This window comes from Astatotilapia calliptera, chromosome 3, assembly GCF_964374335.1.
Source record: "Astatotilapia calliptera chromosome 3, fAstCal68.1, whole genome shotgun sequence".
NCBI classification, from domain to species: Eukaryota; Metazoa; Chordata; class Actinopteri; order Cichliformes; family Cichlidae; genus Astatotilapia; species Astatotilapia calliptera.
In genome coordinates, this window is record NC_137424.1 from 67,920,980 (window position 1) to 67,993,068 (window position 72,089).

The following is a 72,089-nucleotide window of genomic DNA, read 5'->3' on the forward strand; positions in this document are numbered from 1 at the left end:
CACTTGTCACAATTCAAGTCTGTCAGTGTACAACACCTCTTTTATTTAGATGTCTGTGTCACTGTTTAAACTGATTATTACCTCCACCTCTGTAGTTATAGTAACATATGATGTAAGTTCCTTCAACAGCAGCAGATTTCTTGCTTGGTCTGTTCTGCTGAATGACAGCAGTAAAGTTGTTTTCAGCTAAACAACATGATGAAAAGTAATTTCATGACATGAAACAGACCAGGACATGAGACAATCTACACCTTCAAATAGTCCATAAATGTCCATCCTTTGAATTAGTCAATCATTTTTTCTGACTTTGAAGAAAAACACTTAGAGGTGAAGGAACGATGAAAACATTTTTTTACTGCAGAGAGTCAGACAGCTCTGACAATGGGGTGATTAATAATGTGATTTTGGATATTGTTGATGCAGATAAACCATCTAGAAATTATGTGACGATGGAGCACAAGGAGCTCTTGTTACATGCAACGGCATGTATGGTTGCTTGGTATTTTCAGCTTTCAGATCTCTGAGAGAGGGATGTTATCTCATGACTTTTCATGTGAGCTGGAATATAACTTTAGATTTCAGCTGCCAGCTACAAGTTTATATATAAATGCCACAGAGACTACCATATTTTTGGCGCTATAGGGCACACTTAAAATCCTTAGATTTTTTTCTAAAATCGTCAGTGCGCCTTAGAATTTGGTGCGCCTTATGTATGAATTCTGGTTGTGTTTACTGACTTCGAACCGATTTTATGTGGTACACGGCGCACCGCTTGATGGATTGTCGGAGCATTAAAGCTACCGTAGTCAGGTGCCTCGTGGAGTAAACTGGGTCCAAAACTCTGTCTACTTCAGGTCCCAAAGTCAAACAAACATTGTGGCATCACTGAGAGTTGCGGTTGTGAGATTATTCTGTTATCATATGTTATCTTATATCTGTAGTTAAAGTAGTTGAATTATGTTAACTGCTGTAGGTCATATAATATCCTTTAGTCTAGATTGTGTACTGCGTATGTAGCTTAGTTTCCATTATATTTTTGGGTTAAAAGAATGTGACCATTTTTGGATTTGTTAGACAGGTGTGCATTACCCTGTACCCTTGATCTGCTGTGAATATGTTACACTGTTTCTTGACATTTCATACTGCTGAATCATGAAGAGAATGTTGTGTGCAGAGGACCTTGTGCCGATAATAGAAGAGACAGACCACATTCCATACCCCCACCTTTACAGAGAGCAGAAAGACAGGGAGCCGAGGTCATAACCTAGGCGCCGTAACAGAGAAAGAATGTGAATGTTTAGGCTTTTACGACTAGGTGGGGGCCACTAAAGGCTATAAGAGCTTGAGTAACCCTCCACCAGTTTGAGATTTACTGTGACCCTCTTCATGCATGTCTCCCCATCCGGATGGCTTTTGCTCATAAAGTGTTGGATTGTATGGAAATAAAGGATTGTTGATTGAGCATTTATACACCGAGTATTGTCCTTCCTTCAGCCCAAAGTTTAAAAGAATTGGGAGATTTTCACACTGTCTAAATTCTTTCATATGTAATAAAATGATCAGGGTTGCTGCTTTACCAGGTTTAACAATTAAGTTTAACATCCAGGCCTCCTTGAAAACAGAATTTATTAAATTCGACAGAGTTAGAAGTTAGCAGGAAGTTAGTTCGCTAGTTTCCACCTAAACATATATATAGATATAGCATGTTCTGACTGAGAGATTTCTGAAAAAATTAAAACGTGCAGCTCTGCTGTCACTTCCAACATAAATGAAGAGAGAAAACTAAAGAGCATTTGTAGGGTTACTGAAGTTGGACAAGCTGGTATTTAATGATGTGCTACGTGATCGCTAGCGACACAGCTATGTTAGCATAACATAAACAGTGAAGCTAGAGGATGAACGCTAACACTTTTCCACTCGATAAAAGTTAATGTGAGGGTTCCTGATGGTTAGAGACAAATGCAATCACATGGCAGGATGCAAACGGACCAAACTTCAGACCAAACTTCAGTCAAGAGAACATCTGAGAAAATCCATCCACAATATGAGGTTAGTCATTAATATACCGCAAGAGAGAGAAATCAACATTAATGAATCAATGGTACTGAAGTGGAGGATGCAAGAAGCATGAGTTGAGTAAAGTTTGACTTATCTGACTGTTTTGTTTCGCATAATGCGCCTTATAATCCGGTGCGCCTTATGGTCTGGAAAATACGGTGATTAACACTCACTGGTGTCAGTTCTTCATTTGCCACCACAAGTACGATAAGGAGACTAAAATACAGCGTATAGAAGAAAAGTTCCTGTAGGAAATGAGGAAATTGCTTTTGTTAAGCATTATAGTGTCTTTGATACAAATTGACTCAGTTGCCTGAATGGTTTGATGATGAAGAGACTAACACTAAGATTGTAACAGTTGTAACCCTGTGTTACCCTAATCGTTTTCTTTTTTTACTCTTTTCTTATTGTAACAGTATGATTTGGTTTTCTCTGCTGTCTGACGGGGACTTTAGAGATTTACTGGTCTTTGTGGATTTTACACCACTGAATTCATCAAACACACTAAACAGATAATTTTCCACAGCTAGTCATTGTAAAATTAGCCTCTGATGAGTGAAACTAAACAGCATCATAGAAACGGACATAAACTGACAGCTCCTAAATAACTGTTGAGTAATTTCACCTTTCAATAACATGTAATGATTATAATTCAGCTTGTTTTTCCAGATGTTTAACAGTTTGAAACAACTACATCATTTATTTATCAGATCTCACTGAGCACTTCTTACCTTTGAAAATAATCTCTCATTTCTCCTGTCCTCTCATTCTTACACCACATACAGTAAAAGTCAGATACACATATCACTGTCACATTTATTTTTATCTTTGTTGCTGTTCAAAACCAAGCACATAACTGATTTTATCTATACACAGACCAGTCACAATATTATGACCATGAGAGGGGAAGTGATAAATACTGATACAATCATCATAAAAATGTTCACACAATTTCCAAAGGTCTCAGTAACTAAAACTTGATGATTTGTGTTGCTACTATTGTAGAGGAACAAAGTGTGCAGGAGAACGTTGAGTCCTAATGTAGATGAACTCCATCAGAAATCACATCCAGCTGAATCACCTCCAACTCCCCACAACAAAAAAAACCTCCACACAATCAGATAACTCTGTCTCTGAATCAAAGATCTGATCTTTATCTACTGCTGCAGGCATGTTGACTTTCATTAAAATTCTCACAGTGACTCTCTAGAGTTTCACAATGAGACGAGAACAGTTTGCTTTAGTCTTATGTTCAGTATGAACTGAGGTGCTGCAACTAAAGCCAGGATAAAGGATAAAGACAGATTTTAAACTGTAAATGATTCAATAATCACAGTTTAAGAATATTCCAGTAGATGCACCAGAGTTTGGTGTTATTCCTCATCTAGACAGTTGTGAGAAGTTTGTCTATCTTTATTCGACTTGTGTTACAATGTGTAAATGTGAATTATTGTGCCTGTGTTCTTATCATGATTATCATTATCATGATTCATGATGTTAGCATAAGTGAATCCAGATTACAGAAAGATTCCCTTTGATTTGTAGAGTAAAGTAGAGTACCAAAAAAAGCTACAGAAGTACTGGCCAAAGTAAGATATAGGATTTATGAGTTTTTGTCATCCTGATTTCAAAACAGATGTCAGCTGCTTCATTAAGAAGGAAATGGTTGAATAAATTCTTCTTTGGCAATTCTAAATTGATCACAACAAGAACGAGTCCATATTGTCTATTGACTCCATCCTTCTTCCCACCATCCTCTGTGTGTCCTCCTGTCTGAAGTTGATTATGTCAACTGTTTACATGAATGTGTCATGGTCCATCACAATGAATTCTGTGACAGTGTTTTAATCTACCCTCTTATAAAGTATGGTCCAGTGGATACTGTGTTAAACGAAGTAAAAGGGAAGCATAGAATCTCCTTTCCTTACTTTGACAGTGTATCTATAGATGTGTTGTACATAAGAAACAAATATTGTTCGTTTAATATGTTGGCATTACTAAATTTGGCTTAATGCTTACATATACAGTATGTGTAAAAAGAAAATGTACGAGCTGTGATAACTGTTTCTGATAGAATGAAGAGTAGACTGATTTATTAAATATTCCTTTATTGGGTGAGAAAATCAGACCATGTCATAACTGCTTTAAGTCATACAGAATAGATATCAGAGCCTTAAACAGGCTGACTTCTGCTAAATGGGTCAAACTGGGCAGAAAGTCTACAAACACATAACATCCTTATAAAATATGATGTAACACTATAGATTAACTTACCTCAGAATATATAAAGCATATAAACAATTACAGCAATATGATGCAACAAACAGCAGTGCTACTAATCCAAAATACTCAAAGCTTCATAGAACTGGAACAAACATTTATTTTTAGGTCCATTCTGCTGCTGATACGTACTTTAGGTTTCTGAATATTAAACTTGTTGCTGCCTTTCATAGTGTGTAACTTGAAGGCCCTGAGTACTTTCTCCCACACTGAAAACACTGGAATGATCAAATTATTTGAACATTGCCTAATAAGACTGATTCAGGACAGACAATTAGTTATTTAAACTTTTCTAGCAGTCCTTCACAAACAGGGAACAGTCTGTCTATTCTCTCCATCTTTCAGCTGCTGCTGGCTCTTCCTCCTCCTCTTCCTCACACACTGCTGAGTTCGTCCTGGTGGATCATCAGGGGTGCAAAGCCTCACAGATGATGTGCAGCAGTGGGTCCCTCAGTCTGTCCTCACTCTGGACACTTGCAGCTTATCACACATGGAAATCAAATGTGTGATAACCTGCTAGGGATGGGTATTGATAAGATTTTCACGATTCCGATTCCAGTTTCGGTTCTGTTTAACGATTCGATTCTTTTTTTTTAAAAAAAGGAGAACACTAAGGTCAATTAGCTTAGAACTTTGTTTTATATCTTCTCTTTGAACAAGATAGAAATTTAGGAGTAACATGGCCTTACAAACCCAACAGTGAGATCTTAAGAGATCCAGCCCATGGCTCTTCAATGGGGTGTCACGGGGTCCCCAGGAAAAAAAGTTGTAAATGTAAAATAATAAAATAAATATTCTTCTGTAGCAATAACAAAGTATAACATAAATTATTCAGTAGCCATTACATAAGAATATCCAGTAATGTCCCTGCCTACAATTAAACACATTCACTTACCGAAAATCGGGGGCATCTGCTGTGGCAAATGGGTGCAAGCCTTTGACCACAAACTTAGTCACTGCTCGGTGACATTCGTCTATCCTGGCCTGAAAGGAGACGCTACCGGCAGACTGCAGCGAGAACTGCCAGCATCTGAGCCAGACTCTGTCTGTCTCTCTCATCATGGTCACCTAAATGCACAGTAATACCAGGTTTTGTAATAAGGCAGATCGCGCTAACATAATATGTTAGCGCTGTTGTTGATTATTTACCTGCCGCATTAACGGGACAGGACGTGCAAACGTTACCGCTGCTGCTGGGTTGAGATTCACGAGTCCGGAGTGGAATTAAAAACACGACATTCATTTAAGGTCATCGCGTGTTTTGTGAGCAATTGCCTTTACATATTCGTAGTGTTTCCTCCCTTAAATGAAATATCTACTTTGCAAGTATTGCAAGTTGCCCTGTTGTCACCTGTTCTCGTAAAGTATAACCAAACTTTTGAGCGTTTCAGCCGCTTAGGCGCCGTGTTTCCTGCCAGGTAAATGACGCTCCGCAACGTGGTGACGTCATTCAGGGTGACTGGAATCAATAAGGAAATCGTTTGCAAAAATGGCAAACAATTCCAAGGAATTGAAACAGTGGGAACCAGTTCTCAACAAGAACCGGTTTTCGAAACCCATCCCTATAAGCTCCAGGATTCAAACAGAAGTGTAACTTATAAATACATGTTCATACTTTTATTACACAATCAGAGAGAAAGAAAAAGAGAGAGAGAGCAGGACAGACAGACAGGTGACAGTCTCAGGTGTATACACTGCTACACAACAGCACCAGAGAAGGATGATTTAGTGTTTGTGTTATTACGAGTGCTAAACAAGAAGAGTTCCCAGATGGTACAGTGGACACATGTGTGACTCCTGTGATTGAAGCATCTTTCTTTCAGCTTAACGAGTGAACCATCAGCTCGTTCAAACACACGTTAAAGTCTGGAATATTAAGTCACTTTTGTATGTGCAAAGGTTTTCTCACAGTGAGTGGGGCAGACCGTGTGGAGAGTGCATGGAGGACCCAGGTGCGGACACAGATGAGCAGACAAAAATTTACTTTAGACAAAAGGCGAGCCTTTATTTGAGGCTGGAGTAAATGAACTAAACTAAACGAGAGCTGAACAGGGACAACAACTAAACAGGAACCTAAACTGGGAAGAAACTAAGAACAGTGAGACTATGAACACGACTGTGCCAGAACATGAAGGAACTATGAAACATAAGAATAAGCAACACAAGTCATGACCTGCACAGAGACTTGAAACCTGACATGGGGTTAGGGGTTAGCCATGACAAGACCTAGGGGAAGCGAAACTCAATACGCTGACATTGGACACAGACTTTCAAAGTAAGACAGGAAACATAACAGACACGGAAAGGACTAGGGAATACAGCAGACCAGAGAACACAGAGACTGAAACCAAAAGACTAGAAAAGATAAACTATGACAAAATCAAAATTCAATAATGATGCAAAACTCAAAACACTGGGTCACCGACCCAGGACCGTGACATGTTCCTTTAATTCATTTCCTTCGGGATTAATAAAGTATTCTGATTCTGATTGATTCTGATGTTTAATAATGAAGAACATAAAAACTGGCACATCTCTATCACCTTTCCCCTTACGTCTTCTTTTTCAGTCTCCTTGACTCCATGTAGTCTGAGATTCCACCTCCTGGAATATCTTTCCAACTCAGATATTCTCTGTTGGCAGTTGTCCACCCGGCCTTCTTCTTTAGTTACTTTTATTTCCAGGTCGCAAACTTCCCCCTTCATGTCTTTCATTTCCAGTGTTGAGTAAGTTACTTTAAAATAGTAACTTAGTTACATTACTAGTTACTTCTCTCAAAAGTAACTCAGTTACTTCAAGTTACACGTTACTTTCAAAGTAACTAGTTACTAGGGAAAGTAACTTTGGTTTTACTCATAATTCTCTTGTTAATATGTTGCTTCCATAACTTTGCCAGTCTTCTAGCTTGCTTACTTGCCACAAGTGCACTGTGCCACCTATCAATAGAAAGGAAAAGATAATGTGCATATTTCCACTAGAGAAATCCCACGCCTGGACCGTCATTGACTGCTGCCATGATTCTAGCCTACGTCACAGTGTCATGTGCGCCTTTTACATCAACACAAAAACTGCAGTCGTGGTGCTTTGATTGTACTCAGAACTCGGAAATTCTGCCTTCTGAATAGGAAGATGTAGGCAACACCAGACTGAAGATGAGCTGCATACAGGGCTGGACTGGGACAGAAAATTGTCCCGGGCATTTTGACTATAGGAAAAATCATAAAGCCTTTGAATGAAAATAAACACTGTTGTGACAGTGATGTACACTGTTTTGATGGTATATATGTATCAATCTATCAATCGTTTGTTGTAGGATTCAGATTATTATTTTTTAAAAGATAGACATTTTAAATGAGAATAAGAAAGAAAAGTATTTCTTTGTGCTCCCCTTTCCCTGTTAATGCCCTACCTGGCCCCCTGGCAACACTTTGCTAGACCCACCCCTGCACAGTTACCAGCTGTCAGCTACGTAGAAAAGGATCCTGGTGTTATTTGTCTCTCAGAAACAGTTCATAACTTCAACTCATTCATGTCACCTAAAAGGTAAACCTGTTTCTCCATCACCTGTTCAGCTCTGATGATTCAGTAAGGACATCTCCTGGTTTCATCTTCATGTTTCCCTCTCACCAGATAACCAAACCATATCAAGACCAGCAGCTTTTTTGCAGCTGTGGCTCCAGCAAACATCAGCTGATACTAGAAATTAATATTAAATAAATTCTAACAACAGCTGATCAAGCTTAAAAGTGCTGCTGTTGTTTAGCGCGACATCCGCTGGTTTCCTCTTTCGGCGCAAAGTGAGCGATAAACAAACAAGAGAGCCGATCAGCTGATCACTGATCAGTTTTCATGATTGAAGTAGAAACGGGAGAGGGAGGGGGAGAATGAGAGAAGAAGAGGCAGCTGTGCAGCAAAGACACAGAATAACTCCAGCTTTGTGCCTTTTCCATTGTAGCTGAATTACGGGACAAACTGTTCCTTTTCACCTCAATAAGAAACGCGTAATATTTTCTCTGAATACCAGACGGGACGGTTGGCAACTCTAATAACTTATGAACAAAATAAAGTTCAACATCATTAACTTCATAGCACCACCCAGCTGTATAGAAACTCCGTCATGCTAGCTAGCACGCAGTACGGAAAAAGTCAGCACAACGAAAATAAACTCCACCTAAACTTGGTTCATATCTGACCCAGAGAGACTGCAGGTCATAACTTCTTACCTGAAGTTCAGTTCACACTTGGACCGGCGGCCGCCTCGGGTCTCTTTTCCTTCATCCACCTGCTGGCCTCCACCACTTGCTAATGTTACTGAATCTGTGGAAGCTCCGCGATAGCCACCACATGAAGTAACGAGTAACGAGCCAATCTAAATCCCAGTAACAAGTAACGCGTTCCTGATTTTGGCATAATAACTAGTTACCGTGCTCGTTACCACAATAATAATGTAGTTACTGTAACGCGTTACTTAATAACGCGTTAGTCCCAACACTGTTCATTTCCGCGCACACAAAATCAATCGTTTTTTTTGAGACCCTCAATCTTGAGCGTATTCTCTCTCACCATGTTCGAGTTCTCTCTCACCATGCTCTCTATGTTATCAGACCTGGTGTTTATTAGTGCCGATAAACTGGAAATTACATCAACTGGGTCAGAGCTGCTATGTTCGTACATCATCTTCTTCGGAGCTGGTGATTTAAGAGGGGTAACAGGAAGACGTGGGAACTCAACCATTTCTTCTTCGGCTAACCCGAGTGCCACCGTAGTAGCTGTGTAGTTATGGACGCTATCCATTAGCACGTTGCTGGGTGTAGCACTCTCCTCGTTAGCATTCTCAGGCGCTATCTTAGACTTGGAACTTTCCAGTCCCCTTTTCGTGGTGGGTGTGGATAATTTTGCCAAAAAACGGCAGAGGGGCAGCCGAAGAGTAAACTTTCAAAAGTAAGTACTGAATACGATGTCACTTATTTATGTGCAAATGTTCAATAACGAAGAACATTACTGTTGGCCACATATCGGCAAAGTTATGTGACATTAGTGATGTTTGTACTTTTATCATTAGCTTGGTTTTAAAGCCTTTACTGTAAAATATACGCCGTTCAATAGTCCACCTTAATCTTACAGAGAATGTGATGATTTTATGGATAATTAAAGTAATATTAACCTTGGTCTTTCATTCTTTTAGACAGCAGTGACGTCAGCTAGTGGTGGGCAGATCGATCCAAGTATCAATAGTATCGATACCAAGTCGACATCGGTATCAGATCAATACTAGCCTGGTGAGACAGATTCTTTACTTTGAGTTTTGCTTGTTTACAACGCTGTGCTTTCGGCAAAGACGAAACAGCCAGGTCTCTGGACTCGCCGCTCCTGTGTCCTCGCCGCTCCTGTGTCCTCGCCGCTCCTGTGTCCTCGCCGCTCCTGTGTCCTCGCCGCTCCTGTGTCCTCCTCTTTCTTCCTCTTATGTTTCGGTGTTGCGCTGTCACGTCACATGACTTAGACACTTTGGGGGTTGTTAAGTTCTTTACATATTAATTATATTTATATTTTTACCAGTTGTTTTTGTTAGGGTTAGAATTTTAATTGTAATTTTTGTATTATAGTTTATCAACAGTGTTTGTTTTAATTTGTTTACTGGTTTGCGTGCACTTAAGACTTTTTTCAAAAAAAAAAAAAGGATCGCCACCACGGCAGACCCGATGGCATTTTCGTGCTTTGCAGCTTAATTTATTCTTACAATAATCGCACGGTTGCTGTAACAGTACATTCAACAGCTGCAGCTCTCCCGCTGGCAGCTGTACACATCACCACCACCAAACCTGCAGCTCCATCGCAGAACACACCACACACCACATACCTCCATCGCGTATAGTGTGATGATGTCTGTGCTCCTTATGTGCTATGGAGTTTTTTGTCCTTTCTCCTCATGATGACTCACTTGTTGAGCCTGACTTGTCTCCCCAGTGTAAGTTTGCATATTGTATGTATGGTCATCTAGGTCTGTCATCTCGGGTGCAGGCAACTGCAATGGACAAAAAAAGCTTATCCTTATCCTTATGTAAAACAGTAAAACTCTCGCTGACACGCTTATGTCATACTCACAGGCTCACAGCAGTTGTTGTAGATCAGATATGATTGTCTGCTCAAACATGAAGACAAAGCTGCAGCTGTCGAGTGTAGATTTTATTAAAATACACCAGCAGGATGTTCTGTTATCACAACTGGCTTTTGTTCCATCTTCACTCAGCATACGTGTCCTTTTGCTCTTTACTCAGTTTGACCTCCATGTTTAATTCAGCCAGTCACAAACTGATTCAGGACCATCAATAGGTCAAAGGTCATTTCGAGACAGGAATCGGCTCTGAAATCAGTGACACATCCAGCTGTGGGGGTGAAAAAGACTCTGATGTAGAAGTTAGGCACAGGTTGGTTTTTTCCAGACTGATCGCTCGGGGCGGGGAGGGTTTATCTCATAGATGGCATTTTAGGAAGAAACCATGTCATTCCAGGAGTATAGGATAATATCATTGAATGTTAACGGTCTTCAAAACCCCATTAAGAGGAAAAAGATAGCAACGAAAATGAGAAGGGAAAGGCATGATATAGTATTTTGGCAGGAGACCCATTTAAACAATACGGAACATGAGCAGTTAAAACGCTTGGGGTTCAAACACTTATACTATTCATCATGTAGACAGAAGTGTGCAAGGGGGGTTACAATACTGATTTCCAAGAAAATAAATGTATTTTAATTTTATCTATAGGGGATAGAAAAGGACGAATAATTTATGGTAGTGGGTCAAATTGATCATAAACCAGTGACTCTGTTAAATATTTACAGGCTGCCAGGCAATGATCAGGAATTTATTAAGAAATGATTTAATCTGATCACGGAACACACCAAGGGAACCCTTATCTGTGGTGGGGATTGGAATATACAACTACAGCCCCACTTAGATTCCAACAACAAAACTAAAAGGACGACTCGAGAGACCAAAACAGTTAAAAAGCTTCTTGTAGAAGGAAATATTATAGATGTTTGGAGGGAGTTACATCCCAAGGAAAGGGGCTATACGTTTTTCTCATACCCCCATAAAGTACACTCCAGGTTAGATTACTTTTTTATCGAGGCTAAAATCAACATATCAGAGGACAGTTGGTTAAATATATGTGGGACACAGATGGAAACCACTAGTTTGGGTTATTGGAGGGAATTCACATGGAAAAATTTTATTAGGTTTTTTATAACCCCCAAAATAAAATACAAACAAAAAGGTCAACTGACAGATTTCTACTGCTGGAGAAACTGTGGGGAAAACATGGCAGATCATTTTCATATATTTTGGAAATGCCCAATAATCCAACCATATTGGAGTGAAATGGTCGAATCAATTTACTTGGTGATTTACTTGGTGACTGGTCTCAAATTAAATTTGGATTTCTGACCTGTGTATCTGGGCGATATCCCATCAACAGTCTCCTTAAGGGACAAATATCTGATAAACATCCTGTTGAGAGCAGGCAAAAAAGCGCTTATCAGGAGGTGGCTGGAGAAAGAGACCCCAACAAAGAAAGATTGGATAGGAATAATGGAGGAAATTGATAGAATGGAAAAACTTACATCTTTTTTGAACCTCAAAATGGACCAATTTTATAAAAACTGGAAGAAGTGGGAGAGGTTTGTTGAAGGTGGTAATGTGGGATGAGGGGTGGTGGGTTATATAACCAGAGCTTAGCTAAGTATTTTCACGCAACCACTGGTAGAAGGAAAGCCGCTAAGGCCGTGACCACTGTTTTCAGAAGACAGCTCATAAAATAGACTGGAAATACCCTTCCGAAATATCACCAGGGGTGGACTGTAAGAGCTGCATGGACAGTAGCAAAAACCTGATGACATGGGACCTGAAAAGAGGTGGAGGGGAGCTCCCCCAGACTGGGCAGATCTGAGGGTTTCACTGTGCCAACATGTTATTGCCAGTGTGTATTATGTTTGTTTTTTTGTGTTGTTGTTGTTTTTTGTTTTATATGTGGATGATTGTCATAATTATAAAACTTTAAAATAAAACATTTAAAAAAAGAGGGTGAAAAAGACTCAAAGTGCTGTGAGCACAGAGCTCTGTGCATATCGCAGTGTGTAACATATTCTTTTTGCATTCCCGTCATTATTGTAATCTGATTATTCTCACTGTATAAATACTCTACTCTGTAGTGTTACAAGTTGCAGTAGTATTACATTACAGGCCAGAATGATTATTTGTAGTCATTCTGCAGAACTTTAGTCCAATTTCTCCCAGGATTCAAATTTCTGAAAGTGACACCCCCAGAAGCTTCATTAGAGCCACAGCAGCCGTTAGTGTAGGAGACTCTGTCACATTTACCTACTTAAACATGCACACACACACACACACACACACACACACACACACACACACACACACACACACACACACACACACACACACACACAGAGATTATTCCCTCAGCTGAAAGCACACAGCATGGCTGATGGTTTGTGCATTCGGAGTTTTAGGAACCTTTTTTAGTCCACACTAAAACCAGTTCAGAGTCACCAATGCACCTGCACATCTTTAGAGTTGGAGGAGGACACAAAGACAACATGCAAAGGTATCAGCCCTCCCTCACCTGGACTCCAAAGGTGAAACTCTCTGATGTTCCTGCAAAGTAAATATGGATGAATATCGCAGCAGAGGTGTGGCTTTCCAGGGTCTTATAAAAATGTCTGCTTCTCTCTGACACACACGAGCATCCAGACCGCCGCCTCGGACTCCATCATCACGTCCAGAAAACAACGATCCAATCTGACAGCTCCTCTCTCTGAACCCAGCATCAGGATCTTCACCTGTCCAAACCTCATTCAGGTCTGCATTTTCTGTTCAAAACAATTTACAAATTTACTTTACAAAATTGAAATGTGCCTTTTTGAGTAGAAAAGGTCAGCGTAAGCATAAAGGACTGAGAATAGTGGATGCTAAAGATTACTCTAATGAGGTCGCTGTAGCTCAGGAAATGTAGCAGTTCATCCACTAATCAGAAATGTTGCGTTTTCAGATGCTAGTTTTAAAAATTAAAACTTCTGTCTTTTCCTTTTTTTACATAACACTATTTTAAAAGTTTGTTGACTGCATCCTATCTCTTAAAAATAGACAATGAACAAATTATATTAGCTGACAATGACGATGAATAGCTTTATTCAACCAGCTGTGATAAATTAATACATATTTCTAAACATGGACAGACAGCAAAAACAGTTAATTTTATGCCTGATCCTTATTCATTTTATTTATTTCTAAGTTCATTTTATTTTATTTTTTGAGGGGAAATAGATGATTTTATGCCTAATTCAGAACGCTTATAATGGCATACCCAGATGTTTATTTGTTTATTTATAAGGAACCCCATTAGCTTCCACAAGAGTGGTTGCTAGTATTCCTGGGGCTGTGGCAGGCAGGCAGGAGGTGGATCCAAATGCAGAACTCGAACACAAAAGATTAACTTAAGGCAGCAGCTTTATTGCTGTGAAAATTTTTACAAAACATAAGCTCACAAAAACAAACCTAGAAAAATGGAAACAAAAACACTGAGAAATGAAAACTCAAACACCAGGAAACTAGAAATGAGGTGCTAACACTTGAAACTAAAAACGCAGCGAGACTTATACACATGAGAAGGTACGATGAGGAAAACACTGGGCTTAAATATACAAGGAGTAATGAGGGAATAGGAAACACGAGTGAAACACAGCTGGGATCAATTAGACCAGACCTTCCCAAAGTGTGGGGCCCGCCCCCGGGGGGAGGGGGTGCAGAGCCATTGCAGGGGGGGAGACAAAACGCTTTGACGTTGCTATCACGGGGCGCCCACAGAAACGCAAAGCAGGAGATGAAGCATCGCTGAATGTGTTTCCAAACCAACTTCATTCTAAGCCAAAAACTAGAAAATATGGTGAAGCAAATCTGCCCTTTGGCTTCACCTGCACAAGTGCTGAGGTAGGTCTCCCTGCAGAACTGGTTTTCCCTTCATCAGTGTTAATTGGACAAGTGCGCTAGCCTACAAAAAACAAAGGTAAAGTATTCCTGTATCCTGGTGTGTGTGTGTGTGTGTGTGTGTGTGTGTGTGTGTGTGTGTGTGTGTGTGTGTGTGTGTGTGTGTGTGTGTGTGTGTGTGTGGACATACAAATATGATATGTATGGCTTCATACATAGACTGAAGCAACTGAGTGAGAAGGATAAACTGATGTAGCTAAAACAGTGCTGTGCTGAAAATGACCAGTGCACAAGATTTGTAAAACCCTGATAGTCTGCACGTCAATTACGTATTGATTATTTGATAGTAGGGGCAGCACAGTGGCACAGTGGTTAGTGCTGTTTCCTCACAGCAAGAGGGTCCTGAGTTCAATTCCACCATCAGGCCGGGGTCTTTCTGTGTGGAGTTTGCATGTTCTCCCCGTGTTTGCGTTGGTTCTCCCTGGGTGAATGCCTATGGCTTCCTCCCACCGTCCAAAGATGTGCAGTTTGTGGGGATAGGTTAATTGAACAATCTAAATTGTCCATAGGAGTGAATGTAAGTGCGAATGGTTGTCTGTCCCTGTGTGTTAGCCCTGTGACAGACTGGCGACCTGTCCAGGGTGTACCCCGCCTCTCGCCCTATGACAGCTGGGATAGGCTCCAGTGCCCCCCGTGACCCTGAAAAGGATAAGCAAATGGATGGATGTATTTTTTGATAGTGTCTTTGTCACGATCATTGTAGAGAGAACTGCATATATGTTTAGAAATGTTCTGGGAAATTCGTGAATGATCTCTAATTCATTTTATTCAACATTTGTACACCTACTGTTTCCGGTCAATAATGACCGGTCACTAGAAATGAATGGTGGAGACAACAATTACTGTAAATAACTGAGTTCAGATGGCCGTAAACACACACACACACACACACACACACACACACACACACACACACACTAGGTTCCCTGGCAACTACTCTGGAAATGTTTGCCCAATAGAGCCTCCCTTCCATGAGAACGACTCCTCTGTTGGCAGTATCATTGTATCATTGAACATTTCTCGTAGATTTGGTGAACAATGCTTTTTTTGAGGCCTTGCTCACAGGTCACTGGGTGTCAGCACCATGACACAGCGATATATAACCTAAGTGAGGCTCTTTACTACTTATTTGATCACTACACTGGTGAGGAGGAGAGAGGCCAGGAAACTGATGGTGGGGATGCATTAGAGGAGAAATTGTCTGCATCTGAAGGTGGCACGGAATATAATCCATGCAATCCAGACCAAGAAATGACTGATGAGAAGGAATCCAATGATGAAAAGGATGGCCATGCTGAGGCTGCCATAAGGATCACATTACATAAGGATATACTTTCTTTTATACTTGACTGTAGTAGTTCATTTAAATGTTGATGTTGAATTGTGACTCTTCAGGACTTCCATATTACAGGCACTCTTCAGGTTCTCTAAGTTATAGGTCATCTTTGCCCACACAACACCGTTTACCTGGTCCATGCACTTGTCCTGATGGCTCTAGAATCCTCAAAGACCACTTCCCACAAGACCAGTATGAGGAATTAATGCAGCGACGAGCTAAAGAGTTCCAGCAATACAAAGCCAGGTAGGAGATGGATGTATGAGTGGGAGCTTTCCGGGAACTGTTAGACTTACAGTTCAGTAATAAAATAATTTAAAGTGTGTGTGTGTGTGTGTGTGTGTGTGTGTGTGTGTGTGTGTGTGTGTGTGTGTGTGTGTGTGTGTGTGTGTGTGTGTGTGTGTTACTGAGTACTCAAAATTCTTTTGTGTAATTTTTCCCAATTCCATCTCCTCAACAGGACTAATTCAATACAATCCAAGCTACTTTTTGCTTTGCCTAATTCTCCTCTGCAGTATCCTATCCAGGGCGTTATAGTACGACCCTTGACTGCAACTGCAATACCAGGTATGTCAAGCTCAATATATGCTTCAGTCACCAATGTTTCAGTTTTTATGTTCCTATAAAAATATAAATGCAAATAGAATAGGAAGGCAACAAGGCCATGGTTCACAGTTTTTTATGAAGATACTGTTAACATGAAAGTGATCATAGTACTTTTTATAAAATTATGCTGTCAGTAGTCATTGGGACAAAAAAACAGCACAAAAAGCTTAATATTTTCAAAAGTACAAAAGTAATGACACTAAAAGATATAGCAGGTAAGATCAGAAATGGCAGAATTTTTGAAATTTGAATGGTGAAAATAGCCTGAGAACTGTGGGAGTAAAAGGACAAAGAATGGAGCAACTAGAATAATAAGAAGATTAAAAATATAGGGAAACAGGAACAAAATAGGTTGAATGCCTATGGCTTTCACCCACTGAGAAAAACCTGAGTGAAAGATAGCTGAGGTGTCCTCAAGAACTCACCTGGCAACACTTGTGTAAAGTCAAAATATGATGTGAATATGTGTATTTCAGTAGAAGGACTATGTTGGAGCTATTTGTTCTTTATTTTTATTTTTGTTCTTATTTTTGAAATTAGTTAAAGTTTGTTGTTAGTTTACTTATATTTTGGGGTTTATTTGTCGGTTAATATTTTGTTTTAAATGATTTGTTTGTTTGTTGTTATTTTGTTAAATTAGTTAGTAAGAGCTGTAGGCTTACATTACACTTGTCCAATTACACAAATTCCCGAAATAGAATGCAAACATAATGATCAGCACGCCGACAACAGCAATCACAAAAAGCTTTGAGCTTGTACAGACAGACATCTGTTGATACACACAAACACACATTATAGTAGATTAATTAACAAAGGCAAAATCTTTACCATCTAAATAGTTACATTTTGCAAATCAGTCATATAAAACATGTTATGTCTTGACTCACATCTTAGATATGATTGAACATGTATAAAATGAACAAATACTTTCTTTTTTTTCCCTTTGCTTCTGTAAAAAATTCATCCTGCCTTTCATGTCTCTCAGTTGAAGCTCTCTGCATGTGTTATTGCCAAAAAGTAATTTCCAGTACTTGCCAGAAATATTTAAGCTGTTGTAAATGACTTGTCAACATTTAGATGTCATTTATTTATTCGGGTGAACAGTCTCATTTACATTAGAAATGTGTTTTTGAAGAGTGAGCTGACCAAGGGGCCGGCAGAAATTGAAGAATAATATAGCAGTAGCATAACGATAGTGGGCAGAAAAGACCCAATTGAATAAAATTTAGACACAATATCATGGAATCATAAAGATACTTGCGACACAAGTTATTTCTTTATTTTATATATAAGCCTTTTGTAAAGTCTATTATCTACAATCGGTTTACCAATATAAACACATATATTACACATGAAAAAAACCCAGAAACACTGGAAAACACATTTTGACAGTTTATTGCCTGTATCTTGCAATACTATAAGTCCTTTTGGCTGCCAAGGGGCTCATGGGATTGGAAGAGATTAGTCCATTAGTCCAGGCAGTATGTCAGAATTAGCACCATCTGCCTGTGTTCAGACAAACTGCAATTTTAAGGCGCAATTCATTTTTGCTTTGTCTGTTTGAAAATAAATAACTGCAATAATGTGAACTAAAATAATGTTGTTTTTATCATTGCAAACTAGGTCTGCACAAGTAGGATCAAAATGATTATTTTGGAAAAATAAAATAAAAGAATACTTTGACATAATTATCCATTGATTTTAGTAACATTAATGTTTTTTATTATTATTTAACTGTTATGTAAACATAATACTGCTTTCACATCTTAATATCGGTACAAACATTGCTTAAAAACAGATAAACTGTTAAACAATATACCAAAACTTAACACAAAGTTCAATCAACAGGCCCTGCTTTCACTCTACAGTCCTTATGGTCTATCAAAACCATAGTGATAAACTTGATCAGCTTGGAGGGGGAGCACATTGACAAAGACAATATATTCCTAACATCATTCCTAATTTTAATAAATTACAAGTCTTTGCAGATTAATAATGTTTATTCACTTGGTGTCTCCAGCAACGCCATTCTCCCTTTTAAGCCCAAGCACAAGTGCAGCCATAAAAGCAAATTCATAGAATCTTGATGGATTCTAACAACAGCTGATCAAGCTTAAACGTGCTGCTGTTGTTTAATGTGACATCCGGCGGTTTCCTCTTTCTGGCGCAAAGTGGCAAAGCCACCACCAAACAACTGATCGTGTTTGGTGGTGGTCGTGCCATCAGTTAACCCTTAGGATTGCCTGGTATAGCGCTTACCAGCCCCTGGCAGGACCTTGGCCTGTACCTGACCCTGCACCTGCTGTTTCTGACCGGAGGACAGGTGGAACGTTACCCAGCAGCAGGGGCAGTTAACGGGCACTATAGAGAGAGGATCCACCAGGGCTGTTGTCCTTCTCTCCATGTCTTTGTGGCTTTGCTGTTTGTGCTACTCTACACCCCCGAGATTGCTTTGCTTGCTTTGCTATGTACTTTCTTGCTGTTCAGATGATTCAGTGTATTAAACTCTGTCTCAACAATTCTAATCTTTTCAGGGGGTCTTTTTCTTTAGTGAACTGATGTTAATCAGATCTAAATAAGCTGGATCTCCACATCATCCGTTAGATAAGGTTATCATGCTGGCTTCAAAATTTGCGACTCCACACAGTTTATATTAATCAGTTTATTTTGTATCCTTGTGGTTCAGATGTGTCAAATATCAACACTGAATGTACCTGCAGATGTTTTTGATCACTCACTGAAAGTCCGTACAAACATTAGAGCTAATCACTTAGAACTGCCAGGAGGAGTCATTTTGAGCCATCACTCCTTTGTCTCCCTACACTCAGTACTCCAAGCCCATCATGTCTGATGTTTCCCTGATGTCGCCTTAATGTCACGATGTAGCTCCAGTACTTAGTAAGGAAAATGATGACTTACAATTTTGCTTTTGTAAAATAAAGATCTTAAATTCAGTATGTGCTGTCTCTGCTCCCTGGGTCAACCATGACACAGATCTGGCAAATTTTATTTATTTATTACTAAAATACTGTAATTACTCAGGGGGAAATCTGATATTCAGAAGAAGGTGAGGTAAAAGAATCACAGATGGGGTTAAATGATGCAACAATTCACATGATAAATTCAGTTTAAAGCTGATATTTAGAAGTACAGAGTAAGGACTGAAGTAAGTGTGGGGCTTCACAGATGCCAGTTAGACATTGTTCCAGTGGAACAGCTGAAGCTGCTCTTATGATCAATTGTCTTGCAGTAAATAGGCCTGGAAGAGTTTAGATATGGAAATGTTTCGGATAAGTTTCAAACATTATCTTATCTGTTACCGGTTCCCCATTTTGTCTGTTTATTGTAAGTTTGTGGGTTTGGTTTTTTTAGACATTATTATATCCAACCACCAGAATCAAGCTGCTGGTCTCTGATAGGTCAAATTATTCTCAATCAAAATGAAACCAATGAAACAAATAAGGTTTAATCTGAGGATCTCTCAATATTTAGGATATCTACACCATTTGTCATCATCTAGTATGAGAAAATTCCAGCGTCTCATCCTTTCCACAGGGTTATTGAGGTTGATTAAATAATAATTGCCTGTATTGTATTTTACTTAGTCCCTATGGACCCCAAAGCGCTTTACACATCCAGTCATCCACCCATTCACACAGTGGTGATGGCAGCTACATTGTAGCCACAGCTGCCCTGGGGTGCACTGACAGAGGCGAGGTTGCCGCATACTGGCACCACCAGTTGGATGGTGGCAACGGATGGCAACGGATGAAGTGTCTTGCCCAAGGACACAACAACCGAGACCGGGGCTCGAACAAACAACCTTCCGATTACAAGACGAACTGCCAACTCTTGAGCCACAATCAGCCAGGTTATCACATAAATAACTGTGATCCTCAACTTCCAGGCAAGAAGAGGAAGTTGAAGTCACTGCTGTGAAGAAATTGACACTATAGTTCACATTGGCTCACTAAAAAAGGACATAAGAAGATTGGAAAAATGTTGCCTGGTTTCACGACTCTCCATTTTTCTGCAACATTTGGATGGGAGGTTATGGCTTCAAGTAACTTAAAGAAGTCCAGACCACCTATTGCATCCAAGTTGTGCAGAAGAACATTTCTGACAACCCAACATGTGGAAAGTTAAAGCTGATGTGCCACAGCACCACATGCATTAGAGAACCTTTTGGATTTGGTGAAAGGAGAGCTTTGAATTGTGGACAAGTAGCTGACAAGTCTTCAGCAACTGTGTGATGATATCTTGCCAATATAGACTAAATTCTCTGAGGTGAATAAATTTCCGCCATGAAGAAGGCAAAAGATGGTTGAAACCAGTACTAGCAAGAAATGTTATATAAAGTATCCATTTAGAATTGGAGATCATTTATGGAGACCAGTTTCATCCCTTCTGTTTCTTTATCTACATATGATAGTATTTGTGGATATACCCACCCTGCTGCCAGTCCCTCTGAGACCTCCCCCAAACTGCAGCCTCAATTCACTTTCAAGCTGTCTGCCGCTACCTGCTAGAAATGCTGTCAAACCTGAAGTGAGGCTGTGGTCTCAGTGAGTGAATTGAGCAGTATGATGTCGCCAGTGCCTGCAGACAACTTGTTTGGTAATGCAGCAGCAGCAGTGTGGTGTCCTTTCCTCTGATGTTACGGTAAATGGGTTAGACCAGTCTCACCAATGAGGCAAGCTGTGGCTCAGACTGTCTGTTTAAATTAACCATCTTAAATTAACAATCAATATTCTAATTCAAGATTATTAAATCATTCTCAATACAAGTAAAGCATAAAAATCACTTTCAACTTTAGCAAATAAAACTAAAAGCCTTATTTCAGGAAGTAGAGCAGGTAGCACTATGAGTGTTAAACGCAAACGCAGTTGTTCTGCGTTTGCATTTAACACTAAGATGATGCATTAATCTGTGTGGAGCATCTATTTTTTCAGTCTGTGATTAACAGGAAACTAGCAGCTGTGCGGTGATCTAGTTTCCTGTTTCTGATGAAAACACTTTAACTGCTCAGGTTTTATTTTTAGGACCGCAGAGTTTTCTTGCACAGTAGCAGCATAAAAAAGAAAAAAAATCAAGACATTACTTTGTAGTTCTTGGAGGTGTCTGCCCTATACAATGCTATCCCAGATTCAATACTTTATAACCCAGATGCAACATACCCCTCTTGTCTGTATTTGTTTATGGTAAGCCCTCTTTACCCTGCACATTAAAAAAAACACCTATATACGAATGGCATGGATCTCTGCATCTTGATCTCATTGCAGGTCTATCCAAACTTCTCGCTGTACTTTTGGAGGTCTCTTTACTGTGTAGTCCTGTTTCTCCTCACTTCTCGGGTGATGTTGTTGCCTGGATTCTACAGTGCATCGTATCCACACTGTAAAAAAAATCCGTAAAAATACAGTACAATCTACTGTATAAACGTGAAGGAATTTTCCGTATTAGTCATTTACAGGTATTTTTCTGTATTTCTAAACTACTGCAATGCATTGTGGGAAAAAGAACCTGAAAAGGAGGGAAAAGTAAGCGCAAAAGCAGCCATTAGGCTTCTTTCAGGCTTCATCTGGATTTTGGATTCTGAAGTTGGAGAAACTGCCTTCAAATTTCTGTGGTAAGAATTAAAACTCATGTTTCGTTTTATTAAAATAATGTTTTTCAAAAGACTCCGTGTTTTTATTTAGAAAGAATTGTTAATTTATTTGTTAACTGGTTTCGGCTGTCTCCAGACAAGTCAGGAATATTTTGCTGACTCATTTTTTAAAATAATTGTTATTTAGGTTTAACATGACTTAAGCTTTATTTTAGTTAATGTTAAAATAATTTTTACTGTGATACCACCAGTTTTGCCCTTCAGTGGCTGAACCAGTTTTCATAAATATTAAAGTTAGCTGTCTGTGTCTCTCTGGGTATTACACAGCTGTGACTGCTGACTAGCTAATTAGCGAAAGTCAGCGATGTGGATAACTGGGAAAGTGAGAACTTCATGGTTCTAGAAATTATTCTAGGACTCTAATAAGTACTGTATCAATACCTGTGTTTTACAGTTGGCTCTACTGTACACTTTAAAGGGTTTCAGGCAAAGTTACACTAACCCTAGTTTAAGCCTCAGACCTTCCTGGCTTACGCTAGCAAATGCTAATGTTAGCCTCTGATTTGGGCTGCTAAAGTAAAGACTTTTAGCTAGCTGACCAGCATAGATTATTTCGGTGGTTAACAGACTGTAGTGGTAAAATTATTGAAAGTATAGTTTCACCTCAGCACATTTACAATTACAGTATGTCTATTTTGTAGCACATAGAAATGTTTAGTTAATATTTACAGACAGACACATTTTCCCTGTAACTGTGTTTTTACTCCAACATTTGTTGAAAATGTAATTTATGAAATGCTGAGCAGCATTTTTTTGTATGTGGAATATTTTTGTCACCCCACTGTGCTAATGTGATTAAATACTAAAAATGATTACTAAAAAAATTCAATAATAAATCAATAATAACTATTTCTTGATTGAACTATAATGTAAGCGCAGTGCTGGTGTGCAGGGGCTCTATATGCCTTGTCTATATCAAGCTTTTAGCCAAATATAAGCAGAGATATTTGTATCTTTCTTAAAAATCCAGATCCTTACAGATTATTTGAGAAATGGATCAACAGCTATCACTACTTGAAGCACTTTAAGTCCTGCAGTGGAAAAATATCCCTTATTTCACCTTTGATCACACACTTTGGTTTTCCAGTGCAGAGCAATGGCCAAGAAAAGGAAAGACTTCCCCGAGTGGAAAAAAAAGATGAAGATACAAGCTGGTGATGATCCAGAGCAGCTGGTCTCAGGAAATGAAGAAAAACCCTGATCACCTTCTCTACAAACACAAGGTGAGTTTAATGTTGTGGTTGATTTAGTTTTTCAAGGTATGTATGTTACTTTAATTATAAACTGCTTTTGTTGCAACAGAATGGTGTTATGTGTATGCAACTCTACGTGAATTATAATCCTTTGTAGGGCTGCGTGATATGACCAAAATCTCATATCCCAATATAAGACGTATCTCTCCTGATAACGATATATATCACAAAATAGTGCATTTTCTGTAAATTCTGTGATTCTCGGGCAACTCGACTTATGTGAAATGTTTTCAGTTGGGCGTCGTGTACCTGGAGTCGAGTGTTTTGACCGATGCATGAAACTATACATTTTTAGACATGAGTTTAAATGGCCGCCATTTTCTTTCTGAGTATTTATTACACGGCGTGCTGCAAGGAAAAGCCTGTTCTAACGTTTGAGTCTAAGGATTATTTTGAGCACCTGACGACTCTTTTTTGCTTTTCATTCGTAAACTCTCTCGAAACTCTTTCATGTGATTCTTGTGTAGGTGGTTAAAGAGGTTTGTCGTGTTCGAGTGGTGGTGGGGACCAGTTTGTGGCATAATTTGCATAGTACAGTTTTCTGGGGCGTGTCAGACTTTTCATAACCAAACCATGTCCATGCTACAGAGGTAGCCCCTCATTTAACAATAAGGTCCTCGATTTGTTTTGACTGGTCCTTCTGGTTCTGCCTCATCCTTGCTGGCCATGCTGGTATTCTCTGTGCCTTCATCTGCGTGGTGACTGTAAGCGCCATTTATAGTTACTTGATGTTTTTATTTGAGGTCATTTGTTTGATGCATATTCTGAAATTTTATGTTTGAGAATAATGTATATCATTTCAGTTTAGTTTGAAAAGTCTCAACAGAAACTTGAGCTTTATTGTGAAAGGTTTATGTGGAAAATAAACAAGCGGACGGCGGAGCCACACGATGGTTTTATCCTCATTGTTGGTAACGAAAGTACGCGTAAAAACAGTCACTTGTCCGTCCATAGTGTGGTTATTTTAAGTATAAGAGAAGGAGAGAACTTTAAGAAATAATATAGCAACTACAGTGACCATCAAAACCATGAAAAAAATATTGCCGTAAACAGTTTATTTTGCAACACCACAAAACAAAGAATAGTGTATAATATGAAACGATAGACATTTTTATATCGTAATCTGATATATATCGTCATATCGCACAGCCCTAATCCTTTTTTTGTTTATGTTGTTTATGCTCTAGGTAAAAAAAAATTATAAAAATACAAACTTTTTAAAAATGTCTTGTTGTTTCTCTTTTTTTCCTCAGAATAAATTGCGACTAGTCTCAATGGCTGACACGGAGGAGCAACACAGCGACACGTTAACTCCGACTGCTGCAGTTCCTGTATGAACTGAGCAACTCTTAAAACCCAAGGAAAAGCTGTGTGTATTTTACTTAAAGCTCAGATGGACCTTGATGTACTAACATGCAGGCTGGATTCAGGACTTTGTCACACTGTTATATGAAGAGCGGTAACAAGACTTTGTAGTAATTTGTCTTACTATTGTCTTATTTGTTGTGATTTAGGGTCTGTGCGCACAAGCAGAGGTTTTTGTTTGTAACTGTAACCTCGTTTTCAGAGCCTTGTCTAACATTTAATGGTCATGAAATATGTCAGACTTTTTCCTCTACTTAACCAGCTTAGAGAATTTGAACACCGTGGAGAAAAAGGTGTGCATTAAGGATTTTGAACTATGATGTTTAAGTGTTGTCACTGCTGAGGATTCGTGGACACAGATCCTTATTCACTATGCTGCTGTTTACAGTTTAACTTTTCATCAGAACAAGCACTTCTAATTATACTTTGCTCCTCACTGACAAAACAAGTCCTGTAAATACACTTTTATCTTTAAGTTTGGGACAGTAATCTGTCTTAATTTATTATGTGTTGTAGTTATCATATGGGGAAAAGTCCTGTGGTTATCCATCAGTCCTGTTCGAATAAACCCAAAGTTCAGGAACATCTTCTTTAGATTTGTTCAGTTGTATTCATGTGGCACCACTTAAACAGTCAACAAATTTTGACTCAAGTATGTTATATTGTAAGGTAAAGAGCCCAAAGAGTTAATCTCAGACAAATGTTCACACAAATGTGAATTACATTCACTTCATTAATGAAGTGAATGCAATTCAGTAATCAAAGGTCTTTGGCTATAACTGACTACATGTGTATACTGTATCATAAGTGGACAGAGATGGATGTAAACCACACCTTAACCATTTGGCTGAGGCAAAACTACCACAAGGCAGTGATTATAACTCAAAGGTACTCTGGATATTATTAAATGTGAACATGTCGTTAAATATGACATTTTTTGTTTGTCAGGTGTCCTGTTTGAAGAAAACACTTGGTAGCCACTTGAATGAATGTAAATAAACACATTTACATGAGGGCAACCTGATTTCAAGGTAATAAAAATGCTCAAATTTGAAAGCTTGTGAGTTATTTTGTTCATGTATCAGCTGTTTAGTAGTTTTATGACAAGATGGATGCTGTCATTATATTTTAGTATAGTGTTTGAGTTAAGGAGAATAAAAGAATATTTAACATTAATTGTACCAATGTTGTTGTGTACGAAGCACAAATTAATTTAAGTTTTAATTTATGAATTTTTGAGTACATGGTGTACTAGGTTGTAATTGCATAGAAATGTATGTTTAAGGATATAAAGAACTATATTTAATGAGTTACAGTGAAAAGAAGTGCTTGGAAATAGTAATATAAACAGAAATTTCAATTTTTCTATTAACGGAAAATATCAGTTAATGATACAGAAAATATACTGTGAATAAACGGAATTTTCTGTTTTATAGCTGAAGGAAATGTCCGTAAATAGTACAGAGAGTATACTGTAAATCTACAGAATTTTCCGTTTTATCATTTACAGAAAGGTCCGTCAAACCTCCGTAAAAAAAACAGAAAATGTACTGGCAGAAAATTACCAGGACATTTTCTGTTTTTCTACGGAATATTTTTTTACAGTGCATCTCTATCTTCTTTTTCTTCAATCTAGTGTCTCCTCTTAATATGTGGTTGCCACATAATAAAAGGAGACACCAGAGTTTAATGTTCCTTGGTTACCTTTAGAAAACTAAATTGTTTTCCTCTTGGTGATTCAGTGAACTGTTTTATTTCTCTTCAGTTCTGATCTTAGTGCTGAGCTGTGCAGCAAATCAAGGTCAGTAACCTTTTTTCATTTATTTATTCCAATTATGTTAAATGACCAAGTCTGTTACTCCTTCTTTCAGTGGGGGTTACTAATGTAAAACTACTGAATGTAGGAATAATTTTGTGGCATTATTTTTAAAAAAGATCAACATAATTTTTCTTTTAACCCTCACAGCTCGTCTGACTGTGAGTCCCAGCAGCTCTCAGTTCTTTAAAGATGATTTTGTGTCTCTGAGCTGTGAGGAGGACGACAGCTCTGCTGGATGGACTCTGAGGAGAAACACAAACACGGAAAACAGGACTCTGTGTGGGGTCGACTGGGGAAAAAAAGAATAGTTCTTCCTGGAAAATCACTGATCTCTTTACATGGGACAGTGGAGTTTACTGGTGTGAGTCCAATCAGAGTACCATCAGTAACATGGTTAACCTGACAGTCGCTGGTAAGCTGAGTGTGTGGAGTTAGTGTTGATGAAGCTGTGTGTAAATGGATGAAATGCTGTAGTTTGTCTCTGTGTTGAGGTGGATCAGTGATCCTGCAGAGTCCTGTCCTCCCTGTGATGGAGGGAGATGACGTCACTCTGCTCTGTAAAACAAAGACCACTCCCTCCAACCTCCCAGCTGCTTTCTATAAAGATGGCTCCCTCATCAGGAAGCAGCCTACAGGTCACATGACCATCCAGCATGTTTCCAGGTCTGATGAAGGCCTCTACAAGTGTGACATCAGCGGTCATGGAGAGTCTCCATCCAGCTGGATCACTATCACAGGTGACACACTCACCTGTCTGTGTTTCTGCAGGTTTCAACATTCCCAATGTGATGACAACTTCATGACTGTGTTTGCTTTGTTTTAGACAAACCCACCACCACACCTCCACCTACATCCACACCTCCTGGTTGCACCTCTTGTGATACATCACTCTCCCCGCCTGTTGTCTCTGTGTTGTCATTCTTTTTAACAGTCTGTGTTGCAACTCTACTCATTTCAATAATTCTGTTGATAAAACTTTGTGATGTTAGAAAACCTGAAGGTGACACTCGGACCTCTGGATTTGTCTCAGGTTTGGTTTTTTCAGAACTATGTAAAAGTATATCAATGACTTTAAACGTGTCATCAAAACTTGCACAGCGTCATACTGCTGTTCCTTTTGGTTTCGCTTCAGCTAATCAAGTGGAAGCTATAGAAGACAATCCAATCAGTGACGTCTTATGTGACATCGGACAGAGCAGAGGTGGTGTTCATGTTCTTTGTTTCTACTAATGAACAAATAAATGAATAAAAAATGATTATCTGCTCTTCTTCCCTTTTCTGGGAGGCAGTGGGGAGGTAGAGCGTACAGACCGATCCAGCGGGGAGGTGTGGGAAGCCAGATCAGGCGCCCCCCTTCTGGCTCTCCTCTCTGCTCTCTCCTATCTTGTCCCTTTTGTCTTGCTTCTCTCTATCACCTTTTCTATCCCTTTAAAGAAGTGAAGCTCCATAAATGCTAAAGAGTTAAGCATTATTTCTCAGTTGCAGTGAATAGATGAACTGTAGGAAACTAAACAGAAGAAAGAAGAAAAGAAATAACAATTTAACATAAACCACAGACACTCCAGGGCCTGATCAACCCTGGCAGGGCCTCCTTGATGAGGGTGTCTAGTGATAATGGCCGAAACACCCGATGAATCCAAGGTCCAGTACTGGCGATGTGTCCCAAATCTTAATATGACAATCTAGATCAGAAATCTAATCCCCCTAAAAATGGCAGATTAGCCTTAAAGATGGAAAGTTGAGGCACACAACGATGTCTCTGGGCTGCCTTTCCTCATAACAGGCATCCCTCAAGATTCTCGCCATTTAAAGCAATGCATTATCAGGGACTACAACATCTAGTCCTTTTATTGAATCAAATAAATAAATCACTCAAATAAACAAATAGCTTATCCTTCAGCTACCTTTTGACCGCCAACTGACCTTTGACCTTTCTGTTTACATCATTCTCCTTGTGTCTGTGTGGGTTTTCTCTGGGCGCTCCAGCTTAGTCCCACTGCCTAAGACAAACGAGTGAAGTTATTTGGTGATTCTCGAGTGATTGTGATTGAGTGTGGATAGTTTGTCTTGCTACAGTGTTTCCATCAGAGCCAGATGCCATCTCCCCCCTAAAAGATGTAGTCCACCAGTCCAACCACTGCAGTCCAGCTGAGGGTCTCGAATCCGTCCACCCAACACCCCAGATAACAATTACTTGTATAACCGATTAGTAGATATCTTCTGTTCTTTACATGGAGTTACAGTCACACAACTTTTGTGAGACAAGAAAATCAATTCAACAGTGAAAAAGATTTTTATTACAAAAAAAAAGAAAAAAGACTAAAACAAAAAGCAATAATAATAATTGTCTTTATCACCACTGCAATTATCTGGTTTCGCTGCAGGATCAGTTAGCTTTGGTCTCATTTCTTTGTTCTTATTTGTGTGGTTCTATGGGTTTTACAAAGATTTCTGATCAAAATTTGAGGCGTTGTGGCAAACCCGTGCGCACTTCTCTTTACTTTAACCAGACTGTAAACAGCATGAACATCATTCAGAAGGTCGACAGTGCACAGAATATATTTAGAACAAACTGGACGTGTCTATTTGTACATTTTGATTCAAGGAAATTGAATTTATGAGACTTTACTTCAGTTGTTTTTCAAACTAAGCATGCCACCATAGTATTATATCTTTCGAATTATGCAGCTGCACACATTCATCTTAGCGTGTTTTTCAGTGTTTGTGGACACAGGGTATAGATTTTCTTTTAAACTTCTATGGCTGATTGCTTTGCTACTACATTGTTCTTCAGTTTATTGCTATTATGTCAGTTTTACCAAAGAAAAAGAAGTAAATATTACATATATTGTGAGGATAAATGTTCAAACAGGTCATGTTTTTGATGCAGTTGTAAGTGCCGTGTTTGATTGTGATATTTGCCTGTAAGTTGCACAAATGTGAGTCATTATGTTGCTGTGTATAATTAAATGAAAATGAAAAAACAAATGTAATGCTTATTATTAACAAAATTCATGTGAAGCAGCAAAGTTAATAAATTCATATATAAAGTGTTTTTTTCACTGACTTAATTTCATGGATACAAATACAAAACAAATTCATTGTTCAGGGTAAAGTACTACTTTAATAGATATAAATCAGGTTTTTATCATATATATTAATTCTTTAGACAAATTTTAAACTGCATTTTTGTACATAGTTTCCATAAAGACAATGATGAATCTGTGCCTGTCATAAAAACTGACAACAAATGGATCAGAGCCACATCTGTATGTTTTAAAGAACAATCTAGTGAAAGCTAGCTTGCTGTGACAGTTGACTCTTTAGCTGCATCGTAACAAATGCAATGTACTGCAGGCTCACAGGTAAACAATTCTATCAGTACTTTCAAAGTCTTAAAACTGTAAATCTTATGTGGATTTAGAATTGATAAGTTGACTGTGTTGTGCCCCCTGGTCTGACAGGTGGCTGGGAGGTGTGCAATCCTAGATCCTGCAGCTGTGCATTAAAATAAAGAGGCACAGATCATGAGCTTGTTTACAGTTTCAACTGCAGGATTTATTCTGCAGATTTGCCTCCAAAGAGGGTTTACGTTCCTCCTGAGCATTAGGCGCCATCTAGTGGTATCTTTAAGTAATGCCACAGAACATGTAAAGATAACCGTGATTCAGCAAATATAATAAGACATAATAAGCACAAAAAATATAACGGGGGTGTCCATTTTTTTTTACCTTGTTTGAAGACATGAACTGAACTTAAATCCCCATAAGTTATGAATGCTCTTCTATTCTATTCAATTCAATTTTATTTATATAGCACCAAACCACAACAGTCGCCTCAAGGCGCTTTATATTGTACAGTATATCCTATAATAATACATATGGTGAAAAACCCAACAATCATATGACCCCTTATGAGCAGCACTTTGGCAACAGTGGGAAGGAAAAACTCCCTTTTAACAGGAAGAAACCTCCAGCAGAACCAGGCTCAGGGACGGGCGTCCGTCTGCTGCGATCTCCTGCTTCTTATCCCTTAACTTTTTAAATATTAGTTTAACTCATATTTCTGGCTTAAACACACATTTTTAACCTTTTACAAATGCTTGAAAGTGTTTATGTTTGAAAGTGTCAACAGTCAGTGCTGCAGAGAATTGTCTTTGTTGCAGAACCAAAAGTGACCACTAGCAGAGTAATATAAAGGTTGTAACAGAAGTAGTGGCTTAAAAGCAAATTGTGATTTCTCAATTTCTATCTAAAGTCTCTATTTTCTTGTAGCGTATTGTACCCTCCTAACGAGGAGTGTATCAACTTTATCATGACCATGCACTGCAAATGTTGTTAAAAAGAAACTTTAGCAAAAAAATTAATTTCTAACACATGAAATGGAACAATAATTAAAAGAAAGACTGTTGAAATAATCAGAATCAGAATCAGAATACTTTATTGATCCCTGGGGGAAATTATTTTTTGTTACAGTGCTCCATTTTAAACCAACATTAAGACAAGACAGACAATACGCTAACTAAGAATAGTACAATATATACATATATATACATACATACATACATAAGTCACTTATAAATAAATATTTGGAAAAGAAACATGTGTAGTTGTAGCAGCAAACAGTGTGTTAAGTGGATGCGTTGTACAGGGAGATGGCCACAGGCAGGAATGATTTCCTGTGTCGTTCAGTGGTGCTTTTCGGTAATCTCAGTCTCTCACTGAACGAGCTCCTGTGACTGACCAACATGTCATGGAGTGGGTGGGAGGTGTTATCCAACATTGTCTTTATCTTGGACAGCATCCGCCTCTCCGACACCACCTTGAGGGAGTCCAGCTCCATCCCCACAACATTGCTGGCCTTACAGATCAGTTTATTAAGTCTGTTGGCATCTGCGACCCTCAGCCTGCTCCCCCAGCATGCAACAGCATAGAGGATCGCACTGGCCACCACAGACTCATAGAAAATCCTCAGCATTTTCTGGCAGATGTTGAAGGACCTCAGTCGCCTCAAAAAATAGAGACGACTCTGGCCCTTCCTGTAAAGTGCTGTGGTGTTTTTAGCCCAGTCCAGTTTATTGTCAATGTGTACTCCAAGGTATTTATAGTCCTCCACAATGTCAACACTGACCCCCTGGATTGAAACAGGGGTCAAGTGTTTCCTGGTCTTCCTGAAGTCCACGATCAGTTCCTTGGTCTTTGCCACGTTGAGCTGCAGATGATTCTGCTCACACCACGTGACAAAGGAGTCGACCACAGCCCGGTACTCTGTCTCATCATCCCTGCTGATGCATCCAACCACCGCAGAGTCATCAGAAAACTTCTGAAGATGGCAGGTCTCTGTGCAGTGGCTGAAGTCTGTGGTGTAGAGGGTGAAGAGGAAGGGGGAGAGGACAGTCCCCTGTGGTGCCCCTGTGTTGCTAATCACCTTGTCAGACACACACTGTGGGAGACGTACATATTGTGGTCTTCCTGTCAGGTAATCAACAATCCAGGACACCAGAGAAGCATCCACCTGCATCGCTGCTAACTTATCACCCAGGAGGGTCGGCCTGATGGTGTTGAAAGCACTGGAAAAGTCAAAAAACATGACCCTCACAGTGCTCGCCGGCTGGTCCAGATGGGTGTAGACACGATTGAGCAGGTAGATGATGGCGTCCTCTGTTCCGAGACGAGGCTGATAAGCGAACTGAAGGGGATCCAGATGTGGTCTTACTATGGGTCGCAGCTGGTCCAGGATGAGCCTTTCCAGGGTCTTCATGATGTGGGAGGTCAGTGCCACGGGCCTGTAATCCTGGGGGCCACTGGGACGAGGCGTCTTTGGTACAGGGACGAGGCATGATGTCTTCCACATCACCGGGACCCTCTGCAGACTCAGACTCAGCATAAACAGTTTATGAAAGACTCCACACAGCTGGGGGGCACAGGCCTTGAGGACAAGGGGACTCACTCCGTCTGGTCCAGCAGACTTGCCTGAGTGAAGTCTCCTCATTTGCATCTCAACCTGGTATTGAGTGAAGGTGATGGGTGGGGGAGGGGTGTCAGGAATCTCACAGGAGGCAACATGTGAAGAGAGAGGCTGGCACAGTGGTGTGGCTCTGGATTCCAGGCTGACTGCAGGTGAGGTTGTGGGGGTGGGAGCAGACACTGTGGTGTCGAATCTATTGAAAAACAGATTCAACTCGTCGGCTCTATTCTCACCTCCCTCAGCTCCCCTGCTGTTGGTTGGCCTGAATCCAGTGATGGTCTTCATGCCCCTCCACACCTCTCTCATGCTGTTCTGCTGGAGTTTCCACTCCAGCTTCCTCCTGTAATTGTCCTTAGCCTCTCTGATCTTGTCCTTTAGTAACACCTGGACCTTCCTCACCTCCTCTTTGTTGCCCCCTCTGAAAGCCCTCTTCTTGTTGTTGAGGAGGGCTTTGATGTCCTTAGTCACCCACGGCTTGTTATTTGGGTAACAATGAACAGTCTGAGCTGGAACAATGGAGTCGGTGCAGAAAGTTATGTAGCCTGTGATACACTCAGTAAGCCCATTGATGTCCTCGGCGTGAGGCTCACAGAGTGTTTCCCAGTCGGTCACCTCGAAACAGCCCTGTAGTTCCGCTATTGCCTCCTCTGACCACCTCCTAACAGTCCTGGTGGTCACAGGTTCCCTCCTCACAATTGGCACATAGCGGGGGGTGAGGTGAATCAGGTTATGATCTGACCTACCAAGTGGGGGGAGGGAGGAGGAGCTGTATGCATCCTTGACGTTAGCATACAGTAAGTCTAAAGTTTTCTCTCCCCTGGTGGGACAGTCCACATATTGTTTGAATGTTGGTAGTGTATTGTCCAGTGATACATGGTTGAAGTCACCCGAGATCACAATAAAGGCACTCAGGTGCTGAGTCTGTAGCCGAGCTATGGCAGAGTGGATAGTGTCACATGCAGCTGTGGGGTTAGCAGAGGGGGGAACATAAACAGCCACCAAGATGACGTGAGAGAATTCCCTGGGTAAATAATACGGCCTGAGTCCAACAGCACACAGTTCAGTGTCCGGGCAACAAATCCTTTCTTTGATTGTTATGTTGGCAGGGTTACACCACCGGTTGTTAACTAAAACAGCAAGCCCACCTCCTTTACGCTTACCGCTAGCGATGCTGTCCCTGTCCGCCCGAACAGTGTGGAAGCCTTCCACGGAAGCATTCTCATCGGGAATGTCCTGGTGCAGCCATGATTCGGTGAAACACATCAGGCTACACTCTCGGTATTCCCTCTGACTCCGTACCAGTGCTGAGAGCTCGTCGATTTTAATTGCCAACGATCGCACATTTCCCATCACGATAGACGGCAGACACGGTTTAAACCTCCTCCTCGCTTCGAGCCTCCGCTGTCTCACCGTCACCTTTTTTCTTCTCTTCTGTCCTTGACCTCTGCATCCCCGATGTGTTTTCCTCCAAATTTCAGCTGGTACTTCTGCGGGCACTTCTGCGGGCCTGGCCAGCGAGCCGGCCGGCATCAGGGCGATCAGCTGATCTCTGGAGTAAACAGTCCGTGCGTGTAGGAGATGTGCCGCGGTCCTGTTCCATGATAAAAGTAACAGTTCCACGGCCACCAGAAGAACAAAAACTCTCTCAATCCACATGATTGAGTAAGAGATAGAAAACGGAGGAAAATACAAGTCAGAAAAAAAAAGAATACGTAAGAAAAAAGAGCTAAACTAAGAGAAAAGCAGGAGCGACTGTAACAGGCTGCACGCTGGTTGGCGCATGCGCACTAATCATGTAATAAGTAGTGTACATCTCTCTAATACGTTTGGATTTGAGTGCAAATGTCTTGGCCTCTCAGTTGGATACTTGAACATATTCTTTTGTTATTGCAAAATTCAAACTAGACCTGATCTGATTTACAGTCTCCAAGGTGAAGCTTGAGCACGCCCTCATTATGCAGCTCCACCAAGTGGGAAAACTAATTTGGCATTGCATGGACTTTCCTATTATAGGGTACATTATTATAGTAGTGGTTAGTCAGGGGAAAGAGTTTATCTGGGTGATTACTAAATGGCCAGAATCCATACAAATGCACCGTTTCACAAAATTCCAGTGCCAGGCTAGTCATATATAATCCAGTGCTAGGTCGATATTCCTTTAACCCCAGAGATTCCCAGAATTTGACCAGTCTTTCGAGATACCTAGGGTTTATGAAGATTGGTTGGATAGGGATATCCATGTCCTCAATGGCATACACAGCCCGCTGACAAACTGGGCGAGTAAAACCAAAGGAGAAGCAAGGAAAGAGAAGCAGGGAGTTGCCATACTGTTGGAGACTGTCTGCAAACGCCCCACGACGTCCCGTCAGTGACCCATACCTGCAAATTAACGCATGACTTAAAGCAACAAGACATAAACTAACAAGTCGGTTCAATGTCGGGTTCATTAATTGCTCACTTATGCATGAAGATGCTTGGGTTTGCTGTCACAAGATTAGTCTTCTTGCCGACATCATTGTGAAATTCATTTTCCAGAGGAGGAAGGTTGCACCTGAAATAACATGAAATATTACTTTCAGAGAGAAGAGTCCTCATCACGATTTCCATTCCTTACAGTGAACATCTTTCTCACCTAATAACAAAATCAGCTGAATCAATCATTTTTCCACAGCCGCTGTTTGTTAGAATCCCACCGCTCCCAACAATTGAACAAGTGTCCCATCTCTTTTTTGAGAAAGGATTCTCCTGGAAGTGACATCAACAGATTATAAATAACAAAGAGCAACATTTACAGTGCTTGTAACATACAGTGTGTGAAAGACAACTACTCATTGTATTTAGGAACTGATGTGATTTAATCCCTTAAGGATGATGACTCATCTGTTCAAATCTGCATATTCACTGTGAATCCACTGTTTGTTCATTTTATCTTGTGCTTGTATTTTATTGTTCTCATTCTGCCATTGTTTTACTAAGTGTTTTATCCTATTGTAAAGTGTCCTTGGGTGACTTGAATGGTGCTCATAAATAAAATTTATTATTATTATTATTATTATGACAAAACGTAGTCAAGTCATGTTTGAAAATTTGAAGAACAGAGGCATGAAACATGTGTAACACTTCTGGAGTCGTTACAGTATACTAGGACCAGTTAGGTTCGACTACTAGAGCAGAAATGAGTGTAGCATGTAATAAAGACCACAGACCAGTAAATACGTTTAAATTGCCGGATTATTATTTTGTGAAGACAGAGAATAGAGTTATAGACACATTATGTAACACATCCAACATCACACATTTAAGGAAAACAAGATATTTTCTTTCCCCTTTTTGTTTAGTATGTTCTGTTAGTTCATCGTATTTATCTCAAAACCTTTTATTTGGCTTTAGAAGGATGTTATTTTCAACCTAGGTTATTGTCTTATTTATTTCAAGTTCTAAGTTCAAGTTTATCCTTCAATCCATTTGAGTTAACAATGTGTTATTTTAAATCAAGTTCAGTTCTTTAAGCCCAAGATTTAATTTAATCTTGGTCTTGGTTCACCTTTAAATTTCAACCAGTTCTTATTTTGTTTTAACCCAACAAAATTATTTACATTTCCATTAACACTATTACAGCATTAAAATGTAAGGTTGACCAAAATAATTTACAGAAACATGTAAAAACTGAAAACAATTCAGCAAAAGGCTGAATGAATCCCTTAAACAAACAAACAAACAAAAGAAAGTTTTCTTTGTGTCCTTTAACTATTAATCCTGGAATTACTCCAAATGATTATCCAGTGCTTTGAAAAGTCCGCTGTTCTTTTGCAGAGGTGTATGGATTAATCCTACCAGTTTTATCAGCGAAAGAGCTCAACGTCCAGCAGGGGGCGTTTCCCTTTTCCTGCTCGGTATAGTTCAATAGGTCCGTGGGTGGCTCGCCATCTTGTTTCTCGCTCAGCGGATCAAACTCCCGATTCTAGCTCAGCATTTCCCGATCCAAACCTTAATGGCCTACCATAACAACAAAATAAAGTGCATAAACATTCGAAAATAACATACGAGTAGCCCTTAAATAACAGTAAAAGTCTGTTTTTTCCAGCTTATTTAGCCGTAAATGAGGTGACGCCAATATGGCGCGCTGAAACACCGTCAAAGGCCTTTGAAGTACAGTCTGTGTGTCGCTTAAGCACGAATCCACCGTTTCTAACAAAAAACAACATAAATCTGCTACCTTGGCTCTCCATTTGCATGAAATGAGCAATATAATACAACAAAACATTTCTTGCATGAAATAAAAGACAATTTCTGAACTCACCAAGTCCCGTTCGGTTATGTTTACAACGCCACCAAGGCAAGGACAGGTCGGAAAAACAAAAATACATTCTCCAGAGTACAAAAATGGCTTCAAGTAGATTTCTGGCTTATTTTTACTATTTTTTCACTCATTTAAGCAGCAGCTCTGCAAGAACTGTCTGCATTTCTCCCTCTCCAGCATCAAAAAGAAGAAACAACCTGATTGGGTGTGGCTATCACAGGAGTCACGCTGCAGCGTGCCCTTTCACAATAAGAGTCTCAACACATATTTTAGACATTTTACCTGAATTAATATAAAACACCATGAATTAGCAAGTTCTGTACCCTTTTAACATGTTTTTAAACACAAATGAAATCCTATAACGAGAATTATATCATTGCTGATGTTTTTAATGAAATTTCTAACCATTATGCTCTATTTATTGACTATTTATCACCTGTAATATTTTTCTTATGACTGTTTTTACTAACAGGCTTTTATTTATTGATAGCTGTGTTAACCAGGGTTACACATGCAGCAAATTTTGTCTTCATATTAGTTCATTCATAAACAACAAATTACAAGACCGGTTCCTGTATTTAGGAATAATATACTTTTATAAAGATTTTGAAAAGCTCCGGGGTCACAGAGATGACACTCCTGTCCTTGTCACAAACAATCTTAGATCCCACTGGAGTGTTTTCCTGAGTGACGATGCCATTGTTGGATCCATTGCAATTGATGCTCAGCTGTAATCTTGATAAATTAAAAACAAATGAAAAACAAATAAAAGAAAGCATAAAAAGCGTAAAATTAGTTTTAGATGTAGATTAGTTTTAAATTTTAGATTTGCAAGACAGTAAAAACTTAAGGCGTGGAAAAATCAGAGACAGATAAAGTTCACAACAGTCCATAACAGTAATTTTATGAGAAACCAAACGCAGACAAAAGGAGACAAAACTGAGATTAAGTCAGAGTATTTTTTATTAAGGCATATTTACAAAACTAGGAAAAACAAAGATAACAAAACTAAACTGAGGAACATTTAAATTAGGTATTTAAATAAATAAACAAACCCCTGAAGGGTAGTGACAGGGGATTTCTAAAAATCAGCCTGTAATTCTTCAGTTAAGACACCTGAGTTAGAAAACACAAAGACTGCAGTCGTTTTTTACACGCGTGGGCAACAACGAACGCACCTTGCGAACTGCGAACTGCTGCCTGCGTACTTTTATTTTATACATGTCTGTGTGTGTGTGTGTGTGTGTGTGTGTGTGTGTGTGTGTGTGTGTGTGTGTGTGTGTGTGTGTGTGTGTGTGTGTGTGTGTGTGTGTGTGTGTGTGTGTGTGTGTGTAAAAATAACAACGTCACTCAGAATCAACAGGTTCTTCCCCTTTTAAGATAAGATAAGATAAGATATAATAAGATAAGACTTTATTGATCCCACAACGGGTAAATTTTTGCGTCACCTCAGCTCAGGTACAGATATATGAAGGAAATACAAAAATACAATTAAGTACAATCAATGAAAAAAAGTAAGATAATACTTTTCTTCATCTGCATGTTCTCGGAAAGAGCTGCGGTTTGTCTTCTCTACATCTAACTGTTCTCTAAAAACAGGAAGTGATTTAGTAGCTGAATAAGTTCATCACAACGTTATTAGGTGAAAAGTCACATAGACATATAGATTGCTGAGTAAACAGAAAAAAAGCACATTTCATGAAGCTGATCAAATTATATAAAAACAAAAATCTCTTGACAGGTAGGAAGAAACCTTGGTATATCGTTGAAACAAGAAAACACGAGGAGGTAGTCACTGGAGGAAAACTGGAGGAACACAGGAGGAAATGAAGCTGAAAATATTTTTCAACTTATCTTTGCTAACAGCATGACTCAGATATTCTAGGATCTGTATATAATAGTTCCAGCCAATTCAAGAAGTCAAGACAGATTCCTTAAATTTAGGCAGTCCTTCAAAGTAGCAAATGATCCTAATGTCTCTGATCAGGGTAAACAAATGATGCCCTCTGGAAAGTGAGAGCTCTCTTAAATGTGACAAGACGGACTCAGTCTGCCGAGACCATGGAAGAATGACTGTCTTCATACATCTGTACCAAATCACAACTTCTGAGTGGTCTGTTCATCTGGACGTAGCGCTTTTAGTGGGAGAAATGCTTCGTCATTCATACAAGTGGCTTCTTCTGTCTCAGCTGACTGCAGGTTGTCCCGTTTTCATTGTTCATTCAGTGGTGCTAGTTTCAGTCATTGTGCAAATGTGCTGTTTATAGATTGGGGAAACCTGCAGTCAGCTGAGACTCAAGGAGTCGCTTGGATGAGTGACGAAACATTTCTTCCAATGAAAACACTACGTGAACAGAATTACTTACCTGGATGACTGAGCATGCATCAAGACATATTACATATCACTTCTTATCCTTAATGAATGTTGCGTGTTCTCATTTTGCCCTTGCTCAAGCTTCCCAGAAGCTGGTTTTTCCTCCTCTGAGCATTCACGTTCCTGCTCTACTTTCTGGCCCTCCTCTACCTCATCTCTGCTTCCTCTAAAGAGGGCTTGTTCAGATTAAATAGAACAAGAAACCAAAACATTAAAATATGTTAAAAACACGCATAGTAGTTTGGACCCGGAAGCAGAGTTCATACGTCGTCAATTAAAGGTTGGGTATCCCACCTGCTGTGAATGTTTTAATGCCGTACAGTTATTATTAACATCGCTTGTTACATCCTGTTTATGACAGTTAAAATAAATAACATTCATATTAGAGATAAAATTGTCTTGTGTAAACTGTATGTGGTGTTAAATAGGCCTATACAAGTGTACTTTAATATCGGTCATAAGGGTGTTACTTTAAGAGACATATATTTTATGAGGTGCTCTGAGGAGCTTGGAAAGGAAAGCGTCTGGACTTCTTTAAGTTGCTTGAAGACGTTTCACCTGTCATCCGAGAAGCTTCTTTAATTTAAGTTCAAATGGTGGAGAGTCCCAGATTTAAGCCCTATGGTAGTGAACCCCCAAAAGGGACGATGGACCCCCTATTGATTCTCTACTTAATCACACGAGTCAAGGTGTGAAAACAGGTGTAGGCCACGATTAGCCAAGGTTTCTTAGGGGACACTCCCATGGGGCTTAAATTCTCTATGCCTCACTCAGCCATCTGTCAAAAAATGCATGATCATTGTTAGTGCAATGGTTGGAGACGACTTTGCAGAAAAGCGGACCCTGCAACCGAGCGGGAAAAACGCTAGGAGGAAGATTGTTAGTGCAATGGTGATGTGGGAACAGGATGTGTGTGTGAACTCAAAAGTCCCAGGATGATAATTGGGTTCATCTGAATATTTGCTTTTCATTTTACCACTCATCCAAGTGACTTCTTCATTCTCAGCTGACTGCAGGTTTCCTCAAACTTAAACAGTACCTTTGCATAAATATCAAAACACTTTAATGATTGTTATGATCCAATAGACCATAGATGGCCCGCAGCCTAATTACATTTGGCCCACGAAGCCATACCAAATTACTATTAGAGCTGGCCTACTGGTATTATACAGCTAATATATATATTGTTTAGTATTAAGCTTTGCTTGTTCCATATTCAGTTTTCCAGCAAAACTTATTTGAGTCCATAAGAAAAGATTCATTCTTATATCTGGAGGAAGAATTTTTTTTTTCAATAAATATTAATGTTAGCCTGCGACTTTGTTCCAGTTTTGAATTTCGGCCCACTGTGTATTTGAGTTTGACACCCCTTCAATAGACCAAAGGCATTAGAATCATTCACACGGAGCTCTGGAATGGCTGAAATCACACCATTATAAAAGTCTCAAAGAGTTACCCTTAGATCCAGCTGGAATTAATTTTTATGCTTAAGGCTATTATGTCAAAATTAACATCACACGTTTGTTTTATCCTTTACCACACACAGTTATGTATTGTAGACTAGTAAGATGTTTTGGAAGTAGTCTATAACACTGACAACAACAGGCACAGACAGAAGCTCCTTCTGTGAGGAATTTGAGGGGGATGGTCTGCCTGGACTGCTGATGGCACCAGAAGGTTCAAAACTTTAAGACTGACTCTGTTAGAAGAAAGAGGCACATAAAGAAGCTCTCTTCCCCACTTTCCTTTTCCTTCCCCTGTCATGGTCCTGGGTCATGTGACCCAGTATTCTGAGTTTCTTGATGTTTTTGTTATTCCTTTCAGTCTAGTTTCATTTCAGTTTATCTAGTTACATTCTGTCATACCTAGGTTACAGTTTTAATTCATGATTTATCAAGATCCCCATTTGTCTCATCCCTGTGTGAAGTTTTCTGTGTTAAGTCTTCGTGTGTTTATCTGTCATGTTTCATGTCCAAGTTTTATTTGTTTGTCTAGTTCGAGTCATGTCTAGTTCGGGTCTCGTTACACAGTGTTCTTAGCCTCCTTAGTTTTCCCAGTTTCAGTGTTCTCTAGTGTTTTTGTCATGCCATCAACTGTAATAAAGGCTCTCTTTATTTTTGGAAACCTAGTTCTGTCTCCACCGTGTCTGCATCTGGGTCTACCTCTTCTTCACACCGGCGCACCCCGCTGTGACAGTACGATCTGACCATGTCAGACCCAGCGGACAGTCCGGACGAAATTGGGGAGGAGCTGCAGCGGATCAGCCGGCTCATGACGCGCATCTGTGGTTGCACGGACCCCAGAGTGGTGTCCACTGGGTTGGCGGCCATTGACGCCATCCTTCAGAAGGCGCCACAGCTCCGGCAGTTTCCCCAGCTTTTTGAGGCGTTCGACTCTCTGGCCCCCCTGAAGGAGGAGCTTCGTGCCCGCGCGCTGGCTCAGAGGGTGTTGAACGTCGCCTCAGCACCTACGACTCCGACGCGTTAAATGGTTGTCGTTGTGGTTACCTCGCGAGCTGGAGGCAATCAGAGTAGGGACACTGAGGCTCACCGCTGCACCGCCATCGTTTCACAGTTCGTCTCCGCCACTGTCAAGCTGCACAGCACAGCGCACTGAGATGGTGGAGGCCGCAGATTTCGGCAACGATGAGTGACAGCAGGTATTGCTAGCTTTACGGGAGGACGAGCTCCGTTGGAAGCCCTGGCTCATCTTGGAGGAGGAACTCTCACCTGTTGCACCGCCTCGGGCCAGCTGCTCGCCCTCTCCACCCCGCTCGGACTTTACTTCGCCTGCCTCTTTTCTGGCGAGGATGTGGGCGGACGACGAGGAGATCGCCGCCACGTCACCCTCTGCTTCGGTGGCTTCAGCATCCATCGAACCCACTTCCAGAAAGAACCGGCGTCTACGCCGCCGTTGCACCGCGCTATCCCCGGGGGAGAGTGACTGTGTGTCTATGTCTCACGATCCTTCTATAGAGAAGAGCGAGATGTGCATTGATTCGCCGGGGCCGGAAACTCGTGTTCTGAGACTGAAAGTACAGTGTTTAGTTGTTTAGAAAGACGGGAATCATGGAGTTCGACCTCTGTGAGTGGCAGCAAGCAGCTTGCACCCACCTAGAGAAGGAGCTCCGGGGAAAGCCGTGGCTCACCCCCGATTGTCAGCACATCTTTCGGGGAACACGCCTGTCTCTCGGGGGCCCTCGGAGCTGCCAGGGTCTGCCACCCCTCACTTCCCCAACAGCCAATGCTTCACCCTCAGTGGTTTCTTCAAAGAAGAGGCGACGCACCGCGCAGCAGCTGGAGGTTGGTGGGACTCTTGTTTCCTCTCAGACTCCGTTAATAATAGAGGTTAGTGACAGTCTTTCGCCTCAAATTCTGCCTAGGTTGCAGGAATATGACTGTTATGAAAGGTCTGTAGATGCTCCAGAGATAAAGACAATTTCTACATGTGCTGGAGAAGCAATAGCAACCCAGTGCTCCTCAACACCACCCATTCCCTTAATAAATGATGAAAGTGTTGATCAAGAACTCATGTTTGGTGTGAAGGGTGGTGATATAACCTCTGGTCATGAGCGGTGTGACTTAAATAAGGACACCCTGTCTGTACCTGGTGATCAACTTGACTGTTCCTTAGCTCATTCATCTTGTGACTCTAATACTTGTCATGAATTGTGTAAGATCAAATTATTGTGTAAACCAGAGGAAAACAATTCAAAGCGACCTCTGAGTGGTGCTCTCACTCCTGTACTCAACAAGCACAATTCACCTGAGTTTTGTGTTCCTGGTCAAGAGAACAGTAATGGCAATGTGGTCTATGTTCTGAACTCTAAAAGTGTATTGTGCCCCCCAGAAGAAAAAGATGGGGGACACATGTCTGACCTATGTAGCTCTGGCTCCCCTCAGGGCGCAGTGAATGCCGAGGCTGAGATCTGGGCCTCCGATACTGTTTCTAATGATCATGTTCTACCTTCAGTTTGTGTAAATTTGAAATCATGGTCTTTTGTTTCTTCTAAAACATTTCAGGATGGGGTGTTGGTTGGGAGTACTACTGACATAGTAAGCTCACAGTCTGCACCACCACTGGCAGCCACAGCTCTTTTAAACACTATGTTAGCTGCACCTCCCTTCATAGGTGACTCAGAGCCTCTGTCTAAGTCAGCTTCTGGTGGGGGTCTAGCTGGGGAATGCAGGACTGACCTGCCAAATATCAGGCCGAGCTCCGTGATTCCTGTCAGTCAGAGCATAATGAGGCTTCAATCCCCTCTGACAGCGTCGTTTTTGAGTTGTTTGTGACTAATGTGGTTACTGCTAGAGCTAATGGCTCTGTCAAACCCATCACAGAAGAGTTTATTCAGACTCTTGCCGTTAACCTAGTGCCAGCCTCCCCATCATAAGTAAGTGTAACTGCTTTATGTGTAACCACAGACTCTGATCAGGTTACATGTCCACCACATGACTGCAAAATGAACGTGAATGAGTCTTCTTTGACCAGTTGTGCCGAATTAATGGATGTCCAGGAACCAGCCATGAACAGATAAATCATGTGTCTATGAACAATTCTGTTATAAACGCAGCTCACGGGGCCAAACTGGCCCCTTTGGTGACTGAAACCCTGTCACAGGTGGAGACTGAAGAAATGTCACGTTGTCTTCCTGTGACAGAGAAAATGAACTGTACTGAGTACCTTGGGGGCCCAACTTTCAAACAGGGTTTTTCCATAACAGTCAACTTGCTTGCTAGGAATGGTGAAACTTCCGCTAGAGATGATGCAGAGACTGTTACTGACTCTGGGCAATATTATGGGGTAGATACTGCCTGTGTGTCAAAGATTCATCAATGTAATTCTGGTGAGGGTGAGGCAGCCAATCTGTGTTTGTGTTTTTCTGCTTCTGAGTTAAAAGAACCAAAGACTGAGAATAAAGACTCTGAATTTATGTTTTTGGAGAACAACGAAAATACGAATTCGGGCGATGACAGACAGACCTCTGAAAGGAACACTCACCTAGTACTTGACTGCGGAGCGACTTTTTCTCAGGCTACAATGGACATTAATATTCTGGGTTCTAAACCAGACGGTGAACTAATGAATAATGTTTCCGGGGGCGATCAGTTGGGAAATGAATTGGGTGATGTTACATTAAGTTTTCCAGGGAGTCAGCAGCATCTTTCTTCGGCCAGAGTAACAGTTCAGCCCCCTGTTGAGCTTTCTATTTTGCCAGGGGTCTCCATAACTGCTCATCCTGCATCTGTTGCAGGGTACCCTCCTTCTAACGAGGAGTGTATCAACTTTATCATGACCATGCACTGCAAATGTTGTTAAAAAGAAACTTTAGCAAAAAAATTAATTTCTAACACATGAAATGGAACAATAATTAAAAGAAAGACTGTTGAAATAATAAGTAGTGTACATCTCTCTAATACATTTGGATTTGAGTGCAAATGTCTTGGCCTCTCAGTTGGATACTTGAACATATTCTTTTGTTATTGCAAAATTCAAACTAGACCTGATCTGATTTACAGTCTCCAAGGTGAAGCTTGAGCACGCCCTTATTATGCAGCTCCACCAAGTGGGAAAACTCTTTTGGCATTGCATGGACTTTCCTATTATAGGGTACATTATTATAGTAGTGGTTAGTCAGGGCAAAGAGTTTATCTGGGTGATTACTAAATGGCCAGAATCCATACAAATGCACCGTTTCGCAAAATTCCAGTGCCAGGGTAGTCATATATAATCCAGTGCTAGGTCGATATTCCTTTAACCCCAGAGATTCCCAGAATTTGACCAGTCTTTCGAGATACCTAGGGTTTATGAAGATTGGTTGGATAGGGATATCCATGTCCTCAATGGCATACACAGCCCGCTGACAAACTGGGCGAGTAAAACCAAAGGAGAAGCAAGGAAAGAGAAGCAGGGAGTTGCCATACTGTTGGAGACTGTCTGCAAACGCCCCACGACGTCCCGTCAGTGACCCATACCTGCAAATTAACGCATGACTTAAAGCAACAAGACATAAACTAACAAGTCAGTTCAATGTCGGGTTCATTAATTGCTCACTTATGCATGAAGATGCTTGGGTTTGCTGTCACAAGGTTAGTCTTCCTGCCAACATCATTGTGAAATTCATTTTCCAGAGGAGGAAGGTTGCACCTGAAATAACATGAAATATTACTTTCAGAGAGAAGAGTCCTCATCACGATTTCCATTCCTTACAGTGAACATCTTTCTCACCTAATAACAAAATCAGCTGAATCAATCATTTTTCCACAGCCGCTGTTTGTTAGAATCCCACCGCTCCCAACAATTGAACAAGTGTCCCATCTCTTTTTTGAGAAAGGATTCTCCTGGAAGTGACATCAACAGATTATAAATAACAAAGAGCAACATTTACAGTGCTTGTAACATACAGTGTGTGAAAGACAACTACTCATTGTATTTAGGAACTGATGTGATTTAATCCTTTAAGGATGATGACAAAACGTAGTCAAGTCATGTTTGAAAATTTGAAGAACAACAGAGGCATGAAACATGCAGCAAATTTTGTCTTCATACTAGTTCATTCATAAACAACAAATTACAAGACCGGTTCCTGTGTTTAGGAATAACATACTTTTATAAAGATTTTGAAAAGCTCCGGGGTCACAGAGATGACACTCCTGTCCTTGTCACAAATAATCTTAGATCCCACTGGAGTGTTTTCCTGAGTGACGATGCCATTGTTGGATCCATTGCAATTGATGCTCAGTTGTAATCTTGACAAATTAAAAACAAATGAAAAACAAATAAAAGAAAACATAAAAAGTAAAATTAGTTCTGGTGTTGAGATGAAAGATTTGCAAGACAGTAAAAACTTAAGGCGTGGAAAAATCAGAGACAGATAAAGTTCACAACAGTCCATAACAGTGATTTTATGAGAAACCAAACGCAGACAAAAGGAGACAAAACTGAGATTAAGTCAGAGTATTTTTTATTAAGGCATATTTACAAAACTAGGAAAAACAAAGATAACAAAACTAAACTGAGGAACATTTAAATTAGGTATTTAAATAAATAAACAAACCCCTGAAGGGTAGGAAGAAACCTTGCTATATCGTGGAAACAAGAAAACACGAGGAGGTAGTCACTGGAGGAAAACTGGAGGAACACAGGAGGAAATGAAGCTGAAAATATTTTTCAACTTATCTTTGCTAACAGCATGACTCAGATATTCTAGGATCTGTATATAATAGTTCCAGCCAATTCAAGAAGTCAAGACAGATTCCTTAAATTTAGGCAGTCCTTCAAAGTAGCAAATGATCCTAATGTCTCTGATCAGGGTAAACAAATGATGCCCTCTGGAAAGTGAGAGCTCTCTTAAATGTGACAAGACGGACTCAGTCTGCCGAGACCATGGAGGAATGACTGTCTTCAGTACAGTTATTATTAACATCGCTTGTTACATCCTGTTTATGACAGTTAAAATAAATAACATTCATATAAGAGATAAAATTGTCTTGTGTAAACTGTATGTGGTGTTAAATAGGCCTATACAAGTGTACTTTAATATCGGTCATAAGGGTGGTACTTTAAGAGACATATATTTTATGAGGTGCTCTGAGGAGCTTGGAAAGGAAAGCGTCTGGACTTCTTTAAGTTGCTTGAAGACGTTTCACCTGTCATCCGAGAAGCTTCTTTAATTTAAGTTCAAATGGTGGAGAGTCCCAGATTTAAGCCCTATGGTAGTGAACCCCCAAAAGGGACAATAGACCCCCTATTGATTCTCTATCCAATCACACGAGTCAAGGTGTGAAAACAGGTGTAGGCCACGATTAGCCAAGGTTTCTTAGGGGACACTCCCATGGGCAGGGCTCTAGACTAACTTTTTGCCATGGTTGCACTGGTGCGCCTAAAAATAAAATTTAGGCGCACCAGCACAAAATTTAGGCGTACCCAAATTTTTTAATTGCATTACTTAACACCGCAGTTTTACATGTTCACGTTTTTTTGATTTGTAAATGATTAACTAACAACCTTTCAAAATGATTAACTTGACACCCCCTTTGTTGCCCAAATTAACAGCAGCTCCATCAGCCCCCATAGCAATGATTTTATCCAACCAGTTACTGCACTGGTCCCTAAGAGCAGCAAATGCTTTCTTTGAGGCAGCATAAATTCCTAAACAAATAAAAAAAAAATACCATTTACTTATCAGATCAAGAGTTTACAATGCAGTCTTTTTCAGTTTGAGTTTCTATATTCATGTATTATTGCTATGTTTAATTTTCAATGATAAGAATATGCTAGATATGGTTCATTCAGTAACAATCATATACATAGGCTACGTGACATGACATGGCTTACCTTGGGCATGGGCATGCTGGACTTCAATGTGTCCAATCAGTATATTCCCTGGTCTTCCTTTTTGCAAGATACGAGCGTACACAATGACACATTCTTTTGTGGCGATGTCTGTGTCTCCATCGATCAGGAAGGCCATGTATGTACTGTTCGCAATTTCCACTGACGTCTTTTTTTTCAGTGTGTCAGCGATTACGCCTAGAAACTGGGCGTACGCAACATCATTGCTGTATGTGGGGTTTATGTCCAAGCCATTTTTCTTGTGAAGAGTTATTTCTGACTTGAACTTAGTAAACGGAACTTCTTCTTTTGCAATATTGTAGGCGATGTTAAACTTAATGATCATCTCGGCTTCCTCAGATGACCTCTTTACTCCTGCCTGCCGCTGAAAGGCAGTGGGGAGCGGGGACATTTTGGCAGCGCATTTATCGCGGCATATAATGCTGTATGCTTTTTCAGCGTTTCAATTCGAAACGTATTAGCACCAGTGACAAATGCAGTGTTGCCGGCCTAGCTGGCCTATTTGCTTTTCATTTTACCACTCATCCAAGTGACTTCTTCATTCTCAGCTGACTGCAGGTTTCCTCAAACTTAAACAGTACCTTTGCATAAATATCAAAACACTTTAATGATTGTTATGATCCAATAGACCATAGATGGCCCGCAGCCTAATTACATTTGGCCCACGAAGCCATACCAAATTACTATTAGAGCTGGCCTACTGGTATTATACAGCTAATATATATATTGTTTAGTATTAAGCTTTGCTTGTTCCATATTCAGTTTTCCAGCAAAACTTATTTGAGTCCATAAGAAAAGATTCATTCTTATATCTGGAGGAAGGTTTTTTTTTTTTCAATAAATATTAATGTTAGCCTGCGACTTTGTTCCAGTTTTGAATTTCGGCCCACTGTGTATTTGAGTTTGACACCCCTTCAATAGACCAAAGGCATTAGAATCATTCACACGGAGCTCTGGAATGGCTGAAATCACACCATTATAAAAGTCTCAAAGAGTTACCCTTAGATCCAGCTGGAATTTATTTTTATGCTTAAGGCTATTATGTCAAAATTAACATCACACGTTTGTTTTATCCTTTACCACACACAGTTATGTATTGTAGACTAGTAAGAAGTGTTGGAAGTAGTCTATAACACTGACAACAACAGGCACAGACAGAAGCTCCTTCTGTGAGGAATTTGAGGGGGATGGTCTGCCTGGACTGCTGATGGCACCAGAAGGTACAAAACTTCAAGACTGACTCTGTTAGAAGAAAGAGGCACATAAAGAAGCTCTCTTCCCCACTTTCCTTTTCCTTCCCCCCTCCCCATCTCTGTATGCAGGCCTGACCAGAGTGCAAGAGGTGGTTGCTATGGTAATGGGATTTTTTTTCCTGAAAAAGGCTCATGTCTGTATAAGGAGACGTATAGAGAGAGGTACAAGAAACCTGAGCAGATATCAGACCTAAGGCCACCCTCAGTTGTTTCAACCAAGCATGTTAAGATTCTGTTTAAAGGCGTACACTGCCTGGTGTGGTGCTCTTTGTTCATTTGGGTCTCCTGAGTGAGCACAGACAAGGCAGCCGTTTTAACCTTGAACCTTGAATTGCTTAATAAATGTAATAAAATGTACTTATTTGTCTTCTTCCTCAAAAACCCAACAATTTTGTAAAACCTTGGGCCCGCTCTTGTCTGTCAGATGACGATTATGTTGTCCTCACTAAGCGACACGACCGCCTTCCTCTCCTCCATGGATGCTGGAACATTTGCATTGCTGAAGAGGCCAAAACCATCATTCGCAGTTGCGTCCACATCCACAGTGTTGGTTCAGGTTTCTGAATCTGTGGCTGCGATCAGCTCCACTAGTGGAATTTGTCTCTACATCACAGCAAAGTTCAACATTTTTGCAAGAGAATTTTCTCTACTTGATTTAGTTGCCTCTCAGACAATTTTTCCACCCACTTGTACACATCCTGAGTGTGAGTCTGCTAAACAAGTAAACCAAACCTTTATTTCTTTCTGGCTGGTCTTAGACTTTTAATTGTGGGCTGGTCAAAGGTCCCCTTTTCACGTGTCTTCTTAACTAAAACTAGTTTAAGCATATTGACGGGAAAATTTGTTTAGCCGTTTCGTTTAGCAAATGGCTCTTAGCCTTGACTGAAGAGCTTGTTTAAAGACCTTTAGGAGTAATCCTGCCTCATCTGCATTTGAGGATAAATAGCAGCTGTTTCCTGTAGTCTGCCATCTTCCATGCTCGTACTCACATACTAGCTTCAGGCAGTTTTTATTTATTTATTATTAACCAGAAATTCACATAAAAATAAAACTCAACCATCAATCAATAATATCAGGATGTTAGGTATTACCTCAATCTGTGGTAATTCTCCTCATGCTTTTTCCACGTTGGATTGTAGAGCTTTTTCACTTCATCAATGACTTCCCTGTAATGCACAAGCATTCCAGTACATTTAGTAACCTTCCTGCACTGGGTGTCTGTGAAGGTTCTCAGTCATCCAGGTCATCGTAGTCTAAGGAGCTTGAAAAGAAAAGCGTCTGGACTTTTAAAATTTTCTTTAAGACGTTTCACCTCTCACCTGAGAAGCTTCTTCAGTTCAAAGAGCAAATGGTGGATGTGGTGGCAGTGTCCCCCAAGGGGGGTCATGTTGACCATGTTGACGTCTTCAAGAAAAATAAAGAAGTTCTGACACTTTTCTTTCCAAGCTCCTTAGACCTACTCCTTCCTGCAGGGGGCTTACATGACTTAATCTTGACATAAAAATTGTAATTTCTTAATGAACAAGTCATGGCAATGTTTGCTCTTACTTGCAGCCTTTACAAAGTTCAGAGGGCTTTGGGGCACTTCTTTGAGGATTTGGTCGGTGAAGCTCGACAAAACTGTGAGAAACAAATAAGAGATAAAATTATGACTCTTTCTTGACCCCTTCTTTGGTCTTGTTTTGTTTACATCTCACAGGAGGTAATTTGTGATTTTAACTCATTTATTAAATCTGATCCCTGTTCTTATGTATGTTAAATATTTAAGATATTATTAGAGGGGTCTATGAGTTGTTGGAAATTTAAAGATTACAAGTAATGCCGTAATTCACTTGAGAGATGTTTGTATCAGATATTGTATCTATACACAATGAGGTTTTTGTTTGTTTGTTTGTTTTGTTTTGTTTTTTAATAGTCTTAAATGTCAACTCGAATATACCAACTGTGTTATTGGCAGCTGCTGTGCTATAAAGCACAGACAGTTTGGTGCAGGCTAAACAGAATAGAATAGAATAGAATAGAATAGAATAGAATAGAATAGAATAGAATAGAATAGAATAGAATAGAATAATCCTTTAATTGTCCCCACAAGGGGAAATTTGGTTAGTCTGCAGTATTGTATTGAAGTTTACAGTATTGCTGTTGTTGTTGAACAGTTGCAGAAGAGCTTTAGTGTTTACAGTCATAGTTCAGTCACATCAGTGGTGCCAGAGATCAGTTTCAATTTAAGATGATGAGGGTGTTTAAAAATCAGTGAGTCAGTGTAAAAGTCAGAGCTCAAATGTGACATGATATTTGGTTACAAGCTAGAGTGTGATATTAACCATCGCTAGATACCAATAGAATTCCCTAAATGCTGTCACTGCAAACAAAAGGAATTGAAGTTTTAAGTATAGTTTTAATGATAAAAGAATTAACCTTATTGGAACTTGAAGAAGCGGTCCAGAGTACGTTATTTACTAATATTAAGATATTTAGAATCCCCATTTAGCATTCCTATATGGCTATATATAATCAATATCAACAGTGACAGTAAGAAACACGTATAGTATATCTGCATAGTAAACGGAATATGTTTCTGGTAACATTTGTGTGTAAACGTGTGCGATTGTGCCTGTAAGGACACATAAATACAGGGTAACAAAACACAGTTTGCATCTAATCAGATGTGCAAGAGCAGTAAGTGCAATACGAGCAGATTATATAAGGATAAGGATAGTATAAAAGGCGGGAATAGCTATGAACAGATTATGTACAAGTAAGTTAAGTATACACAAATAAGTATTCAGATGTTTATATTGCTATGCAGAGACCAAATATACAGATGTGATGTTGTATACAAATGTATAGATGATCTATACTGTTATACAGATGGGATACACAGATATACAGATGTACTGTGAACCAACATGTAGAAAGTACCATACAAAGATATGTGGTGTGCTGGGAGTGCTAAATGGAATCTCCCATCATCCCCCTGGGACATTGTGTTTACTCTGTTATGGTTTTGTAGCTGTTATAGGTCGTTTCTACCAATAGTGCAGTGTTGATTTGATTTACAGTTGTTGCGGTGGTAAAAAAGATTTGTTACACAATAAGTGAAGGCATGTGCAGGGTTACTGACCCCATTGGAAGCGCAGTGTTGGTTGTTTTTTTTTTTATGTGCTGAATGAAAGAAGGTCCTCTATGTCTCGCTTGAGCTACAGCAACATCTGAAGGTTCAGTACCTCTTTGTAGATTCCCCACTTTGTGGTTTCTCAGCTCTTTACAACACCATACTATATATGAGTTTGTATTTCACTTTACATTTTACGTCTGCCTTTCTTTCAAAATGAATCCTAACTAAAAAAAAAAAAGTATTGTCAAAAGAAATTAAGTGCAGCCAAGTTAATTAGAAATATACTTTTGTGTAATACTACGTAATATACAAGTTATTCATGTCCAGTTATTTACAAATCAGTACCAATAATGTTGTGTAGTCAGAGTAAACCGGTCATGTGACTCTAACCTTATTTTCACTGCACAACAAAACTCGTATCAAAAGAACAATGCAAACAAAACAAACATACCAAATACTGTTATTCCCTTAGAAGGAAATACAGAGTGAGAGCTGAGGTTTGTGGTTACGTGTGAAAGAATGAATGACAAACACATGAAGACATGTACTTCAGCTTTTACCAGAGTATTTTTTAACAAATATGAAATGTGTATTTCTACTTAAATTAAGCATGTTTGTATTTCTGCAACCTCAGGCTTATATTAGCATTTTACACAGCTTCCCAACTGTTGGGAAGCGTTTATCACAGTGCCATAAGCTACTTTTGATCAGAATACTTTGTTTCGTGACCTCTTGCTTTTATCTGTAAAATACAAAAGTACTCACTCACCTGTCCTCAAACGCGTACCAGGTAAGAGTGGTCAGCAGACTCCCCAAACAGAGAAAATTGATCACAATCGAGAGGTTTTTCCTCATGTCGCTCTAGTGCTTCACCTTTCTTAACACTTCGCTTTAACTCAGCTTTTTTTATGTACTTTTACCTCATATGTTGATACGGTTATCTGCCCGGTATTAAATCCGGTTCTTTTATATTCTTTACGGCCAAAAAGACAAAAGTGCTCAAAGTGGTCAAACTCAAAAAATTATCTTTAATTTTACATATTCCGGAATATGGAGACCCAGCAGACACACAGACACGTCAGCCAAAATCTGAAGCACAAACAGGAAGCCTAGTTATATTTATATACTCCCTCTAGTCGTCACACCAGGTGAGGTGGTGAGTGACAGGAGAATGGTGGCTAAGCTGTCATCCTTGTTGGACAACATTTCCCACCCCATGCATGAGACTCTGACAGCACTGAGCAGCTCCTTCAATGGGAGACTGCGGCACATTGCACTAGAGATTGGCATACTTGGCAAACCACGATGTCATGTTCTGTGTGAGGATGCTCTCCACAGCGCCTGTATAGAAAATCCTGAGGATCTTTGGAGAGACCCTGAACTTCCTCAGTTGTCGTAGGTGGTACAGGCGCTGCCTAGCCTTTTTGGTCTGGACCTAAATGTGGGCAGCCCATGTCAGGTCTGAGGAGATGTGAACACCAAGATACTTGAAGGACTGCACCCTCTCCACTGGAGCTCCATTGATGATAGTGGGCTTGTAGTCTCTGTGCTGACTCCTTCTGAAGTCCACCACCAGCTCTTTCGTCTTGCCGACGTTCAGCTGGAGGTGGTTCTCCTGGCACCATGATGCCAGATTCTTCACTTCATCCATGTAGGCCGCCTCATCGTTGTTGGAGATGGCACCCAACACTAGGGCTGGGCCATATTATACCGTTCACGGTAATACCGGTATAATGTTAGGCAACGATAGGAAAATGAAATATCGCGATAGAATATGAGTAAAACGCGCATGCGCAGTGCCTTTGTTTTCATACGCACATGGCCGATTGTTGAGTGAAACAGATGAACCAGAATTGGTTTGTAAAAATGGTGCAACTTCAGTGATGTGGAACTGGTTTGGTGTTTGTCCGTCAGATACACGACAAAGCACATTTTTTTGCAGAACATGCAAGCGGCCGTCGTTATTGTCGTATTTATCGGACTAAGATGCTCTTAAATCTGGGAGTAATCTGGGTCCTAAACTCCGTAATCTTCAGGTCAAACTAACACTGCAGCATCACTGAGAGTTAAAAACTGTCTAAATTCTTTCATCTTTAATAAAACGATCAGCATTGCTGCTTTACCAGGTGTAACTATGAAGTTTAACTTCCAGGCATCCGTGAAAACAAAATTTATTACATTTAACGGAATTAGAAGTTAGCAGGAAGCTAGCGGAAGTTAGCTCGCTAGTTTCGCTAGTTACCTAAGCATGATATAGCATGTTCTGACTGAGAGATTTCTGAAAAAATTCAAACGTACAGCTCTGCTATCACTTCCAACATAAATGAAGACAGGAAACTAAACAGCAGTGACGTTTGTAGGGTTACTGAAGTTGGGCTAGCTGGTATATAATGATGTGCTACGTGATCGCTCGCGACACAGCTATGTTAGCATAACATAAACAGTGAAGCTGGAGGACGAACACTAACACTTTTCCACTTATAAAAGTTAACGTGAAGGTTCCTCATGGTTAGAGACAAATGCAATCGCATGGCAGGATGCTGTAAACACCAAACTTCAGTCAGGAGAACAACTGAGATAATCCATCCACAATACAAGGTTAGTCATTAATATACTGCAACAACATGGGAATAGAGCAGCTGCCAGAGAATTCAACATTAATGAATAAATGGTACAGAAGTGGAGGAAGCAAGAAGAATGAGTTTAATAAAGTTTGATTTATCTGACTGCTTTGTTTCGCTTAATGTGCCTTATGATCCCGTGCACCTTATGGTCCGAAAAATGCGTACTGCACACTGCAGTTTAATGTTGCAAAGCACCTCTTTTTAACTTCAGTGGATATTATACATGGTTATGCTCAGGATATGTCAGCCCATTTCTACTGGAAATGCCTTTTGGTTAAACTTTCAGCAAGGAATTTGCATTTGCACTGTTACATTTTTATAAAGCTTTAATGTACATAAAAACCAGCTTCTTGTTTAAGTGAAAATAAATGGAAGGTTGTCTTTTTGCGCTAGTAATGTTGTGGAGTTGTATTTTGTCTCGCATCAATTATATCGTCAGTTATATCGTTATCGCAAATTTTCAAATATATATCGTGATAAATATTTTTGGCCATATCGCCCTGCTCTACCCAACACCACTGTGTCGTCAGCAAACTTCACAATGGTGTTGGAGCCATGGGTGGCCACCAAGTCTGAAGTGTAGAGGGAGTAGAGCAGTGGCGAGAGGACACATCCCCGAGGTGCTCCTGTGTTGATGGTGATGCTGTTAGAGACGCATCTATGGGCAGAAATCTGTGCCATCAGAAACTGAATTTGAATAAGTTAAATTTGAATTTGAATTGCTCAGATTGAATCTGAACTGTAACTTGAATAAATGCTTTTGAAAACTGAATTTGAATTAGTCTAATTTGAAATTGAATTTATGGTTTGAAAATGATCATAACTAAATTGAAATTGAATTTTATATTTTGAAAATGAATTGATTTGCTTTGAAACTGCATTTTATCCTTTAAAAATTCAGCTCTCGAATACTTTCAGTTTCAGTTCTACAATTCAATTTCAGTTCCAAAATTCAGTTTTTTGGACCTTACATCCGGTTCCGGTTCAAGCGCAGATTAATAGAACTACGTTTTACTAGCGGACCGAAAGTGTTACTGACGGGAATCTACAGCGTCTTGAGCTGAATTAAGACTTCAGAAGTCATTTGTCATGTCGAATGACCAGCGGATAAACTCTCAGGTTGGTAATAAATGTACTACATGTATAAGAACAAGCGTCATGTTAACAAATGATAGCCGTAAGGTAACTTTTATGCTTATTGTAGCTGTTAGCTAAAAACGCTAATTTAGCGTAGTTTGCCCTGAATTCAGCTTTGACAAACAAATATGATCGACTGTTTCTAGTAGAATTCCAAAGTTGTCATCTTGTACCCTCTCAGAGTACCCCCTCTGTATGCTTGCAGAGACCCCAACAGTAGGGAAACATGCAAAACGGTGTCCAAACCTTTGTGTTTTAGCTTTATTTATGCCTTACACAGCATCCCAACTCTTTAGCTAACTTAAAAACTTTAGCTAAAGTGAATAGTTAGTCTAATTCATTAGTGCAGCATTTCATTTACCTGTTCAGCACGGAACTTATTGTTTTTGGAGGAAAACACGAACACGGTGTACAGTCCAGTCTTAATAGCTTACTTACAACTGGGCTCGTCAGACACTCTTCTTGGCTGCAGTGGTTATTATTATATTTACATGCTTCCAGCTCCCGTTTTTGCTCGATGACAACTCATACCTTTCCACTCCCCTTTTTCTCCCTCCTCGCGCTCACAGACCCATAACGTGTATGGCAGTCCATTCTCCCTGCAACACGGACTACACTGCCTATGATGCTACATTCTTTAGAGCTATGCTTGTAACATTCTGCCTGTTAGCTTAGCACAACAACAACAAAAAGGCCTCTCTCACCCAGGAAACACGCAGAGAGAGAGAGCATCACCCTGTAACCATGGCAACCGTAACGCTGCCACCCGGAACAACCGAACTTAGCTGTCAAACAAAACCCAAACAGGCCTGACCCGCGACAATATGAAACATGGAATGTACCACAGTGTAATCCATTTATTTCAACAAAGTAACTGTATTCTAAATACCACCTTTTTAAACGGTAACTGTAACGGAATACAGTTACTCATATTTTGTATTTTAAATACGTAACGGCGGTACATGTATTCTGTTACTCCCCAACAGTGTTTACAGGTAAGGCCGTTTAAGCCCAGTAAGCCACACCCCCCCCCCCCCCCCCCGCCCCGCTCCGCTGATGGTTGACTCCAAATCTCCCGAACACTATGTCGTTTTGAGAACGCAAGACCGAAACAGCGAGACCAAGACCGAGACCAAGACAAAAGTCTGTCGAGACCACGTAAAAGTGGTCTTGAGACATCCAACTCTAATCCTCAGCTGTGTCTCACTACTGTTCCCTCTTTGCCCTGTTCACCTTCTCTATTTATTGTCTGTGCTTGCCTCCGTCCATTGTTGCATTATCCGTCATACCTCTGTGTGTTCTGTTCAGGTTGTGCCTCAGTTTAGTTTTGGTTTTTCTTTGTTCAGCAATAAAGACATTTAAAGTTCATGTCTGCCATTTTGGAGTTTGCATTTGGGTCCTTTTCCTGTCTGCCTGCAAACAGCCGTGACACCTACTCTTTACCTTCCCAAATTGCCATTGTTCATAGGCATTCATCATTTCAAAGGAGAGAAAAAGAGCACCTGCTGCTATTCCTTTGATACCCTCCCTTTGCCTGGGTCTTAGTGCCTTCCCGATTCCATTCAATTCAATTCAATTTTATTTATATAGCGCCAAATAACAACAAAAGTCGCCTCAAGGCGCTTCATAGGTACAGAGAAAAACCCAACAATCATATGAACCCCTATGAGCAGCACTTTGGCGACAGTGGGAAGGAAAAACTCCCTTTTACCAGGAAGAAACCTCCGGCAGAACCAGGCTTAGGGAGGGGCGGCCATCTGCTGCGACCGGTTGGGATGAGAGAAGGAAGACAGGATAAAAGACATGCTGTGGAAGAGAGACAGAGATTAATAACAGATATGATTCAGTGCAGAGAGGTCTATTAACACATAGTGAGTGAGAAAGGTGACTGGAAAGGAAAAACTCAATGCATCATGGGAATCCCCGGCAGCCTACGTCTATTGCAGCATAACTAAGGGAGGATTCAGGGTCACCTGGTCCAGCCCTAACTATATACTTTAGCAAAAAGGAAACTTTTAAGCCTAATCTTAAAAGTAGAGATAGTGTCTGTCTCCCGAATCCCAACTGGAAGCTGGTTCCACAGAAGAGGGGCCTGAAAACTGAAGGCTGTCCCTCCCATTCTACTTTTAAATACTCTAGGAACAACAAGTAGGTCTGCAGTGCGAGAGCGAAGTGCTCTAATAGGGTGATATGGTACTACAAGGTCATTAAGATAAGATGGGGCCTGATTATTTAAGACCTTGTATGTGAGGAGCAGGATTTTGAATTCAATTCTGGATTTAACAGGAAGCCAATGAAAGGAATCCAAAACAGGAGAAATATGCTCTCTCTTTCTAGTCCCTGTCAGGACTCTTGCTGCAGCATTTTGGATTAATTGAAGGATTTTCAGCGAGTTTTTAGGACATCCTGATAACAATGAATTACAGTAGTCCAGCCTGGAAGTAATAAATGCATGAACTAGTTTTATAGCGTCACTCTGAGACAGGATATTTCTAACTTTAGAGATGTTGCGCAAATGGAAGAAAGCAGTCTTACATATTTATTTAATATGTGCATTGAAGGATATATCCTGGTCAAAAATGACTCCAAGGTTCCTCACAGCGTTACTGGAGGCCAAGGTAATGCCATCCAGAGTAAGAATCTGGTTAGATACCATATTTCTAAGATTTTCAGGGCCGAGTACAATAACCTCAGTTTTATCTGAATTAAGGAGCAGAAAGTTAGCGGCCATCCAGGTCTTTATGTCTTTAAGACATTCCTGCAGTTTAACTAATTGGTGTGTGTTATCTGGCTTCATGGACAGATAGAGCTGGGTGTCATCTGCATAGCAGTGAAAATGTATGCTATGTCTTCTAATGATGCTGCCTAAGGGAAATATGTATAATGTAAATAGAATTGGTCCTAGCACTGAACCCTGTGGAACTCCATAATTGACCTTAGTGTGTGAAGAGGACTCTCCATTTACATGCACAAACTGGAGTCTATTAGATAGATATGATACAAACCACTGCAGTGCAGTACCTGTAATACCTACAGCATGTTCTAATCGCTCTAATAGGATATTATGGTCGACAGTATCGAACGCTGCACTAAGGTCTAGCAGGACAAGCACAGAGATGAGTCCACTGTCAGAGGCCATAAGAAGATCATTTGTAACCTTCACTAAAGCTGTTTCTGTGCTGTGATGAGCTCTGAGACCTGACTGAAACTCTTCAAATAAGCCATTCCTCTGCAGATGATCTGTTAGCTGTTTGACAACTACTCTTTCAAGGATTTTTGATATGAAAGGAAGGTTGGAGATTGGCCTATAATTAGCTAAGACTGCTGGGTCTAGAGATGGCTTTTTGAGTAAAGGTTTAACTACAGCTAGCTTGAAGGCCTGTGGTACATAGCCAATTATTAGAGATAGGTTGATCATATTTAAGATCGAAGAATTAATTAATTCAAAGCCCTTTTCTCTGTTCACCATCTGGAGCAGCAGACCCGTTGGAGGAGTTGGCCGTCTGGTCAGGATCTGGGATTCTGGGCCTTCCTGCTACTGCAGGTCTGCTTGTCGTCACCCAAGAGCAAAGGGAAACATCTCCTGGGTCTGAGGGTTGATTGCCCTAAAATATGAAATACTTGTCTGTTTATATTTTTGGATTTTGTCAGTCTCCGTGAGTCCAGTTTATTACCTGCTGCTTTTTCCTAAATGTTTCTTAAAAACATTAAAAAGTTCAGCTGTCAAAACAAACATTTCTTTTTAAATCTTTTTAATCTCACACACTATGAAGAGGCTTTTTTTTCTAATGAGAGCTACTACTGCAGCATTGTATCAGTTTGACGTCATTGCAGCAGTGTTTGTTCAACACCATGGTTACATTGTCTGAGTTTTCAGTAAATCTCCTGAATCCTGAATCTGTTTTTTTTTCTTCACTTCACTTCACTGTTCATAACAAAGTGTGTTTGTGTTTTACAAGTTTCAATAAAAGTTTGTGAATCAGTTAAAGTGACCTGTACATGTAGATGAGTAGAAAAGTTAAGGGACATAAAAATGAAAGGTGTATTTAAGTCAATGACTGTAACAAATCTATTCTTTAGTCAGACTGCCTGAACAGACTGAAACTTCCTCCTTGTTTCCTGATGAAGATCCTTTCAAAGGCTCTTGACAGGTTTTGGCTTCAGTCACATGTTTTCTCTGAGCTGCTGAGAACTGAAACTACAAGAAATTCTGAATTGCTGAATCGCAGCCAACCTGATTATTCATGGTGGACTGACTGTACCAGCTGTCCTTGACAGAAAACTGACCTAAATCAGCGTTCAGTGATCCACTTACAGAAAAGGAACTAACTGTGCCTCAAGTAGCACTCACTTTCAATGTCACATAAATAATTTATCTCATATGAATTATATGAAATATCCAGAGGTGTTAGTGTTTTACACACACACACACACACACACACACACACACACACACACACACACACACAAATGTGTGTGTGTGTGGAGGGGGAAGAGGATTCTCAACTGTCAGCTTACAACAGAAATATCAAGAAGTTGTCGAGGAAAACCTGTTATTTTACTGTTACTTGGTTATCATTTACAGGCACTGTCATTATTTCATCATTACTTCATTAGTCTGTATTACTTATCTTCAGTTTATCATGTATCATTTATTGTTTATTTCAGAGCACGTAGGATAAAACCCATTCTAGATGTAATACTCTATCATGTGGCGAAAGCACCTCTCGAGTTAGAGGGTCCAGTTGGGCCTCCTGCAGTCACTTGCAGGCTTACACAAACATGCACATACAGAGTTATGTAAAACACGCACGTTCACATACACACTTAATAAGAACAGAAAGGTCGTCTTAGGACAGTCTCTCTGAGAGCTACACTATCACAAAATGCACAATGTATTACACACTTGTTTTTCTCTAAAGTAGCAGTTGATGTCCATATAAGGAGAACTTTTTGAGTGCGAGGAACTGTTATCATTGCCAGTAAGGTCTAACTGTGTGACGTCATAATGACTATAAAGCTTTCTGTCTTTGTGCAAACGAAGAAGAAGTCCGGCTCTTCCCACACTGTAATGTGTGTTTTAATAAATGATCTCTGCTGACCCAAACTATATCCCAGTCGTAGTCTCTTCCTCAAAATCCGAACCATGACAATTCACAAGCGTTTTTTCTTTCACCTGAGCCCCAGGCATAAAGCGAGTATGAACCTAACAGAATCCCTACAAAAACATGTATAGTTTGTCTTGAGAAACACACACATATAATGACAAAGGAACTAAAAATCCATGTCTAAAAATGGGAAAATAGATCAAACCACTGATCAATAGCCATGAGTACCATTCACAGAGAGTTGGGGAATGGCTGCAATCACAGCATTGTAAGATGGCCAGGACTCTTATGTGGATGATCATATCTGCATTGGTGTTCATCCTGCTTTGCCACTTGAGGGCGTACATGTGATTTTGGGGAATGATTTGGCTGGAAATGGAGTCTGGGCTGATAGTTCTCTGCCTGTTAAATTTGGAGTTCTGAATGAGTCTCATGGGTTATATCAACAGGTCAACAGGTTTTTTTTCTGAATTTGCAGCTTGTGCTGTTACAAGGGCTTCAGCTAAAAGGGATGCAGGGCCTGTAACTCAAGCAGAAGAGTGTCAGGTTGAACCAGATTTGCTTGTTCTTAACATTTGTCAGTTTCCCAGCAAGAGTTAATTCCAGCACAGCGTGCTGATGCTTTACTGACTGAGCTGTTTGTCAAAGTGCAAGAGAAAAATAATTGAGCAGGAAGTTCAGTACATGTTGGAAAACAACATTGCAGTGTCGTCGTCATCAAGCTGGGCTTCCTCATGTTTGTTGGTTGAAAAAGCTGATAAATCACCATGTTGTTGCACAGACTTTCGTAAAGTAAATGCAGTGACCAAACCCGATTCTTATCCTTTGCCTCATATTGGCGACTGTATTGACCAAGTGGGTGCAGCAGAATATGTGAGCAAGTTTGACCTGTTGAAGGGAGGTGCCACTGACTCCCAGAGCTTAGGAAATATCTGTTTTCATCACACCATCTGGTCTTTATTCATATACAGTCATGGGTTTTGGTTTATGCAATGCACCAGCTTAATTTCAGTGACTCATGAATATGGTTGTTAATGGGCTGAAAGGCTGTGCTGTTTACCTAGATGACGTGGTGGTATATAGCAGTACCTGGGAGGACCATCTGGATCGTATTTGAACGACTAGTTTGGGGAAATCTTACTATCAACCTGGCGAAATGTAAATTTGCAAAAGCAACTGTGACCTATCTTGGTAAGGTTGTTGGCCAAAGTTATGTGAGGCCTGTTGATGCGAAGGTGTTGGCCATCAAAGAGTTCTCTGTTCCAGTCACTAAAAAAAACTCATGAGATTTTTGGGTCTGGTCGGTTATTATCATTGTTTTTGTCGTTGAAGGCCAAAGTGAAGTTCATTTGGTTTGCAGCATGCCAGCAAGCTTTTTGGGATGTAAAAGCTTTACTGTGTTCTGAACCTGTGCTTTTAGCACCCCGTCTGGTTCAGCCCTTCTAACTATATGTGGACACAAGCCACATTGGTGCAGGTGCTGTTCTAGTCCAAGCTGACAAGCAAGGTATTGAACATCAAGTTAGCTTCTTTTCCAAGAAGTTCAACTCCCATCAGCTGAATTATTGAATTATACACAAGGTTGCGTGTGTGTACATATGGGTAGAGCTCACCCAATTATAGATGCAGCACACCTGAGAAGGCCAGTCCCAGTATATAAAGACACCTTGACTGAACCTTGGTTGCGCTGTTCTCTCTCCACTTGGCATCCATCATGTTTATTTGAGGCTTTAGTTATGGCTGTTATATTAGTTCAATTGTGTTTAAGTTTCTTCACCTTAACACACACACACAAAACGCTAATGAAGCTAAATGTGTCCAAAAATATGAAAACATTTCAAAGCCCACTGATCAATGGCCATGAGTACCATTCACAGAGAGTTGGGGAATGGCTACAATCACAGCATTGTAAGATGGTGGCAGATATACCCTTAGGCCCCCTCCTCGATTCAGAGATGGTCTTTTCCTTTTCACATAAATGGCCTCCTTGACTCCGCGCTCAAACCAGCGTTCGTCTCTTTCCAGGATGTGTACATCCTTATCTTTGAAAATGAAAAAATAATTATATATTACCAATAGAAATTAAACTGGTAAAATATTGACAGGTGGAAGGTTGGTAAGTGCTCTCTGCCATTTGTTTATCCACATTTTTCTCCCGTTTTGTGACCAGTCAGGGAGCTCAGGCACTTTGTGTTACAAGTGGCAACACTCAGTGTAACACTGTGGATATCAGATGACTTCCAGTTCTTTGAAACAAATGATGTGTGAAGGACTTCATTGCCTTGGTTGCAGCCCCCAAAAAAGTCCAGGCCACTTATGTGTAAGTATAATAAAGTGTAGTATTTGAATCATTTACTTAAACAGTAACATGAAAATATATTCAAAGAACCTGAAACAGAAGTACTCATGAGTACTCATTACACAATTTCTTTGAGTAATTCTGACATTAAGAAATCAAGATGTAGCTACAGGTGAAAATCTGAATGCTTTTGATTCTAAAACGTATTCTGCTCTTTAACTATTTAATAAACCCAGAGAGCTGACTGACAGCAACAGTCGTGAGAATGGAAATTTTTACAGACACACAGAGGCATTCATTACCTCTGCGTGGGTGTGACAGGTGATGACAATTTAGTGGAATGCAGTTAGTACCAGGAGGTGCTTCAGGTGTTTTACATTTCAACATATCCTAAAGGTCACAAGTCTGATGCAGGACTAACACACATTCACACCTACAACCAGTTAATAATCACAGATTAACCTAACATGTCTGTCTTTGGACTTTGGTGCCACAGAGACACAGGGAGAACACACTGAAAGACCCACTAGATTCAAAGGTTGGCAGCAGTTCCACTTTATTTAAAACATCTTAAATTATATTCATCTTTTATTAGTGACAATATTAGAAAACCCTACACTGTGTACAAACATTGAACACTTCTTATTATACATTAGAAGGTTCCCTCTTCTTTGACCTTATTCCACTTTCAAACAAGTGAAGGTCAGTTCCTGTTCAGCACGACATGGAAACTGACGTATCCAGAAACTATTTTCCAAATAAGTGTGTTTGCGTGTCAGTTTTTCTGTGGTTAAATACTTTTCATCACCTTTCCCAGTAACACACACCCTGTTCTTACATTACAGAAAATAAAGCAACCGTGAACCCTGTACTAAAGAAAGACAAACAAAAAAGAGACGCAGAGCAATAGAGTGACTAATTTCACATCATTAGGGCCCGAGCACTGAGAGTGCGAAGGCCCTACTCCGTTTCTTCTTCTTCTTCTTCTTCTTCTTCTTCTTCTTCTTCTTATTATTATTATTATTATTATTATTATTATTATTATTATTGTTATTATTATTATTATTATTGTAGTGGCAATTCCTTTACTTTTGAAAGATCAAACGTCCCACAACTTAAAGTCCACAAGCCACTGCTGCACTGAGGTAATATTTCGTACGCAGGCAAAAGAAGTCCACTGTCCAAACCTTTTAGTTGAAAGTTTTGGTTTATTTATCCATCTTGGCAAGCAATAACAAGATCCTTCCTGCTGCTTCTCCTGCTCTGGTAAAAAACCATAGGCCCACCCCAATGCATGCTGGTCCTATACCAGTCTCTTTATTTATAGAAACAAAATGGCCCTACAGCTCTTACTAACTAATTTAACAAAATAACAACAAACAAACAAATCATTTAAAACAAAATATTAACCGACAAATAAACCCCAAAATATAAGTAAACTAACAACAAACTTTAACTAATTTCACATAAAAAAATAAATAAATAAATAAAGAACAAATAGCTCCAACAATTATTATTATTATTGTTAGGTATTTTGATACCACGGTAAGCATTTACAGGATATTGTTTTATACAGGAAAACTGTTACTCAATAAGGCCAATCTACTAGTTGTTTTTCTCTTTCTCTGTGACCCAAGAATTAATGTGAGACTCACAAGCTGGTACCTCAAGGTCGAAAACACCACAGAGATGAGACCACTTCTTTGCTCCCATCCTCCCTTTTTCTTTATCTCCTGGAAAAGGCTCGTTAAAGGCTAGGTGGTTTGTTTCAGAATTCACTGATGAAAGAACTCTGTATTTTATGTCTAGGAGTGTATTTTGCTGGGATGATCATAAATTGTAGCTGAACTGATAAACTACACACAGGATACTTCTTGGCTCACAAGGCAGGAAGACGTTTCCTTATTTGGTCTGTACCGGTTTGAACTGGGAAAGCTGACACACGAACCTTTTTTCATCTATATAAACTGCTGTGTATCAAATAAACCTTTGAGTTGATTTGGGAAGGCAACCTGAAGCAGTCTGTGTTTCCTTGTTCTCCCAAGCTGCTCCCGGCGCTGTAACTAACCCAGCTGAATGGCATACCTGAGTGTTACTTTAAATAATTAGGAATCTTAGAAGGAAAGGACAAAACTCTGCTTATCGCTCACGCCACGGAGGAAACCCGGGATGGCAATTTCCTTCAATTATCATTATTATTAGGGCCCGAGCACTAAAAGTGTGAAGGCCCTATTGTATCTGCTCTGTTTATTAGGGCCCGAGCACTGAGACTGCGAAGGCCCTACTCCGTTTCTTCTTCTTCTTCTTCTTCTTCTTCTTCTTCTTCTTCTTCTTCTTATTATTATTATTATTATTATTATTATTATTATTATTATTATTATTACATATGAGCATTGGGAAATGGCTCTAGAGCGCCACCTATGCCTTGTTAAATACAGTCCTACGACCACATCGTTTGAGCTACGTGTATGAAATCTGCCACACATGTGTATCATGCCAAGTCGAACAAAAAAGTCAGTGGGCGCAAACCCAACAGGAAGTCCGCCATTTAGAAGTGAAGGTGACATTTTGGCTCTAATTTTGCCATTTCCATGCCTCGAACTTTTTCGAACTCCTCCTTGGGATTTGGTCGTATAAGCTTCATCTTTGGTCGGTGTCAACTACACACCTGGGCCATGTTAAATTGCGGAGCTTTTGAGTTTTTGTGATACGGTGATGCCGTGGCACCACGGCGAATTTCGATGACTCGCCATGAAAATCTTATTGCCTCTCATTCCCTCATACATTGTCCGACCTGGACCAAAGACCACACATATGATAAGGCTCCTCCCCTGAACATATTTCAACTGCCACATTTGACATCAGGGACAGCGCCACCTAGTGGGAACAGGAAATGTCATGTTTTACATTTTGGGCTACAGTATTGTGATGGGTGACATCTGCAGCCTCAAATTTCTCCAGGAAAGCCTTAAGGAGTTGGTCTTGGGTTACAGTGAAAACTGTGACTTTTCGCGAAAGGGTGTGACCCCAGCAGCATGGCGAACTTTGATGTCTCACCATGAAGAAACAAATTAGTATAAATCAATGAAATCCAGTTTGATCAGTACCAGACTTTACAGGCATGATGTCAGTCCCACCCTGAACAGATTGATGTGCCCATTGTCGGAAATACACAGAGCGCCACCTAGTGGCAACAGGAAATGTCATGTCTTTCACTTTGTTGTACTGATTTTCACAGGTTCATCGTGGCCACCTCAAAAGCGGTGAATATTAACATCAGTCCCTCGTGATGCTTCAGTGAGAAAATTGTGACTTTAAACTGAACGGCGCACCCTGGTGGCAACGCAGTTCACTATGAAAGATGAAGTGGCTTTTGAGGGGCCTGGAAAGTTTAAAAAGTCTTGAAATTTGGCCCACCCTTCCAATGTGAAGAAGGCTTTGTTGTTATGTGAACATTCTTCTTGAAAAGCACAAAATGGCTCCACAGCGCCCCCCACAAAATTTCAAAACATCAGCCCCTGCTCTGTGTTTTATGTATGAGTCTGAAACCTGGTAAGCTTATGGAAGATATCAAGATGTACAAAAAAGTCTCTTGGAGCAATATCCCAAATCCAACAGGAAGTCTGCCATTTTAAAATTAATGCGTAATTTTGGCAACATTTTCCCCTCTTTTCAGGCACCGTACTTTGACGAACTCCTCCAAGGGATTTTGTCAGATTTACGCGATCTCCAGTGCGTGGAATCTAAACACCTTTGTGATGTTAAATTGCGAATCTTTTTACGTTCAGGGAAACGGGGTGGTCATGGTAGCACGTGGAGTTTCAATCACTCACCAAAAAGCAGTAATCTGCTGTCACTAAAAAACACAATGTTCAATCTCTCTCAAAGGTCGTAGGCGTGATGAGACTCGAGCTCGGAAATGTTCGTTATGCCATTTGTCAGTAATGGTTAGACCGCCAGCTGGTGCGATGACTATAATCATGATTGAATGGGATGAAATGTTTGCTGGTGGTTAAATGCATGAATTCCATCAATGTGACATCAGATCGGACGTGCTGGTTTTAGGTGTAAGGCGTGGCTCGACGTGCCAGGGGTGCGAGGGCCCTCATAACGCTGCTTGCAGCTTTAATTTCATTTTTATTATTCTTCTGTGTTGAGATTTCAAGAAAAGCAGTAATGACTAATTATTCAGACATTTTAAACAAGTAAAGAGTCACATTACAAGTTCAGGCAGCATCAGTCACTCATTCATTATTTTATTTCCATATTAATGTTTTTAAATCAGGCTGCATTGCTGACTGTCATCTTCAGATGAAGGTTTAATTTGTTAGTATACTTGTAGATGTTCACCTGACACAGAGACTGCTCTTTTCTATAAAACTAAACTTAGCTCTTGGAGTTGTTTTCAACAATAATATAAATAATTACTTATTAATAAATAAGCTGTCAGTGAAATCAACACACAGTCCTGAAGCAATAAGGAAATAGAAAGTTGGAGCTCAAGGAACATTTGAATGATTTAGAAAACTTCACTGCTCCACCGACACATTTCGGCTTGTGGCATTCATCAGGATCATCATCACCATTGTTAGATCTTATGCTCGTCTCCGTGGAAGGAGCTGCGATGTGGTGCCAGAAATTTCTGATCCGTTTCTGCAAAACACAAAACAGAGCCAACATGAGAGCAGAAACTTTACTTCCACATTTCAAATTCAAAGCCCGAATTATTCAGGAGCTGAAGAGCAGGTTTCCTTCTGTCTAAAATGTTGTTGTTGTCATGTTATTTATCATAACGTACTTTGTTTTACAGCAGATAATTGACCGCTCTTAAAGAGGAAAACTCAAATAAAATATCACATGAGATGTCGACTGATAAGGTGGAGCTGGTGCTTGTTAACCCTAAACTTTAAAAAAGTAAACTTTATAGATTAAAAAAAAAGAAAGTCTGCTTCACAATCATTTCACCGGCTTAAACGGTTTTCCTAATGGGTGTCTTTTTCCAAAATATCCGACCCTGTGTCACTGACTTCAAGCAATTTCAGTCAAACAGTCAAGAAGGTATGGAATCGTCTCTATCTGCCATTCTGCAATCCATCTCATGTAAGCAATAATGTGGCGCACAGTGTGACGTGAAAAAAGGCACACACCTTTGACGTTGCGTGACGAACTCTGTATTCCTCGTTCACACGTAAATGCAAAAAAAAAAAGGGTTTTAAAAAATCGTGTGGACGAAACAGCTGCGTTTTCAAAAATACCCGTGTAGGTGTGGACGTAGCGTAGAGTTAATAGTTTATTTTATTACTACCTGTCATTTATTGCAGATTACAACCGAAGAACACAAACTCAGAAAGGCTCCAGCTGACAAAGACGTCTGATCTCAGTCCAAATACTGCATTTCTTGTTTCTTTCTACAGTAACACATTCCTGTCAAACACTGCCATCTAATGGTGAAAATGTAAATACAAATTTAGCTAATTCTGAAAATAGAAAGCTCCCTTAACCCTTTGAAGCCGGTCGGAGCAGGCACGCTCTTTTTTTGCGTAACTATTTTTAAATCCCAGTAGCACTGCAACCGCATAAGCTAGCGCAATAATTTTTTTGGCATATGAAACCGGAGGAGTTGTACTTACATCTTATGCCATCAGCTTGTCCTAGGTCCTGGTTTCCTTCCACATAAACCTTTGCAAAAATTGCATAAAAAGCCCTTGCAGGAACAAAAATGTAATAGTCCAGAAACACGCTTTGCCGATCTGATCAGCTGTTCGTAACACTTCCCACATTGAAACAGACGTCAGCGCGAATGATCGCATGTCCACCATTTCCTTCCCGAAACCGGAAGTGACGTCATTTTCGCGGAAAATGTAGTTTTTTACTTGTAAGCCATGCTTCACGGAGACATGGCTGACCCCACCGTGCCGGACCAGGCCGTAACTCCGTCGGATTCATTCTTTGTGCTCCGCGTGTACAGAACGGCAGAGTCAAACAAAACCAAAGGTGGGGGAGTGTGTTTCATGGTAAACAGAAAGTGGTGTGATGCCAGGAGCATTTCTACTCTCTCCAGCGGCTGCTCGCCACATCTGGAGTTCCTGAGCATTAAGTGCCGCCCTTTCTATCTGCCCCGTGAGTTCACCTCGGTCATCGCCACGGCGGTCTACATCCCACCCCAAGCGGACACAGGTATGGCTTTGTCCGAATTACATGATGTGCTGAGCTCGCTTCAAAACAAGGACCCGGGCGCAGCCCTCATTGTAGCAGGAGACTTTAACAAAGCGAACCTCAGACAAGTCATGCCAAACTTTTACCAGCATGTCTCGTGTCCAACGAGAGGGGATCGAATTTTGGATCACTGCTACACGCCATACAAGCAGGGCTACAAAGCTGTCTCACACCCGGCTTTTGGGAAGTCTGACCACAACGCCATCTTCCTCGTTCCCCAGTATAAACAAAGCATACGGAGGGAAGACGTGACCACGAGGGAGGTAAAACGGTGGACTGCCCAATCAGAAGCTACGCTACAGGACGCACTCAATGACGTCGACTGGGACATGTTCAGAGCATGCACAGTCGACATCAACGAGTTTACGGAAGTAGCAGTATGCTTCGTCAATATGCTAGCGGAGGAGATTATCCCCACTGCGAGAGTCACCACATTCCCAAACCAGAAACCGTGGATGGACAGATCGATCCGCACTGCAGTAAACGCCAGGACCGCCTCCTACAACGCGGGTCTCGCCACTGGCGATATGAGCGCCTACAAAGCGGCCTCATACGGCGTGCGGTGTGAGATGCCAAACACTGGTACCGGGAACGTGTGGAGTCCCACTTCCACCAGGGCGACACACGAAGTATGTGGCACGGACTACGCACCATTACGGACTACAAAGCCAGGGACACTGCGCTGATCAACGCTGACTCTGCATTCACCAACGAGCTGAATCAGTTCTACGCCCGTTTCGAGGTTAGCCAAGCGGCTAATGCTATCTACCGCCTGACTACCGAGGACAGTGACGTCATCAGCGAGAGACCGGTGACCAGCATCGCGGAGCATGATGTCCGAGCGGCACTGAGGAGAGTGAACACAAGGAAAGCGGCGGGGCTAGCAGGTGTGTTCACTTACATCTTCAATGAGTCCCTGGTGAAGTCTGTGGTCCCCACATGCTTCAAAAGATCCACCATCATCCCTGTGCCCAAGAACAGCAAACCCTCATCCCTGAACGATTACCGGCCAGTTGCACTGACCTCGGTAGTAATGAAGGTGTTTGAGAGGCTGCTGAAGAACATCATCTCCTCCTCCATCCCAGACACCACAGATCCACTGCAGTTCGCCTACAGATCCAACAGATCCACAGAGGATGCCATCGCCCACGTCCTACACACCACTCTCAGCCATGTGGACAAGAAACAGGGTAACTATGTGCGAATGCTGTTTGTTGATTACAGTTCAGCGTTTAGCACAATAGTGCCCTGCAGACTGTCCACAAAGCTGAGGGATCTGGGACTTAACAGCCGTCTGTGTGCATGGGTGTTGGACTTCCTCACTGGCAGAACTCAGGAGTTGAGGGTGGGCAGGTGCTTCTCCAACAGCATCACCATCAACACAGGAGCACCTCAGGGATGTGTCCTCTCGCCACTGCTCTACTCCCTCTACACTTCAGACTGTGTGGCCACCCATGGCTCCAACACCATTGTGAAGTTTGCTGACGACACAGTGGTGTTGGGTGTCATCTCCAACAACGATGAGACGGCCTACATGGATGAAGTGAAGAATCTGGCATCATGGTGCCAGGACAACCACCTCCAGCTGAACGTCAGCAAGACCAAGGAGCTGGTGGTGGGCTTCAGAAGGGGTCAGCACAGAGACTACAAGCCCATTATCATCAATGGAGCTCCAGTGGAGAGGGTGCAGTCCTTCAAGTATCTTGGTGTCCACATCTCCTCAGACCTGACATGGGCTGCCACATTCAGGTCCAGACCAAAAAGGCTAGGCAGCGCCTTTACCACCTACGACAACTGAGGAAGTTCAGGGTCTCTCCAAAGATCCTCAGGATTTTCTATACAGGGGCTGTGGAGAGCATCCTCACACAGAACATGACATCGTGGTTTGGGAACAGCTGTGTGAAGGACCAAAAAGCTCTCCAGAGAGTGATCCGTACAGCAGAACGCTGCTGCAGGATTGCTCTCCCCCCGCTTCAGGACACCTACACCAGGAGATGCCGGACTAGAGCAGCGCAGATACTGAAGGACCCGTCCCATCCTGGCAACAAACTGTTCCAACTTCTGCAATCTGGTAGAAGGTTCCGCATCTTCCGGGCAAGGACAGAGAGACTCAAGAGGAGCTTCTATCCCCAAGCCATCCGTGCCCTAAACACACACACCCGCCCTCTCACATCATCTATAATTGACTGAGACAGGACTCTCTTCCAGACACTAAACCAAGGCACAATGTACATTTCAATTCCTTTAATTTTAAATACACTCAACAAAAATATAAACGCAACACCTTTGTTACTGCTCCCATTCCCCATGGGATGGACGTAGAGACCTAAAATTCATTCCAGATACACATTATAACCATCCTTCCCAAACAGTGGTCACAAATCAGTCCAAATGTGTGGTAGTGGGCACATCTGCTATATTGAGGTAATCCATCCCACCTCACAGGTGTGCCACATCAGGATGCTGATCTGACATCATGAGTAGTGCACAGGTGTACCTCAGACTGCCCACAACAAAAGGCCACCCTGGAATGTACAGTTTTGTCTCACAGCAAAATGCCACAGATGCCACAAGCAATGAGGGAGTGTGCAATTGGCATGCTGACAGCAGGAATGTCAACCAGATCTGTCGCCCGTGCATTGAATCTTCATTTCTCAACCATAAGCCGTCTCCACAGGCGTTTCAGAGAATATGGCAGCACATCCAACCGGCCTCACAACCGCAGACCTCGTGTAACCACACCAGCCCAGGACCTCCACATCCAGCAGGTTCACCTCCAAGATCGTCTGAGACCAGCCACCCAGACAGCTGCTGGAACAATTGGTTTGCACAACCAAACAATTTCTGCACAAACTGTCAGAAACCGTCTCAGGGACGCTCAACTGCATG

General features: G+C 40.6%; 2 protein-coding genes and 2 long non-coding RNA genes across 5 annotated transcripts; 2 read left to right on the forward strand and 2 right to left on the reverse strand.

The window, feature by feature from the left end:
• The first annotated feature begins 21,884 nt into the window (after window positions 1-21,884).
• Window positions 21,885-24,901, forward strand: LOC145422561 (uncharacterized). The gene is made up of 3 exons (XR_013903872.1): window positions 21,885-21,973; window positions 23,100-23,235; window positions 24,519-24,901. It is a non-coding gene; the product is annotated as an uncharacterized LOC145422561 (long non-coding RNA).
• Window positions 24,902-26,584: 1,683 nt separating this feature from the next.
• On the forward strand, window positions 26,585-29,534 carry LOC145425668 (uncharacterized). The gene is made up of 3 exons (XR_013906394.1): window positions 26,585-26,861; window positions 26,941-27,186; window positions 27,273-29,534. It is a non-coding gene; the product is annotated as an uncharacterized LOC145425668 (long non-coding RNA).
• Window positions 29,535-34,317: 4,783 nt separating this feature from the next.
• On the reverse strand, window positions 34,318-35,173 carry LOC113017300 (alpha-2,8-sialyltransferase 8F-like; the record flags this gene model as incomplete). Its single annotated transcript, XM_026160469.2, is given in 3 exon segments — window positions 34,318-34,795; window positions 34,875-34,967; window positions 35,049-35,173. Coding segments are annotated over 3 exon segments (696 nt in total), but the record flags the coding sequence as incomplete, so codon positions are not given.
• A 2,488-nt stretch (window positions 35,174-37,661) lies between these two features.
• LOC113017191 (alpha-2,8-sialyltransferase 8F-like) lies at window positions 37,662-52,907 on the reverse strand. Of its 2 annotated transcripts, XR_013906393.1 has the most exons (8): window positions 52,586-52,907; window positions 50,247-50,318; window positions 49,790-49,864; window positions 45,698-45,839; window positions 45,319-45,431; window positions 45,145-45,237; window positions 42,204-45,065; window positions 37,662-42,118 (listed from the first exon to the last, which is right to left on the reverse strand). XR_013906393.1 is itself a non-coding variant. In XM_080298898.1 (7 exons), exons 1-7 carry the CDS (start codon window positions 52,669-52,671, stop codon window positions 44,588-44,590), a joined length of 1,059 nt encoding a protein of 352 aa, XP_080155024.1. In that variant the 5' UTR covers window positions 52,672-52,907; the 3' UTR covers window positions 37,662-44,587. The 2 variants fall into 2 exon arrangements, 1 of the variants encoding a protein (XP_080155024.1); XM_080298898.1 differs by having other exon boundaries at window positions 37,662-45,065.
• Window positions 52,908-72,089: the final 19,182 nt, after the last annotated feature.

Excerpts from the sequence above, each read along its gene's own strand:
- LOC113017191 (XM_080298898.1), bottom strand. The coding sequence starts at position 52,671 with ATGAGGAAAAACCTCTCGATTGTGATCAATTTTCTCTGTTTGGGGAGT. Across the intron at positions 49,865-50,246 it reads GAACTTTGTAAAGGCTGCAA|GGAAGTCATTGATGAAGTGA; the intron begins GTAAGAGCAAAC and ends TGTGCATTACAG. Across the intron at positions 45,432-45,697 it reads TTTTCAAAATCTTTATAAAA|GAGAATCCTTTCTCAAAAAA; the intron begins GTATGTTATTCC and ends TGTCACTTCCAG.